We start from the raw sequence: 72,089 nt of genomic DNA, 5'->3' as shown, positions 1-72,089 counted from the left end.
TGCTGTCACAGATAGGATAAAACACATCAGGTCCCCCAGTAAGCTGTCCTAGTCCATATATAATCTTGTCCCATTCTGAGTGAATGGATTTCCCCCGTCACTTGTGGCATCTCTTATTCCAGAATTTAGTATCTGTGCTGTACCTGTTGTTTGTGACAGTTGCATTGGCGACTTTTGAGACTGTCCCTGTGGAAAATGTGTCACATTCTGAGCGGCTGCAAGCTTTGCTGAACTCTTGGCACTTGCTGCTGCACTGTGTGATTCTGTGCTAATCCATTAACACCCTGCTGCGAGAACGCAGATGGATTCACCATCCCTCCTCTTGTGAATTGGTTATTTTGCATCATTCCTTGACTTCTGCATGTGCGTGCTAGATGCCCTGTCATCCCACACATCCAACATGTTGGCAGTGGTCTGATTATTTGGCCATTTTGCATATCCTGGTTTCCGCTTTGCATATTTTGAAAACCTCCTTGATTGTTTTGAAAACCTCCCTGATTACTCTGCCATCCTCTCCCTCGAAAGCTTCTTCCCCTTGGGTAAAGCCTGTTATTGCTTCGATCAAATTGCCTTTGATTATTGATCTGCTGTGTATGAGATCCACCTGTGTTAGTTATCATTGCCCCCTCAATGGCATACTTTGATAATTTTTCCTGCACTAATTTAGCCTTTTCACCTTTTCTTGCAGCATCTTTTTTGCGATTCTTCTCTTGCAGCAATCTGCAATAGTGCGCGATGGTCAGCTGTATTTCAGACCATGGCTTAGCCTTAATCCCTACCAATTTCTTGAGCTGCTTCTGTACCTGTTCTGGCAGCCCTTGGCATAACATATGGTAAAATACGGGTATAGATTTCCTCCAAGATCACGAGTTTCCAGCACCCAGGCGTCTTGGAAATTATGAATGTAAAGTAATGGTTCATCTTACTTCTTCATCTCACGTATCATTATAGCTCCCATATCAGAGGTTTACGGGTTAGCACCCGAAACGCTTTCCATACTGCGGTTCTGCAATTGTTAAAAGGCACGCCGTCATGCGCAGTATTAACTATAGTCACTCCAGGGTAACCTGCACATGTACACACACCGTCAGCTCTATCACCAAGTATGGCGATTAAAATACCCTTAATATCCCCTATAGCTAATGTGCTCCCTTCCGTCATTTTTTCTAACTCGTGTATCCATTTTCCGGCTCCCGATGTCAACATTGGGAGCTTATTTTTCAGGTTTTCTCTATCCATGTGTGGCCAAGGTATATATTGTGGCCTCGTTCCTCCATTTTCTAGTAAAGGGAACTGTGACACATGACACTCCTTTTCTTCTCTCATCATATTTCTGTCTACCGCAGGGGTAATATTCCTGCATTGCTGTCTACCTGGTAATGTCCTTAATCTGCATAAATAGGGTGGTGGAGACACCCCCCTCTGACCGTATGATACTCCTTCATGCCGATCTGATTGTATGGCTAACTCTGATGTCTTAGGTGCAGACAAACTAGAATCTGACCATCTTATTCCCTTTCCCCTATAGATGCATTTTTTGCGTCTTCTCTTTCTTCACATTCTTCTCTTTCTGCGTCCGATATTGTCTGTGCCCAACTTGTGCAACTTCTCTCATCCTCCTTATTTCTATTTAGAGTCAGCCTATCTAAGGACAGCTCTCTATTTCTGCTACTTTAGGAGGTGTCCTCAGTATCGTACCACTGAGTACTCTCAAGACGCTCATCCTCTCCTTGCCTTTGGAGTACCTTTTCTAGCCCCATCTCATCATATATTCTATTGATTGTCGCTCCGATGCTTCTGGTGTCAAAGTCATCCTCTATATTTGCCCTAGATGTGCCTGGTACTGAATCGTACTCAGAAAAGAATTCTTCTATATTTTCCCAGTCTACTACTGGATCGTGTTTTCTAACCTCCCTTTCCAGATATTCGAGATCCTGTGCTCTCTGTCTTCACTTATGTTCTATGTCGTCATCAAACTCTCTTCGCTTCCTCTCTGACCCTGTCTTCTTCTTGTTTCCTCGCATCTCTTCATTCATTTGCCCTTCGCATTTCCTCATCTCTTTGTCTTTTTATTCTCTTCTCCCGTTTTTTTGTTCTTCTTCTTCTATTCTCCTTTGTTCTATTTTATCCTGATCATCAGCCGTTCTCTTCTTATGATTGCGTTTTATTTGTTCTTCTGCCTTTTCCTGTTTTCTGACCTGCTCATCACGATATAACTGCTCTTGTTTCTTTCTATCCTTTTTCTTAGCCCCTTCGTCTCTTAATCGGTTTTCCTTTTCCTTCCTTTCTAATTCATCTCGTTCTCCCTTTTGTCTCCTATCGTCAATGCCTTTACCATCGAGTTTCATTAAAAACTGACCGCCTGTCCATTCGTTCTGTGTGAATGCCGTCTCATCAGTCCTATCCTCATCTCCTATCCATCCCTTTACCTCTCTTTCTGTACCTCGAGATGTACTTGCTTGTGCTTGATCTCCTTTTTCTTTCTCGTGTCTCTCCTTGTCCTTCGGGACTTTGGAGGTAATATCCCTTTCTCTGTCCTTCTCTGGGCTTTCGTCACTATTTCGATTAGATGACTCATATGCCGGGTTGCTATATCCCGTGGCTGCTTTAAGTTCCATTAATGGGTATAATCCTTCGTCTTTACTAGCTCCGCTTTTTGCTTCAGACGGGGCGGGTGGCGCAGAAGGCCCTTTACCCCCCTCTGTGCATATATTCAGTATGCAATCTAACGGTGGCTCCTCCTCCTTATCCTCTTGGTACATTTTCCAAAGCTCTAAACTAGCTAGGTGTTTGTCTAACTTTTTGCCAGTATACGTGGCATGCAAATATGTCGTCATGTGCTGCAGGAGCGTTTTAGATAGCGATCCGCCTTGGGGCCATGGCATAAACATTTTGTGGGTGGTTCCTTCAACCCATTCTGCAATGTACTTCTTCAGCTTAGGTGCATGTTTTGGCAACTGTTTGCACAAGTGTATCAATGGGGTAATGTCTTCCATGCTTAACCTGTTTATCTTATCTTTGTATAACACTTTGTTATGCTTTACGTTTCACAAACAAGATCACAATATGAGCCAGCACCAATCGTTGCAAGCTCCAATCCTGTTTTTCAACAATAATTTCACTTTTACTTTGGTTAACTACAACCATCAATTCATGCCATGCAACATTTTATTATTTCAATCGTGCAGTTTTCATGCTATTTTTAAAAAGTTTTTGTACCTTTTGACGTCATAGATCTATCTAAACACATAAAACAGACAGACAAACTCCGGCCAGCCACACGAATATCATGCCATCTGCTTCCTCAGATGCAATCTGCTCCTAATTTGTATTCCGACATGGAATTTAAGCCCATTTCTTTCAGATCGTCTTTAATCGATCTGGTGGTCTACGTCATCCTATCAATTCAGGATTTTAAATGAAGTCTTCTTCTAGCGCTCTTTAAAGCCTAAGAACTTGGGCGTATACTCTTATCTCGGTCACTCCCGGTATCTCTCTATATTGCTCGGCCACCCTAAAGTCAATATCTTCCCCTTATATGTACATTATACTCTTACTCTGAGGTTATTTTTGTCCCACCTGCCTCTGTTACCTTCCCTTTACTTGTTTTTAAGGCATGCAACTTTTTGCCAAAGCATTCAGTCTTTTTCACTCACCTTTCTGAACATGATACTCTGTTCTTTTTTTCTTTAATTGTATCCACTGTTGGCCTTTTCCAGCCATATACGACCTTGACTTCTTGGCATGGTTACCTTCAGCTGGGTTTCTCTCTGTCTTAATTGTCGATTTGTTTGCTGCAACACTCTCCTCTTGAGACTTGTAGTAACCTCTGTTCCATTCTGCTCATGTGCGTAGTGGATTTTCACTCATCTATAAGTGCTTTTGAGGTATATATATATATGTATAGTTGGCGCTTGCCGCAATCTCTTTTCTACTAGGCATAAGCATGCTTAACGATTTCTTTGCTTCTTGCAGTTTCTTGCATCTGTACACGTTTAAACTAAATTAATATCTTCATTGTGCATATGGAATACATTTCTTCTTCTTTAACATCAATTTCTTCATCTTAGGCTAAAGATGTCACTTATCCATGGCATTTCGTCTCTTTGTCAGTATTCTTAGGTCATTTTATCTTCTATATGTCCGTCAGTCCGATTTCTCATGACGTCACCATTTGTTTTCCTTTGGTATCTTCTTCACTTCTTTGGGTATTACATTCTGACAACCGTCATTTTGTGTTGCCTGTATAGTTTTCTCAATGGGTACCTTGCTGTCCAGGTTTTCTTTGGTGTCGGTACTTCATTGGGTGCTTTTATTCTGATAGGCACTGGGCAGAGCACAGCTGTGGCTCTCTGCTGGTTTATCTGTTCATCATACGTCACATATTTTGGCATGAATGTACCTGGTACTTCGAAGGGGGCGGCTGGAGTGTGGATGACACTTGGCACTTCCTCTTCACTGGCAACGTTCATTCCAATTTTTTAAAAGGGAGATAGGGCTAACCCTAGCAATTAGCGTCCAATAGCCCCCTTAGACCGATCTGGGAAAGTGTTTGCCTCATTCTTACTACAGCGCTTGACGGACTGGACAAAGACCAACAACAGAAGAGATCCCAGACAAACTGGATTCATACAAGGGGTGGGGACTAATGTCAACTTGTACTTAAACTAGAAGCCATCAAGACTAAAACACAAACTGTGGCGATACTTATAGATTTCAAACTCGCTTTTGATAGTGTCAACCGACCAAAGCTCTGGCAAACATTATCCCAGTGGAATTGCCCGTCAGACATTCTGGAGCCATTAAGGCCTTATACGTCAACACGACTGTCAGAGTTCGGTTGGCAAGATCCGGTACACTATCTAAAGCAATTCTGTCTTGGAATGGCCTGAAACAAGGCTGTCCTCTTGCGGCCTCCTGGTTTAATCTTTATACCTCAGACCTGAATGTGTTGCAGAATCTACCTACTGCATACCCACCTAAGCTAATAGGAACACCGGTCCCATATCTGATGTATGCGGATGATCTTGTTCTCATGGACAGAACACAAGTGGGGTTAAAAAAACGCTTAACAGCTCTTGAGAAATATGTAGAAGGTAATGATTTTAGGATTAATACATCAAAATCGTGTTCTATGTCATTAACTCGACAAATAAGGAAAAAAACAAAAGAATGTCGCTGTTTTTTTAAACACTAAAAACTAGATGAAGTCAAAGGCATTAAATATCTGGGATATGGATTACCCAAAGTAGATGCGAAAAAGAAAGGGCAGAACACCTTCGAAGAAAAACAGAAACTCTGGCCCACCAAGGCTTAATGCTGCACAAGAAGTATGGCAAGTTTTCGTTAAAACCCATTATCACATTCTACACACAAAAAGTACTAGCAATTGTCACCTATTGGTCTGAATCAATGATAAACCTACATTGGGAAACTTGGGATCTCTTAGAGGCGCTATTCTGGAGAAAAATCTTGGCTTTGACAAAATCCTTTCCTGTACAGCGGATACGAGGTGAACTCGCTCTGCAATCAATGAGCTCAATCGTCGTGTGGAAATATTTGGATCTATATAGGAAAACAATAACGGATGAAAGTATCCCATCGTTGGCAATCTTAAGAGATATACCCATTACATCACACACCTCACTGCTTGTAATGTGGAAGAAAATATGTAGTCAGCTGCTGAATGAATTCTAATGCTCGATGGAATCACTAATTCACCGACCAGTAGAAGTCAAAAGAAACATCCAAATAACTGATTGGATTAAGACTTTAGAGAACAAAGAGCGATACCGATTATCAATACGAGGAGTAAGTGAACACAGAGCTCTAAACCAACTTCCAGCATACCTTGCCCTTTTTCCATGTCAAAAGAGCAGAGATCTCTTCTTAAGAATAAGATTAAACATACTACCAACTAAGGAAGTGCTAGCAATAAGGAAACAAAATGGGATGATTTCCCCATGTTGTCGCTTTTGCCATAAAGATAAGATTGAATCATTACACCACATCATTATGGACTGCACTGCATTAACCGAAGATAGAAGGCGATATGTGGCGATGTTAACTCCGGAGAGCCCAGCACTTAACCCACAAGAGAGATGGTAGCAGTGATGATGGGCACACACAAACAGTTAACATTCAGAATGGTTCCATTTTGGTTTAATATAATTGGGAAAGATAGAAAGAATACAGAAGAGTCCAATTAAGAAGACTGGCCTGTATTTTTAACCTAGATTGAGGATAAGAATCTGGACTAAAAGATTGTTTACAAATGGTGTTATTGTACTTATTATTACATAGGTCTGTGGATGTTAACTTGTAATGAAAACAGTTTTTAACTCAAACTATATTCATTTAATAAAAAATAAAAAATAAAAGATGAAGAAGGAGAGAGAGGGAGATGGAGGGAGAGGGAGAGAGAGAGAGAGAGAGAGAAATTGTAAGAAAGAGGGAGAGAGTTGGAGAAAGGGGAGAGAAGGAGAGAGAGATGGGGAGAGCAAGAGGGAGAGATAGGGAGAGAGAAATGGAGAGAGATGGTGAGAAAGAGGGACAGAGGGGGACAGACAAATAGAAAGGGAGAGAGAGATGGAGAGAGGAAGAGGGAGAGAGAGTGTAGAGGAGGTTCCAGATATGGCCTGCACTTCAGCCACCCATTTTGAGATACCAGGAACATACTCGCCAAGATATGTGACGTATGAGGAGCAAATGAACCAAAAGAGAGCAGCGCTAGGGCTCTGCCCGGTGCCCATCAGAAGAGCAATACCTGTTGACGTGCCTATAACCAGACAAACGTGGGCAGCACGGTACCCGTTGAGACAACCATACCAACAGTTGACACGAAATGAAGACTACTTACAAACTGTCCCCGAAGAGACCCAAAGGGCCTTAATGGTAGGCGAATGGTGACGACACAAGGGTATTGACAGGCGTACTAATGAACACAACGTGATGGAGAGAGAAATCGAGAGAGATGAGAAAGAGGGAGAGGGGAGCGAGAAACAGAGAGACAGAGACAGAGAGAGAGAGAGAGGGGGCGAGAGCGACATACAGAGAGGTTTCCCATGGAACACTCACTGAGCCTCAGGAGGTGATGAACACTGGACTAGAGGCAATGGGGTGAGGAAGGGCGAGACTGGACTTGGCCGGCTAAGGTCTTGCAAATGCAGTGTAGGATTCGCTATGGGCCTGTTCTGCCCTTAAGCAGAGTTGGGTCTGGGTTCAGGGATGAGATTGTGTTTTCTGGAGCTTGGCGTGAAGTGCTTGCACTTTCAACAGACCTGGCACAGGGGTGTAGGTGTGCTTATGATTAACTCCAGGAGATGGGCCACAGCTTGCTCACTTGTGGATTGAGGGACTAATCAGGGCCTGAACATTTTGAGACCTGAATGCCTCCCTGCAGCAGTTTTTGGTTCAGCAATGGTTCAGTAGGAGCTTAGTCCATAGTGTATAGATAGTGCTATTACAACAGATACACAACAGAATCAAATGGTCAAGTGGTTAGGGGTCGCCCAAAAAGTATCTCAATCTTCTGAATGTAAAGTGTCATGTTAAGAAAGGTTTATGATACCAGACCATTTCCCTCGAGCAGGGAAGAGGCAAATGACAATGTTATTTCTGCTTTATAGGAGTTATTAAATTTGAAATAAACAGTTTGTGGGGCATTCCACCGGGTCTACTTAAAATGTTGGTGATGTTATATGAACAAACTAAGGTCAGTGTGCGCTGGTAGGGTAATGGCGCAAGGTCAGGCTGGAGACCCACAGAGAAGGGTCTTAAACAGGGTTGCATTTTATGTTAAAACCCATGTTGTTCAATCTGTACCTCTCTGACATGGGACCAGCCTTAGAAAGCCCAAACTGCATCCCCCCCACCCCAAGCTGGGTGGCGTGCCCTTGCAGTGGTTGGGGTATTCAGATGACATTGTTGTAATGGATCTGATGCCAGGTGGTCTGCAGACAGCCCCGGGTTATCTACAATCGTATTCGACTGCTATTTTCTTGAAAGTAAACACCACTAAGACTAAGATACTGCTGTTGAACAAATCATCAAGGAAGGCTCTTAGACTGAACTGGCAGATGGGTGGTGAGCCAGTGGCAAGCCTAGAGGTGAAACACGCTTGGATCAGTGGAAGAAGTCTCTTGTTACACATACCTGGGTATCACCCTGGATAGCAAGCCTAGAGGTGAAACGCACTTGGATCAGTGGAAGAAGTCTCTTGTTAAACATACCTGGGTATCACCCTGGATAGCAGACCTAGAGGTGAAATGCACTTGGATCAGTGGAAGAAGTCTCTTGTTACACATACCTGAGTATCACCCTGGATAGCAAGCCTAGAGGTGAAATGCATTTGGATCAGTGGAAGAAGTCTCTTGTTACACATACCTGGGTATCACCCTGGATAGCAAGCCTAGAGGTGAAATGCACTTGGATCAGTGGAAGAAGTCTCTTGTTACACATACCTGGGTATCACCCTGGATAGCAAGCCTAGAGGTGAAATGCACTTGGATCAGTGGAAGAAGTCTCTTGTTACACATACCTGGGTATCACCCTGGATAGCAAGCCTAGAGGTTAAATGCACTTGGATCAGTGGAAGAAGTCTCTTGTTACACATACCTGGGTATCACCCTGGATAGCAAGCCTAGGAGGTGAAATGCACTTGGATCAGTGGAAGAAGTCTCTTGTTACACATACCTGGGTATCACAAATATTATCAACTTTTGATAAACGTTGATAATATTTGTGGACTATACAATACTCAATGAAAAAATAAAAAATAAAAAAAAACAGTTCATGTTGCTTCCCACAGCTGCCTGGAAGAGGGCTTATTGTGCCAGTTTCTGAGGCAGGAGGCATGAGGAAGCATTGGATCCTGGAATCCCAGTCTGTCCAGGCTGACCATCTCAAGGAGGAGTGAGCCACGAACCAATCGAGCTCTACGCTGTGGACGCGGAGTTGTGTGGAGCAATTCAAGTGACCAGGGGCTCGGCCGCGTGAATACCCGGCTCTCCTGTGTACATATCACAGTTTGCTGGGAGAGGATTCTGCTACGTCAGTAAGGGGTCAGTAAGGGGTCAGTAAGGGGCCAGGGCCTAGGTGCTATCCGTTCACTGCTGCCATTCTGTGTGGCCCTGTCTCCCAGCAACGGCATGTAAGGGGCACTGGTGACACAGCTGCCAGTGCACGCCTCCTTAAGGGGTAAGAGGGTGGACTATATGGAGACCCCTGTGGAGGAGAGGCATGACCTGGCAGTGCCACCTTGGGGAGAGAAGGCATGGGGCGACAACGCTGTTGCCCTTCATCTATGCAATACCACCTTAAAAATCTAAACAGCTGCTCACTTAACCTTTTCTGTTGCTTCTTTATTTACTGGGATTTTGCGCTGCTTGTTGTGTTCCTCGGTAGCTGTGACCACAATTAAATGTCACTGGGCTAAGATCTTAAAGGTACAGGGCACATGTGCACAGGTGCTGAGTTTGATATTGTACCGTTTATTTATTTATTCATGTATGATACGCCTTAGGCCCATAGGCAAGCGGGTGCATTATTGTATTATTTATTTATTTATTCGTTTATAATACGCGTTAGGGCCATAGGCAAGCGGGTGCAATATTGTATTATTTATTTATTTATTCGTCTATAATACGCCTTCGGCCCATAGGCAAACGGCTGCAAAGAGATGTGGAATGTTCTGTTGGTAATGAGGGAGACATGCAGAATGACACCCCAACCCAGTGCATCCAAAATACGATCCAAAGTTCTTCCTTTTCCAAAGTAAGCTCTTTTCTTTACACTATCATCCCTGGAAACCCGTCCCTATTACACTGCTCACACATACTACAACGCCCATGATCCTTTACCCCTGGCTATGCTAGGGAGGGCCGGTGGGAGTTGAAGTCCAAAACATCTGGAGGGCCACATAAGGATACATAGAAAAAGAGCATATATTAACCCTAGCTACCCACCAGGAGTAACCATGCCTGGTGGAGCCAGACCGTGCCTGCGCCTGCTTGCTGCTGTCCTTTGTGTTGAGGTCCACAAATCAGCCCAGCACCCTGGAAGAGGAAAGTCCCCTGCGGCAATGCACCGCAGCAGCACCCCAACCCCATAGGCTGAGTAGTATGGGTTCACCTTGCTGATCTTTCCAGATCCCTACCTAATAATAAATTACAGACAACTTTGTGTGTATGGATAATTTGTAGGCCGTAGGCATTTTATTTTCTTACAGAAAATCCATTATAACAAAACATTACATATACATATGCTTTTGGGCACATTGTGTCCAGTTCCGAAGCCGCTCAAGGCTCCTTCTGAGTCTTTGTTATCCCTGAGCCTTCGTTCCTGGGCACATGCCACCTATGACGTTTCTTGGACCGTGTACCGAAAGAGTACTCAGCGTTCTTTTCTCCTGCTTATTCCTTCTTTCCTTCTTTCCTTCTTTCCTTGGACCGTGTACCGAAAGAGTACTCGGCGTTCTTCCTTCCACTTTTGCACCATCTTTTTTTGTACCGTGTACCGAAGGAGTACTCGGCGTCCTGGCTCCTGCCTGCACACCCCCACCTCTTCCGTTTCTTTTGTAGGGTGGGTTGGGTGGCAATGTTTTTCCTTTCCCTTCTCCAGGTACCAAGAGCCTACCCGAGAGAGGTGAGCTCTTACCTGGTTTGTGCCGCCTCTCCTTTTCCAGGCTTACTTATACCCCCCCGGCCTTTTGTTCCTTCCTGGGGGCGGCCGGGTTACCCCCTGACCTCCTGTTGTTATATTTCGCACCTACCCAGGTGCTGCTTCCTGTCCTTCCTGGGCCTTTGTTTCTTGTGGCGCCATTCGGACGCCCCTCCCTACGCTTTCGCGCCGTTTTCCCCCCACCCCGCGCCTAAACTCCCAGACCCTCTATCGTTCCGCATTTCATGCGGCCCGAGGCCTGGGTCACAACACCACTAGGGCTAGCAACAATCCCTGCAAAACTAAAGCCGCGGTGCAGCCTGCTTGGCCCCTTCTGCTGCCTGCTCGCGACGACGCCCACTCTACGTTTAAATAATCATGCAAAGAGAGCCAAGAACTGTTACAATTTATAAAAAAAATTCTAGCAATTTGCACAGTGTTAGACAAAAGTATGCCAAAAAATTCAATTTTTTAATAACCTCCTTTAAGCAATTTGATTTTTAAAAAAACATGTTCTTAGCAGCTATGTAGTAAAAACATGCACAGCTTTTTCTCTTTCCTACCCAACTCTTCCAGCCGGTTTTGAAATCCTGACAAAAAGCATAATTAATATGTTTCGGGCAGATTGGCCTGTAACGAGCTGGAGAATTGTCCCAACAGTCCAATGTCCCTGAACGACCAGGGAATCCGGATTAGACACCATTCGTGGCACCATTCTGTTAAATGCGTGGAGGGCTGTCATTTAGAGAGATTCTGAAGTTTGCTCTCTGTGACCCTAATTATTTTTGATCCCTTTTGTTTTCTGCGGTTTTCTTATTTTGTGTGGCTACAGAAGTGCATTTGTATTCATTCATGTGGTGTTTTGGAGTGGGCTACTGGAGTACAAGACACATCAGAGCTTAAAGAGAAAGTGGCTGGGTGGAGGGGGCCCAAGGGAGGAGGAAGGGAAAGGGGGTGGAAACAGCCGGCTCCCAAAGGCGCAGGATTGGCAATGGAAACGAGCAAAACACATTAAAAACGCTATTTGGGCAGCACATGGCAGCTTCTGTAGAAAAGGAACATTTTATAATTCCAGCAACGTGAAAGTGGTACAAGTGAGTATGAGCACCACACGCCGTGGGAAATAATAAGCAGCGCTCAGATGCCTGAGGGTTTATAGCGCTATATAAATGCAAAAAAAAAAGTGGGTAAAGAGGTAAATACAGGAAGAGGATGGAGTCAATACTGGACCATGGCACTTAGCCGCTCCTAGGGGGTTGGCGTCCACAATTAGTAAAAGTGGACTGATTGCCATTCTCTTCCGTCTGAATTTTGCAGTTGCTTTCAGTGTGTTTATTCCGCAATTTTCTGTCTGCTCTTTTGGATGTTACAAACATCTCTATGTTTCAATTAATGAATGTTGTTCTGAACACTCTATTTTGGAGCCATGATGGAAGCTTAGCTCCTGCCAGACTCTGCTGGGGGCCCCGGCTAAAGGTCAGGAGGTGGAACCAAGTCTGATTTTGGAATCGTGCTGCCAATAGCATTCCAGAGCGTCCTACAGGAAGCTCCCGTCAAGGCACGCCTCCGAGTGATGCAGCGCAGTGGCTGGGGCTGTACATGTGGAACATGTATGAGTCTTTAGGCACACATTGTATGTGGAGGGGCGGGCAGAGGTGGCAATGCTTGGCCTCCGGTCCGCTCCTGCCACACAGCTACTAATGTATTCCATCATTATACCTAATAATGACAGTCTATTAAATAGTAATTATTAGCTGACTGTCTCTGCAGCAGTTTCATACTTGCCAACATGACCCGTTCCAAACTGTAGGTACTTATCCAGTCCTGATTTTTACTTTTTCATTCTGGCACTTGTAGTCTGAGTTTTATAATGGGTAAAGTGGAACTACAAGTCCCAGAATGCAAAGTAAAAACCAGGAATGGATAAGCACCTACAGATTGGAATGTTATGTTATGTTAATAGCTTTTATAAAGCGCACGTCCGCCGGGGGCATCATGGCGCTGAGGGAAGCATCAAGAACAGAAGGACCTAGAACAGAAGGGTTTTCAAGTGTCAGCGAAAGCCAAGGTGGTCGGCTGTTGCTCGGAGTGACAAAGGTAAGGCGTTCCACAATTTGGCCCCAGCGACAGAAAACTAATGGCCACCCATCCGAACCCGTCGAAACCGAGGGATGATCAAAAGCTGAGCGCCACCGGACCGAAGAAAACGACCAGGATGATAATGTTGAAATTTCTCCTGCAAGAATTCTGCTCCCAGTCCATAGTAGGCTTGCTGGACAATAGAGGGATTCGAAAATAATCGGCTTCTGAACCGGCAACTAATGGAGTGAGTGCAGAACTGGAGAGATGTGAGCACCATAGGGGGTGTTAGTGGCAATGCGAGCCGTAAGATTTTGCAATAGCTGCAACCGGTGGAGAATGTAGGCCGATTGGGCCAAAAATAGAGAGTTGCAGTAGTCAAGCCGGCTAAGCACACGAGTGGAGGCCACAAGAGGACGGAGCTTAGTAGAAGGAAAGACAGGATGTTCCTTAGTACCCTTAACTGAAAATGGCCCATTTTACATATGGAACTGACTTGGGCTGCACCTGACAAAGGTTCAGAAAACATGAAACCTAGGTTCCTTACCAAAGAGACAGGAAAAGGACAGAAGCCAAGTTCCGAGGACCACCAAGCGGAGGTCCAAACCAACAAAGAAGTTAAAGAGGTGAGAGAAGTGCAAGGAGAGGAGCCCACCACCAATACCTCAGTCTTGTCCCCATTGAGCTTCAACCAATTGCTACCCATCCAGTTGCCCACCGCCGCCAAGCAACCTTTAAGTTGAGACGCGGTGTCCGGCTGAGCAAGGTCAAGCCGGATGATGATTTGGGTGTCATTAGCATAGGAGTAAGAACGGAAGCCCTGGGAGCAGATGAGCAACAAAAGGGGCTGAATATAGATGTTATCTAATGCATGGTGGAGCCCTGGGGGACACGACAATAAAGTGTGCTAGGTTGCGAAAGAAACCATGAGAGAGAGAGGATATGTGTCCTATCTGTTAAGAAAGATGAAAACCAGGAAAGAACCTGGCCAGAAAGACCAGCCAGGGAGATGCGGTGCAGCAGCGTAGGATGATCTACTGTGTTGAATAATGCCAACAGGTCTAATTAAATCAAAGCTGCCATTTCCTCCCCTCCACCCACTCCGGTCCACCAATCTGGTCAGGTCGTCCATGACCGAGACAAGTACACTTTCGTTGCCTAGGCCAGGGAGGAACCCTGATTGAAAAAGATCTAGAAATTTGGATTTCTCAAGAAAAGATGTAAGGAGCAGGGAAATCAAGGATTCCAGAAGCTTCATGAGAAATGGAAGGAGTGAAATAGGGTGGAAATTAGCAAGAATGGAGGGGTCAAGAGTGGGCTTCTTCAGCAAAGGAATAACACGGGATTGCTTAAGTTCTGCTGGATTAGAGTCAGCCGAACAGGACCGATTCACTGCCAAGCAGACCCAGGGGGCAATGTGACATATGATCTCCTGGAGAGTAGCTAGGGGAATAGCATCTGAAGGGGGAAACTGATTTAAGGCACTTGGTTGCTCTTATAATGTCAGTGGAGGTAAACAGTGGGAAGGTTGACCACCTTTCTGTGCCACTTGCGGAAGGGGCCAAAGGGTTCAGGTTATTAGTTGGTAGCCCTGTGGCTGCGATCAATGTTCGTATGTCGCTGACCTTGCTGACATAAAATTCGGCTAGAGAATCACAAAAAGCTTGTGAGTGGATAATGCCTGCTAAAGAATCTGTCTTGGTAGAGAGAGACCGTACGGAAGAAAAAAGCTTCTTTGGCTTTTTCAATGTACCCTCCACTTTGTGTAGAAATTGTTTTTTGCAAGGGGACTCTCCTCATGATAGGCTTTAGAACAGCGTATGAAGAGTAGTCTACCTTCCAGGGTATAAGAAGAGCGCCACCTTCATTCCATCTGGCGCTTTTTTTGAAGAAGGGATTTCAGTTTGTCACTGAACCATGGCTCAGAAGGGTGGGATGTAGAGTTACACAACTTTAGAGGAGTCAGGGAATTAGCAACAGTCGTAAAAGTTTGAGCTATAAGAGAAAGATCGACGAACTGAGTATCATTCCATTTAGCTTGGATGTTAGAAATAATAACTTCGCTAGATACCCTATACCAGGTACGATTTAAAACCTGTTGGTGGCTGGGCACCACTCGGGGAGTGGGCGTGTGAAGTAGGAAAGGGGCCACATGGTGGTCTGACCATAAGATGGGAAATGGCGAAAAAAACGAGGCCAAGGATAATGGCGCAAATATCAAATCCAGGGTGTTTCCCAACACAGGCGTAGGATCATGAACCAGCTGCTCCAGATTAAGGTCAGCCATGGCTTCGAAAAATTGGTTTGTCGGAATTGTTCTAGGAGGGTTCAAATTAAGATTAAAGTCACCTACAATCAGCAGGTTTGCAAACTCCAAATATAGATTGGCGGCAAGCTCAAGAAATTGATGGCTAAAGAGGGGATCGGTCCAGGGAGGGCGAGACCATGTTGGCATAGGTCATGTTGGCAAGTATGTAGCTTGTGCTGAACCCTCTAGTGAGTATGAACGTGGACCAGGCACCAGTCAGGGGCAGCAATTGCCTTGGCAGAAGCGCTTCCACAAGCTGGTTTACTTACAACATCAGACAATGCCTAAGCAAGCAATCCACCAGCTGAGGGCCGATGAGCTCAAACCCCTCTCCAGTCTCATGGATATCAATAGGACTATCCCAGGGGTGGATTAAACACACGGTAAGGGACAAACGACCATGGGACCCCCTGCTCTTTCTCACGTCAAAGTCAAACAGCACTGGCTGCCCACAGCCTCCCACTGAGATCTTATCCTTTTACAGGGATTTGGGATTTCCTTTCCCTGATACATTTTGGAGGCATCTTTTAAGCCATCCCTGCCATACCAATTTAAAATGCATAAACTAAAATGAGTGCACAGGTGGCAATTACTCCCAAGTATTAGTTAAGATCTTTCTAGAACACTGTGACAAATGCTGGTGGGGCTGTGGGAGTCTTGCATCATATTGGCATATGTGGTGGAATGCACAGTAACTATTGGCCAGAGGTCTTTACCCGCATAAGGGAGCTTGATGGGATTTATAGACCCCTTGACCCATCTTCTGATTTTGTTGGAAAATGAATAGATCACCCGGTAGAGTTCAGTCTCTTTGAAGGGTATGGGAATCTTATCATATGGAAACCATTACATCCAGGCTGAACGGAAGCCAAACGGATCTTGAGCTTGAGTGGTTTCCCTTCTTGACTAAATATAGAGTCAGAATACGCCACTGGAGCCATGTTTTAGACAGGCCACAGCTCCACCCAGTAGCCATCACTTAGGTCACCTGCAGTTCAGAGCCACATAAGCAATGCTGTGGATACGCAAATTAAGTGCAAACCTATAGCTCCAGAACAAGTTCTTTGTCTTACAGGTCATTGCTATTTTATAAATAGCTTCTTTAGCCCAAGACAGATTGCTCTCAAGGTTTCAGACAACTGCATACAGGTTTCACCCTTTTTAGGAACCATCAGTGCTGTATAGTCTGTAAGCTTTTTGGTTGGAGCACTGGGGCATGTGCAGCAAACACCAGCAAGGTTATGATGGGTTTAAAAGGTCGTGAAAAAATCCTTTGACCTGTAATTTGAAATTTGAATAAGCTATTTGAACCAGGTCACACATGCTCCTAAGCATGACCCCAATACTTATCCCTGGAAGTTCGCCTCCAGGTCAGAGCCACTTAAACAAAGCATCGTCTCAGGTGGATAGCTCAGGGGCAACGTGCTCGCCTTGGAATCAAGACGACACGGAGCAACACAGGTTCGATCCCCGGGTCCACGCTTAGAAACCTCTGGGTATTAAGCGCGTTATAAATAACCTATCATATCATGTCATTGTAGCTGTGCAAATTAGCCCAATACCCCAAAAGTGTCTTCGTCTTATAGGGAAATGCTATTTCATACACAGCTGTCAAACAGCAGCAAAGTTATGCTTTAATTTAAAATGGATTGAAAATACCCTTTCAATTGAAATGGGAAAGTAGAATCAGCCATTTGAGCCACGTCTCATATGCCACAGCACCACCCAATAGCTGTCACTGGAAGTTTACCTCCGGTTCAGAGCCACAAGAACAAAGCATTGTGGACATGCAAATTAGCAAAAGCCATTAGCTCCAGAAAATTGCATTTGTTTTGTAGGGTAATGCTGTTTTATACATAACTTCTTCTTCAACCCAAGACATACAGAGTCAACATTATGTTGTAAATCAAGGCAAGCAAAGGTTGGATTAAACATGCTAAAGCTTTGTAGTTGGATCACTGGGGCATGTGCAGCAAACATCGGCAAGGTTATGATGGGTTTAAAAGGTCTTGAAAACAGCCTTTTACTTGAAATTTGAAAGTAGAATAAGCCATTTGCAACAGGTTTTGCTGGTGCTGGCTACAAATGTCCCAATACTCCAACCACAGATTCATGGTTACTCTTTGTGGTTTTTTTTTGTTATCGACAGTAGAAGGTGTTTTCTATCGCAAATTTATTTCTAGCTCATTTCTTGAAAGCCTCAATCATTTCTTCTAAATGCTACTGAGGCACAAAGGGGCTTGGCTTGAATGTTAACAGGGAAGAACTGTTCAGTGAATGTATTGTTGTCCTTACTTTCTTTGCTGTTTAATTCTCAAAAGCAAGTCATAGAAATCTATATTTGAAAGAGAAGTGTGATGGCCCACAGGTCCACTTATATTATTTACAGAAGTGCTTTGAGCAAGTGAGTCAAAATCACTCCAAAAAGATGATTAAAACAATAAATTACCAGTTACTCTAGCTTTTATATTGGCATTGTTTACACATTTATCGGGCATTAAAATCATATGCCTGGGTACTCACACCGCTTGCCAGCTATTGCCATCATAGGTTTAGGTACATTGTTTTTCAGGTGCTGCCATGATATGGTCTGGCACTCACATCGCTTGGCAGATATTGCCTTCATAGGTTTAGGTGCATTGTTTCTCAGGTGTTGCCATGATATGTTCTGGTACTCACATCGCTTGGCAGATATTGCCATCATAGGTTTAGGTGCATTGTTTCTCAGGTGTTGCCATGATATGTTCTGGTACTCACACCGCTTGCCAGCTATTGCCATCATAGGTTTAGGTGCATTGTTTCTCAGGTGTTGCCATGATATGTTCTGGTACTCACATCGCTTGGCAGATATTGCCATCATAGGTTTAGGTGCATTGTTTCTCAGGTGTTGCCATGATATGTTCTGGTACTCACACCGCTTGCCAGCTATTGCCATCATAGGTTTAGGTGCATTGTTTCTCAGGTGTTGCCATGATATGTTCTGGTACTCACACCGCTTGGCAGATATTGCCATCATAGGTTTAGGTGCATTGTTTCTCAGGTGTTGCCATGATATGTTCTGGTACTCACACCGCTTGGCAGATATTGCCATCATAGGTTTAGGTGCATTGTTTCTCAGGTGTTGCCATGATATGTTCTGGTACTCACACCGCTTGGCAGATATTGCCATCATAGGTTTAGGTGCATTGTTTCTCAGGTGTTGCCATGATATGTTCTGGTACTCACACCGCTTGCCAGCTATTGCCATCATAGGTTTAGGTGCATTGTTTCTCAGGTGTTGCCATGATATGTTCTGGTACTCACACCGCTTGGCAGATATTGCCATCATAGGTTTAGGTGCATTGTTTCTCAGGTGTTGCCATGATATGTTCTGGTACTCACACCGCTTGGCAGATATTGCCATCATAGGTTTAGGTGCATTGTTTCTCAGGTGTTGCCATGATATGTTCTGGTACTCACACCGCTTGGCAGATATTGCCATCATAGGTTTAGGTGCATTGTTTCTCAGGTGTTGCCATGATATGTAAGATCCAGCTACTCACACCATACTATAATCCACCCATGCTCTACAGACTGGCCATAGTGAAATCTGGTAAAACCAGTCACATCAATGCATATACATTTTTCAGATTACACACAATTGATATGAATTGATTTAAACTGGGTTTACCAGTATCAAGATGTGCAGGGTACAGGGGTATCCAAAGGTTGTGGGTACCATTCTACACTTGATTGTTCAACCTTATGTGTCAGGGTTGAGTTGCCTCCCCTGCGCCCAAGTTATTTTGACTTTTTAGGCCACTATATATTGAGTTTATATATATTTCAATGAAAAAACGTTGTTAAAAAGACGTAGCGATTTAACTTGCACTAACAAAAACCTATGAAATTCAGTGCAAAAACTTGGTTAAAGGGACTTTATGGTTACAAGTAAAACCGAAAACCCCCAAATATTCGCCAGTTATGGTAAGCCAAGAAACCATAATTTGCACCACCATTTCGGGGAGTTTCAAAGGTTTTTATTTGTGAAAGTTATTCATAACATCTTTTTAACAAAGTTTTTTCATTGAAATAATGGAATCAGCTATTGCCATCCCTTCTCCCCAGGAGACAGCACCAGCATCACCAGCATCACCAGCTAGAGGGCCTGAACAACGGAGGCAGTGCAATCATGCAGAAAACAATCAAGAGGACCAGGAAGATGAAGTAGAGGAAATGGCTACCTCTATCAACTAGAGAATCATGGGTGTGGCAGTTCTTTACCGCCGCTGGGGGTGTACCAAAGGCTAAGGCCACCAAGGTGAAATGCACTACTCAGTCTGGGACAATCTGGCCAGTACTCCTGCAGGCCAACCTCCATGCGCCGCCACACTAAATCCAACCACCGGAATGCTCTCAGAAAGGCTGTTCCTTTCTCAGGAAGTAGTACAATGTTTTCCTCTACCGCATCTTCATTAACCAATACTACCACCACACAGGATATTCCTGCTGGGCAGAATATACCACCAGCTACCTTGCAAGCCATAAAAGAAGCTGTTGATCCATATCATTCCAAGACAACAGTACTGTGTATATACTGCAACACACCACTCTTCAGGGAGGAGCTGTTTTGAAGTGCTTTCAAGGCTGTAAACAAGTAGCATGAGAAACACTGCGCCCCTACCTTAAAATTAACATACGCCCAACATCTTTAATGCACATATGCATTGTGCATTAAAAGAAGTGCATGAGTGGAGAGAGGAGTAGGGATTGCCAAATGCTTGTAGGAGCCCAGAAGTAAAGTGCCAAGGGATGCCAAGGTGTGAGGCTACTAGCTACCTGCTGAGGCAGAGGAGTCCCAAGGGTGTGGTACACAGCCGGCAGACGGTAGACCCACAAGGGCAATGCTGAAGGGGGGAAGGGGTGTACTGGCGTCAACTAGATATAGAATCTGGAACCTGTTAGCTCCTTGAGTGACCATGCCACCAGTCTCAGTGGCAGTGGGATGAGTTAACAGGGAAAGGATTAAGTAAAATAGGCATACAGAAGCAAAGTTTTTAGAAGTTTCCGGAACTTAAGGAAGTCCAGTTCACGTATAAGAGGAGCAGGAAAGCTGTTCAAAAGAGAGGCACGAGCTGAACACAGAGAAATGTCTCCCGCTCTGTTTCAAAAAGCGTTTGACAATCACAGTATAGGAGTTACAGCAGCGGATGGCTGTATCAGGGCAGTATTTAGGGAAACAAAGTCATACACATTGTAGTCCTTGCTATTAGCAAAAGCCAATGTACACATTTTAGGGCTGCAGCGATGCGATCCCTGGGTATCAGGCCAAGGATAAGTCTTGCAGCCCCATTCTTAGATTAGCCGAAGCGGGCATAGACAACAAAGGGGGAGGTTATGGAAGAGGCTGTTGCAGTAGTCAAGCCTACACAGGACCAGGCACTACATAAGTTCAGCTTCTGTGGGAAGGTGGGGAACGATACGATGCCTGTATGGAGGACAAATTGAAAACATGTACTTTTTTTTACAAGCTCCACAATGTCAGTAGTAAAGCAGATAGAGGACTTAAAGATGACCCCTAGGTTTTGTTTTTTGCCTCACATGACGGTGCAAGTAGAGGGCCCAAAGACAGTGGCTACAGGATAGGAGAAATAAAGGGCAAAGGCATCACAATAAGAAAGATCTCTGTCTTACTGCCATTGACACAGAGATTGTTAGCCGCACCCAATGCCTTGATTGCGATCAAACAATCAGGGATCAAAATCGAGGAAAACAAATTAGTTCAGGGAAGTTTAAGGAAAGCTGTGTGTTATTACAGTGAGCTAAAGTGTGGCTGCGGACTCTCAAGTGGGTACCTTCCCAAAGAACAGGTCATTTAGCCATGTTGGTTCTCACAGAGGGGCGCCTATGGATTAATTTTTGATTGTTTAAGGGACTTAGGTTTAATCCCCATAAGTTTCCTAGGGTCATCTAGACGTGGAGCACTTGCTCACTGTGCTCAAAGAGGCACAGCTCCATCTCACTGATGAGGCCCAACAAGGCTGAAACACGTGTTTGGGGTTGCTGTTGGTACTTTTGTTCAGAAGAGAATTGCCATAGCATTTCAGTGCTGGACTGCCAATGTGGGTGGGACAAAGACTGATATGCAAATTGGAATTTCCCTTCTGTGAAAGGTACAATGAGCTAAAGTGTGGCTGTGGACTCTAGAGAGGGTACCTTCCCAAAGAACAGGTCATTTAGCGGTGTTCGTTCTCGCAGAGGGGCGCCTATGGACTATTTTTTGATTGTTTAAGGGACTTAGGTTTAGTCACACTAAGTTTCCTAGGGTCATCGAGACGTGGACCCCTTGCTCACTGTGCTCAGAGAGGCACAGCTCCACCTCACTGATGAGGCCGAACAAGGTTGAAACATGTGTCTGAGGTTGCTGTTGGTACTCTTGTTCAGAAGAGAATTTCCATAGCATTTTGGTGCTGACTGCCGATGTGGGTGTGACAAAGAAAGATATGCAAATAGATATTTCCCTTGTGTGAAAGGTACAGTGAGCTAAAGGTACAGTGGCTGCGGACTCTCGAGTGGGCACCTTTCCAAAGAACAGGTCATTTAGCCGTGTTCGTTCTCACAGAAGGGCATCTGTGGACTATTCTTTGTTATTAACATAACACTGGAAATTAGAAAAAAAGAAATACATTGGGTGAACCAGAGGGACGAAATAGATATGGAAGAGCCACAATTATAGGATACAACCCTGGGTACTCTGCAGGTACACAGTGAGGTGGTGTAGTACAAACAGCCCAGTTGCAGCAGGAAAGGGTGGTTAGTGAGGAAAACAAATTTGCCAGTCCAGTTCCCGGTCCATGATGCTAATGATACCATGTTACAGTTTAATGAGGATACAGTTGTTGAACATGTGAAAGGCAGGGGAGACATCAAGGAGCACTGTCCTCAATTGTACTACAATCATAAATCCCATATACAGTACAATTATATAATCCCACCATATTACCAACACTTTATACTCCCACTACATTACCTATAATTACTATCCACATATTACTATAGTATTTGTGGCCAGTGGCCACAACCACCACAATGGAATAAAACCATATCACAAGTACATACAATACATCTTTAAAAAAAACTCACCCAGAACCCCCTGCCATCCATATAATGTCCGTGGACAGTAAGAAGTAGCCGCAGACTTGGCACCTGCACACCCCTTTTCACCTATAAAAACAGCTCCATATTATCTTCATTCCACTCCCCTGCCCTCTTCAGCCATCAAATAACCCCAAATGTGTTTTCCAAACAGTTAGTTCACAGCGTTGTCCTTGAACAACCATGGTGTCCGTAGACTGGGCGGCACTTGCATGCCCCTTTCTCACCTATAGAAACAGTCCCATATCATCTTTATTCCAACCCCTCTTTTGACCACCAAATAACCCCAAAAGCGTTTTCCAGCCTTTTTCCCCACCACACTATTCGCAGACCCAGGCCGGTGTACGCGGATCCAACATGGCGACTGTTTAAAAAAATATGACGCACCTCACGCTTTTCACCATCCAATCAGCGTGCACGTCCGATGTCTGTGGACATTACACAAGACCCTGATTGGTCCAGTAGGGTGTCCGCGGACTGAATAGGGAAGTGAGTCCACGTACCGGACCCAGATATCATTAATTTTTATTTGCCTACTTTTTGGCTGTTTAAAAAATCTACTGAATGCATTTACACCCAATTTACAAAAGCACGTTAACGGGACTATTCTGCCACTCCTGGCATACATTTGGTGAAAATCCATCCAGTGGTTTGGGCTGTAGGGGCGTGAGCAAAACATTTTTTTCCATTGCGTCAATGAGGATATCCACATATTTTGGGATGTCCCCCCACCCCCCACTCGACGAAACTGCACCAATCTTCACAGAATCCTTCCGAGGGGGGGCCATATACTTGATTTGCAAAGTTTGGTGATGATTCGTCGAGGGGGGCTAAGTTATAAGCCGGCCATAAAGTCCTCTTTCTATGAGTTGAGCAACTGAACCATAACTACAAGGCCGCTACCGCAGGCCCTGTAATGTGGGTGTGTGTTCCCTGATATGTTCTTTTATTTATTTTTTCATAATGAAATCTGCCATGATGTGATATGTGTGCACTATAGTTTACGTTAATGTGAATGTTAATGTTAAAGGTATTTGTACCACACACCGTCTCCACTGATGTGGTCCCCGGGCGCTGTGGCGGATCTGAAAAGAAGTGTGTGAATGGGGGAAAGAGGAGTTAGTAGGGTGTAGTGGGAATAGGAAAGTAAGAGTTGTGAAGTCCTGTTGGCCGCTTCAGTTCGGTTTGCACCATTTTCTGAGCTTAAGTGTGGTCTTCGGGGTGGTGCCAAATTCCAATGTATTGTTGTGCCGGGCTATGTGATGTTAATCTCTTGTTGCAATGTGGTGAAGTGCGTGCAGATTCTGTGCAGAGAGGTGGTTGTGTGAGTTTCTCTATGGTGAGTTTGCAGAAAGTTGAGCTTATAGGGTACGGTTAAAAAAAAATGTTTATTCAATATTTTGTCGATTTCTTACTTCTTTATCTTTGCGTTTCTGCGCCCAACCTCTGTGGTTCTTCTGTGTGTTTGGACTGTAGTTTGTCTGCCTAGTTGGTAGGCATGTTGCGGAGTGGGAGCCATCCTTTGTGGAGACTATGGTGGTTTGTGTATCTAGCTGGTTTCCGCTAGTTCCCGTGCCCTGCGGCTGGTAATGTTTTGGTCAGAGGACTGGTCCCTCACTGCCCATCCGATTGGGTGTCCCCACTTATCTAAGTTCCCTTAAGGATTGGTGGCGTGTGGCCATTGGTGGTCAGTGCGCACCCACCCCTGATTTGATAACAGAGGACTTGGCTATGGGTTATGGTTTCCTCCCGAGGGGGTTCATGTTTCCCTTTGGGTCCCTGCTTCCTATATGTTTCCTCCTGAAAATGGAACAAAGAGACAAGTTTTGAGTAGTTTTCTGAACTCCCGATGATCCCCTGTGTTGCGTATGTTTTTTTAAAAAAAAATGTTTAGGTAATGAGAGATTAGCACACACCACCTCTTTTATGGCCAGTATTTGGCTTTGATGTGGAAGCATGCAAAATGGAAACGCAACATGATGAAAGTGCCTTGGTGTAAAGCGCTATATAAATAAATCAATCAACTAAGTGGGCATAATTGGATGTGAGCAGCAGGGTACATGATGGCTAAATCGGCATATGGAGAAAGTGTCTCACATATGGCAATGGTGAACGGATCTGGCATTTGTATAGCCTTACTTGGCAATAGTGTGAGTACCTGGGGTTTTGGGATGCATGTTTCATGACTGTGGGTTTTTGATCACCATCGCAGCATGGTTGGTGTTGAGGGAGGGGGAGAGTGGGAAGGAAATGGAAACAGACAGGTGATTACCGTACTAGGCCTGACAACATTTCAGATAGTGCTGGGGGGGGGGCAGTAAGGGGAGGAGGCAGGAGACAGATAAGGTTGCTATCATACTAGGTCCAGAGACAATTCTGATAGTCAGTCCATAGAAGATAGTAAAGGGAGGAGGGGAGGAGTTAGGAAAAGGGTGAAAGGAGAGGAGAAGAGAACAGAGACTAAGCAGTCAAAAAGAGTGGAGAAGCAAGAGGGGAGAGCGAATACAATTGCAGAAGTCAGTAGTAACGGGATACAATATGAAGATGGGAACAGCATGATTCAGGGCCACCATGAGTAAAAGATGCAAAGGAAGTCCAGCATGAGAGTTAAGAAAGGGTGACACACTGTGAATCAATGAAGTCCATAAAAGTAAAATCCAGCATTGGCCACAAGACAGTGATGGTGAAGCCAGAATGTATCAGGACAGACTCCTGCAGACGTAGGCTGGGGGGGGACGGAAGTAGGGTATACAAATCAAGCAAAACAGGCAACACATGTGTGCGAGAAGGGAGGGCACAAGGGAACATCACAGAGGAACAGAGGGGGTGGGGATGGCCTTTGGAGACAGCGTGTGTAAACACATGTTGGTGCATGCTTACCTGCTGTCTGAGCAGGGGGTTGGGCCCTGGGTCCTCCTGGTCCGAACAGGTCCAAACAGGAATTTACCTTTTCTTTGTCTGCCCTTTGCTTCGGATGCCCGGGCAAGAGATGCCCTTGATCTAAGAGTTAAGAGCAGGAAGGAAGAGGCAGGGCTAAGAAGGTGGGTGGTGCTTAGGCCAGGTGACCTAAATCCACTTGCACGTGCTCCCGATCTCCCACAGGTAGTGGATGAAGATTACGCTACCAGAAAGGTGCCCTTACCCAGACAGATTGAGATTCGAACAGGCACATGGTTCTTACATAATGTTGCCATTAGAGAGAAAAGAAACAAGTGACGGTGGTGTGAATTCTATTAATTCCCACTATTATTATAGAGGAAGCAACACTATAGCCAGTGAAACGATGAGTGGGGATTTTTTAAAAATCATACACTGAGAAAGAAATCACTTTGAAGGGCCACAATTCTGAAAGGTTTAAGGACTGGCAATTCTGACAGGTTAGGCAATACAATATTAAATGAGATGTCCAGGATCACACATTGGTTAAGAGGTGAAGCTGTGATGTATGCTCACTTAGTAATTTTTCTACTTGACCACCTTCTTTTGTAGCACTTACAATGAACAAAAATAATCCCATGTTATAGAAGTGATTTGGAAAGTAGAAAAAAGTCACCTAACCTACCAGGACAATTTTTAAAAACACAATGTTATAGAAGCGTATTATACTAAATGAGAATGATTCTACCGTCATTGCCTCCACCATTAAGGGAAGCATACGAGTATCAGCATACTAACTGTTGTTATCTTAAAAGTTTTCAAATGGCTTTCTCTTTTATATTTTAAAGCTTCAAATCCTCCCACAACACAGGCATTGTTTTTATAAACGTGCTGAAAAACCTCTGAATCAAATGAGTAGACCTTAAAATATGTTTGCCAGAGCCCTGTAATATCTCGGCTGCTCTTTTTTGTATGGAACACTTTCTATTCAATCTAGCAATAGGCTATATAATGCCACCAACATGTGAGAAGTCAAACCTTTTCACAGAAGATAACACAGTAATGTTGCTGATATTAGATGTTTTGTCCAGGATCATGTATTGTCTGTTGTCAAAGCCAGGATACATGAATTCACTCTTTGGTCCCACAGTGTTGAATTTGGATACCTAATCACCTCTTGGACTATCACTTTATACTCATCATTGGAAGTCACTGCCTAGGTTTTGGAAGTCCCCATGTGAACAAAGCAATGTCTAGACCATCACTATACTGAAGCTATGTTAGTTTGTATAGCAACCACTGTCTACTGCAGGTCTGTTGCTGATAATAGCACATGCTGTGCTACAAAACCAAGTACATAAAAATGCAGGTTTATCAACTTCAGACATAAGAAAGGCTAAATCCACCATACATACATTTCGTATTGCCATCTTGCACATGAACACATATCTCTGCAATGAGGGCCTAACACACTGAGCTAGGTTCTTAACCACCAAGGCACTCAAATGCATCAATATGCATTTCACCTTTGGCTATTGTAAATGATAAATATAATCCCCCAGAAAGCTGAGAATGCTACAGGAGTTCTGTCGTAGCGAACACACAAACAAGAAATACCGCAGTGAACACAGAAATAATTAACGGATGAATTGATCAAAGCAGAATGTACTTGTCAACATCAGGCAGTCAAAAGAATGACTAGTTTATATTAGGCCCAGTTAGAAGAGCCGGGACTGATTCCATCTGATCCCCGTACCCCATCCGCTTCCCTAGCCTTGCTGCCTCATTGCAGCATCTCATGGAAGCAGGCAAAACGAGACAAGCACAGGGCATCTTGGTGCTTTCCTGCCCCGCCCCCTTGCCTCGCTATCATTCACAGGGGAGTTGGGCGAGTCAGGGGGTGCATTGGAATGGCCTCGATCCCTTTGGCCACAGGGCGATGGCAGCCGGCGGGGCAAGAGGCGCGACAAATGATTGGGAAAACAGTTGTTTTCCAGCTCGATGCCTCTGGGCTAAGTGCGCTTAACCAATGTCAAAATAAATAAATAAATAAGGTGTGGGGTGGGAACTAGGCGGAGAGGTGCTCTTCTGCTGCTTTGAGTGGGAGACGGGCATGGAGTCCAGCCTCCCCCTCTGTGTTCCACATCATTATGTTCTTGGTCAAGATTGTGAAATGCACCACTTGGACTGTGGAAGGAAACACAGAGCATGCAATGCTGTGGACTGTGGAAGGAAACACAGAGCATGCAATACTGTGGACTGTGGAAGGAAACACAGAGCAAGCAATGCTGTGGACTGTGGAAGGAAACACAGAGCATGCAATGCTGTGGACTGTGGAAGGAAACACAGAGCAAGCAATGCTGTGGACTGTGGAAGGAAACACAGGGCATGCAATGCTGTGGACTGTGGAAGGAAACACAGAGCAAGCAATGCTGTGGACTGTGGAAGGAAACACAGGGCATGCAATGCTGTGGACTGTGGAAGGAAACACAGAGCAAGCAATGCTGTGGACTGTGGAAGGAAACACAGAGCATGCAATGCTGTGGACTGTGGAAAGAAACACAGAGCAAGCAATGCTGTGGACTGTGGAAGGAAACACAGGGCATGCAATGCTGTGGACTGTGGAAGGAAACACAGGGCATGCAATGCTGTGGACTGTGGAAGGAAACACAGAGCAAGCAATGCTGTGGACTGTGGAAGGAAACACAGAGCATGCAATGCTGTGGACTGTGGAAGGAAACACAGAGCAAGCAATGCTGTGGACTGTGGAAGGAAACACAGGGCATGCAATGCTGTGGACTGTGGAAGGAAACACAGAACATGCAATGCTGTGAAACGTTGAAATGCAGACACTAGTCCAGTGCAGCCCCAACCCCTCTCTACTATACCCCTCTCTACTATGTTATATTATGTTATACCGCTGTCTCGGAGCCAAGGGGTTGTGTTGCCAGCTATGGCTTGCCCTCAGGGTAGACTTCGCCTGAACCTGTGGGGAGAAGGGAAAGGGTTCATATGGAAGGGGGGCTTTCAGGGGATGGGGAGCAGCTGTGTTACACCCCCCCCCAACACCTTAGGGTATGTGCTACCAATCAGACAAAACTAAAAATGGGCCAATCTCACATCATTTGGTAAAAAGTATGGGGTCATCATTTATGTCCTGACCTGAACAATTGCTTCCCAAAACGCTGACAGAAAACGTGAAGTGCTAAGAAGTAAAGCTTCGAAGCGCTGCGTGTGTATAGATGAAGGCTCTCAGCAGGAGCCCTAGCTGAGGGTTTGGCAGCGGAATATCTGAAGCCTGCTTGTTTATTAGGAGTCTGGGCCCACGCAGGGTCTCGCAGCCTTGATAGTTTTCCTGTTGACAGTGGAGGAAAGAGGTCAGTAAATGCAGTGCGCATTCAAGGCCGCCTCGGGTGTTTAGGCCCTTCGGTTCCACGAAGAGCAACGGCTTGAAGGTGCGTAGGAAGAGCTTTTTTTTTCCTCGAAAATGGCTTTCGATAAAGCCTTGACTGTTTAACGTTGTTTCAGCAAGACTTCAGCACATGCAGAACATTATGCGAAAGTAAGACGTGAAGATGTAGTTATCAACCCTGAAATATCATTAGGAATTCATGGAAAGATTGCTGTGTCCTGTTGAGGGAGGTAGCTCACTTGGTTGCTACGCCAGCTGTGTAAGCTACGCAACAAGGAGATAGCTAGGGGCTTATCTATAGGAAAGAGTCAACAACATACACACGAGCTACGGAGTGACGTGTCACAGTCTAGCATTAAGCACTGGCATGGCAAAGTGGCAACTTGCCAGGCTGGTATGATCACCACTACGATTTTAATCACTGACGTCACTTGGAGTGACAGCACACGCCCTTTGGCCTGCTCATGACTTTGCAATAAATGGCATCACAGCACAAGGTTGACCGGGCACGGGTGTGCAATAGGACAGTGCCCGATTGGCCCGCTAGACAGGTAGAGTGGGCCGGTCTTATTGGCCAGTGTGTCATTTTGATGATTTAGGGCCTCATCACGAGTTGGGCGGTATCTGGCCTGTAATACCGCCCAACTTTATTAGCGTTAACACCCACTGTTTCACAGGTTGGGCGCTAACCGTAAGTCCCAATTTCCCATTGGAATTTTCATTGCAATTACCATGTGGTAATACCGCCAGCGGTAATTGCACCCAAAATAGGCATTTCCTCGGCGTGTTTACCCAAGCTCTGAGCTGGGGGTAAACACACCAGACTTGTGATAGGGACAGCCCTTAAATACGGCAGTAATACTGTTACCGCTGCATTTAAGGGCTACCGTCCAACTCGTGATGAGGCCCTTAGTGCACACTCTGCAGCTGGTAGTTTCGCACACTCGTAAGATTGCCCAGCGGGTTGAGCACTCGCTGCTGGGATCCATGTGTGATCTGCAGGTCATAGGTTCGAATCCCGGCAAAGTTAATGCAGCCTTCCATCCTTCCAAGGTCAATAAATGAGCACCAGCTTGGGTTTGGCTAATTAACATATGTAAATATGTTCTATGTACAGCGCTTTGGTGTAAGTGCAATATAAAATACAAATCATTATCATCTATCCCAAAAGTGTGCCCCAAAGCATTACTTCCGAGTGATATGCAAATGAGTGCCCATCTGACCGGTTCCTGAGCATGGGGCATTGGGCCTGCCACAGTTCTACCGTGCACAGGATAACTTCATGTGACGGGGCATTCCAATATCTTTAATTCTATTGAAAAGGATGCATATACTAGCTGTGCCTGGTGTGCCATACGCTGTCCTGGCGCGCGTGCACGCTCTCCCTCTGTGCTCTTTGAAACAGATTCTCAATAGGTGGCACAAATAAAAAAAAAATGATTCTTGCACTTTTTTTAATTTCGATTTTAAGAAATGTTCAGGGCAGCTAATTCTCAAAGGTGGTCTGTGCATATGTTTGGGGTTGTGCAGCAGCACTAATGATGCATTGGCCAGTCACTGTGTGTGCATTAGTCTAGGAAGCGCAATAACACTAGGGTATTACAAGCTCCTAGCACCCACATGAGTGCTGGGAGCACATTTCACAATGACTGGCCATTGAAGGCCCCCTCATTCCGAAATGCTTGAAATAGAAGAAAAGCACATTTCTATTTCTGTTTGAGGGATAGAATGGAAGTTGGATAGTGGCAGTTCATACGGCTGCTCTTGATAACATGAATGACAGGGTCAGGTAAGACCCTTAAGTGCATTTCATAACCTCCTATGCCTGTTCTCTGTGCATCCCGTTTGTGAATATAGAATGGCCTTTAAAGGGCACAGATATGCCAGTGATTTGCATAAATGTGCCAAGAGGCTGAAAAAGGGCATTTGAATATGCGTGTATGTGATGAATGGGACATCTCATCCCTTGTGCTAAATAAAGTTTAGAGAGTCTGTCCCTCTTTCTCACTCGGTTTCACTTTACCTTTCTCTGTCTATCTCTCTGTCTACCTTTCTGCCTTTCTCTGCGCAGGTGGGAGTTGACTTGTCATATGCATGTTTGCTAGAGTCAGCCCAGTCGTTGCTGACAGGAGCCTGATCAGAGGAAAACACTAATTGTGGAGGTTCTGTGCTTTTATTTTTAAAAGAAGATATTAAAAAAGGAATTTACTTAAATGTTCTAACAATGTGAGGTGTCCCTTTTTAAAACATTGCAATGTTTAATTCCAATGATCACAAGTATAGATTGTAGTCATAATAAGAATATTAAAACTGTCTTACTGATAAAGCACATTATCAAAATATTGAATAATCATATACATTTTTTCTCATTGAAGGTTATCATTCCAATATGGACTGTCTGGTACACTCCTATTGAACTCCTTTGAAATACCCCTTTGAGAAGGGGATGAGGACAAATAGCACCAATGGTGGTTCCTGCTGCTTTGCATAAAATCAAAGAGCATTTAGGAGGAATGAGCACAGATATTTATGTTTTACAAATATGACTGTGATAAAAGGTAACAACTACTAGAATCACTTAGTACATAAAGCACACTGGTGTTGGTGCTCATTTTATGTTTCACAACACCCCCCGCCACTCCCAACATTAAAATGTTTGGCACCATATATAATCCTTTGAACAGCGCCACTGTTTCGAAGTGAGTATAAAGTGTCTGTAACATCTGTTACTCCATTTGAGTGGGTAGTTGTCCTACTGCTCCTTTCCAAAAGGACCAATAGAATCAGAATTTTAGAAGAGGATGGTCTGGGATGTGGAATAGGCTCACGTGGGGCTGTTGCATGCCAAATCAGAGGTATCCTGGGAGAATTATATACATGGGATACAGCCACAAAGGATGGCAATATTGGGTGACTTGTTAAGCCAGAGAATCCCTAGCAGTCAGTACCTTTTGAATCAGTTGGGGGGGTGGGGTTCCACCACACCGGGGGAAGCTGGGTATTCATGAGAACGGCCATCAAACGCACAGGCTTTATAGAAGTCATAGACATCATACATGTGACCACTTGCAGATCCTGGATGACATCAATGACTTTTTTAAATTCATGATGATTCCAATGTCCTGTGTCTTCAATGCTTTGTGCACTCCTGCACCCAATGCTCTTTTCCCTCAAACCTGAGAGAGTGTCCGACAGCTGTGAAACCACACAGGAGCCAGCACTCTACAAAGCGGGCAGACATAAGAGACTGCACCCTTGAGATGCCACAAAAAAGGAGATCAAGGACATTCATTGACGCAAAGCTGATGACACCTGTATCAGTGGAAGGGGAAACACGAGGATTGGCAAATCAGCTTTCTAGAAGCAGGCCAGCTCCCCTGTCACGTGTCTGTAAAATGTCAATTTACATTCCAATCATATACAAACCAACATGCATAGAAATGGTTTGATGCTGTGTTAGTCTAGTTTACAATTATTTTACCATCAAACAAAATGCAAGTTGTGATCCATTTTCTTGGACAAACTAAACATAGATGGGAGATATATAACCTTTTGAAGTCCCAGAGCCGTCTTCATCAGGCGGGTGCCGCACAATAAAGGTGCATTTAAAAAAAATCAAATCACACACAAAGCTTGACATATTTACATACAAAGAAAAAACACAAGGGATTGTCCCTCTTTAAACTCCATTGGCTGGAGGAAGAAGGAATTCAATCCTGCATGGCCCCTTTATCTACCATGCAATAACAAGTGTAAGACACAGACACATACCCAAACATTGTGAAGCAGTTCTGGTTGCCAGTGCAGGCAAATTACGTTTCAGGCAGGACCACGTTAGTTGCATGTAATCTGTAATTTATCCAAACACTTAAGCCTGACGAGACTCATAAGTGGGACCCAGTATGAAAAGAACAGTGATGCTATTATTAAGAAATTCCACGTAATATTCAAAGACACACATCTTGAGAGAAAACAAGAGGATGTGCTGTTCCACACCTTCCCTGCACAGTCTAAAGTCTGTCACATGTACAGTGGGCTTGAAATACCAATGCTTCAACCAGCCTGCAGTTTTTCCAACAACAAAACGCATTAGCATCTTCTTGGCAGGCACTTCCAAATAATTGCCTGCAGCCGTTGCAATGCCAACCCAGTCTAAAAACTGCACCAAGCATCAGTATGCTGAGACTGACACTTTGCCAGACTAGTGAATGTGTTTGCAGCCTCCATGCTGTGCTAGTGCCATACAATAGGTCAACCAGAGTTCCTTGTGCCTATGTGTATGTATATGGTGTAACCGACAAATACATATTCCCTAAGCTTCCAAGGTGGAATGTCCAATTTTATATTATAGGTTTGTAGTCAAACAATGTTTTGTTTGCCTACAAATCATCCCACTACTATAGTTAACGTGTTACAACAAATCCGTACCTTTTCTATATAAAACGGAAAAAAGGCAAGTACTTTCACTCATGGCTGGTGAAGTATTGCTTGAAAAGCAATTGACTGAAGGCACACTTGTCAAATAAGTTCTCATTACTCCCTTTCAAACAGAAGCTTATGCAGGCAGATATCTGTATTTTAAATCACCTTACTGTGACACAGGTTTAGGTAAGAAGCAGCTTAGGAGATCCAATTATCCCTTTACCTTTCAGGCACCTGTTTTGGAAGGTGGGTGTTTTAAATGACCTGCATCCGGAATGAGTTTTGACAGCACAGAGAATTTGCCACTGGTCATGATGCAGCTGTGAAAGTATTATTTTTTTAATATATTCTGTGTGTGAACCTAGGTGCAAGAGGCAACGAGCACTGTACATTAAACGGTTAATAGGAATACGGGTAAAAGGGCACACGTTCATGGGCGTAATTATAGGGGGGCAGGGGGTTTTGTCCCCCCCAACTTCTGTGGCATGCCTTTTTGACCCCCACATCTTTTGGAGGGAGGGCAGGGGGGCCGCAATCATCAAGTATGTAATTGGACAGCACAAGCCTGGCTGGGGTGCTCAGCAAGGCTTGCATTGTCTCATTACATAATGCAGAGATGCCGGGCAGCCATGCGGCACCACATTCAGGGCTGGGATGCCCTGCATGGCTCAGTCCCTCACCCTGGCTGGCCTGACTCAAAGTCAGCAGCCAGGGTGCTGAACTGGGTGTTGCAGGGCCTGGTGCCTGTGCTGTCACGCTAGCAGCAGCACCTCCGGGGGCCAGCGGCACAGAGCATCACCTTCCGGCATCGTGTTTGTGCGATACATAGAAAGGAACTAGTAAGCTCATTCAGCTTCCTGGTTTCTGTCTGGAGGCGCATGAGTGCGAAGAGGTTAGGTTGGTGTAAAATGAGACGTGGCCCGGGCAGCATTTGAAAGCCGAGCAGAGGTACTTTTTAAAAAATAATCATTTTTATTTGTGTTTGTGTATGTTTGTTGGGGAGCTCTGTCCAAACCCTCTGAGGCAAAATACATGCAAACTTCCTAATTAGAATAGGGATTGCACCAACAGAAGTGACTTCACGGAAAAGGACATTGCAAGGAGCCTCATCAGTCTTTGATACTTGGAGGCACCATGGAAGTGACTTTAGAATAAGTTGCCATAAAGTGACAAATGACTTTTTGGTGCAAAATACCTAAATTGCACTATTGTTATATGTGGAGCAACTCTATAGTCATTAGGCTTTTCCATTATAATAACATGATACATTAACATAATCTTTGAAGTGAAACAGAATCACTTACAATGCTGCAGATAAGGCACAATGTGATTAAATAATTTGCTCAGGATCACACACTTGGTTAAATGGTGAAACTGGGATGTGGACAATTTAAGCAACCGTGCACATCTTTCCAGGTTTAGTTGATATAGATATTTATTAAGGTTTTGCTTTACATTTCATGTGCTTATTATTTATATAATACATTTAACATCTAAGTATTTATAGCAATGCATTAGAAGCAAACCACATTACATAATAAACTAGCCTTTCATAGTAAACTAACCATACACTATATACATTGTCATAGAAATATGTTGAGCAATGGGAGTATGGCTTTAGCTTCATTCTCCCCATTCAAGTCACAATAGCATCATGCAGATTAATGTGAGCCTAACAAATCCCCCTTGGGGTTTAAAGCCATAGTCATTATTTCATAAAGCATGCAACATTATGCACCCTTCTCACTTCCGATCACTCCCTCCCATTCACGTTTCTAAAGGGACAAAAGTCCCTGCTAATAGTAGCCCCCTCTCTCCCGCCAGTGCCTAATGGCTCTCATTGTAATACTCTGTTGATACAGAGCAACGTAAGGACTCTCTGCTGCCCGGCGCTCCTTGGGACATTGTCCTGGTAGCGGGACACCTCTACCATTCGGAACGGGTAAGATGTCCTGCTTCCAGGACAATGATCGTGCTGAGCAGGAATTGCTCAGCACACATTCTCCTGCCAGCGGGACTTTTTTGCCTTTGGGCACCCTCTTTGAGGTGCCGAATGGGCGAGGTGTCCCAATGACAAATGTCCGGTCATGCTCTTAAAAGAGCTACAGCGGGGTAGCTTGCCTACCCTGTTGCGACTTTCCCGCTAGGTACTCCACTGCTTGGAGCCATTTGAACACAGGAAAACATACCTTAATTTTAATCAGTCAGAATCTTGTAGAAAAAATCTATCAGCACGTAGACATATAAGATGCTGTGCAGAACCCAAGTTTGGAGATGTATGGGATTTAAAAATCTATACCAATTATACTTGGTCACCCACTGCACTGCATTAACCAATGGTTTCTGCCTTTGAATGAAAGGAAAAATCAGGCAAATTGCTGACATTACAGTAAATCTGGTCCTTTCGGGCATGGCTTTATAGTTCAGCTAGGTCAAGTCAACATAGGCCACAATTTCAGGTATCAGGGGGTGATGAAGTCTGGTCTGCTCAATGGACGTTGTGCCACTATTTCCATGTGTTATTGTAAATGTACATATAAATATTGTGTGCACACAGAGTATGTCAGTGGAAGTGCTGGGTGCATTTGTGTGTGAGTGACAGTGTTTGCAAGCATATGTGTGTTAACTTTTGTGTCTGAACGAATGATAAATAATGCATTGTTTGTATGTTCTAGTGGAATTAAGTTTGTGAATGTTATGTTATGTCACTGGGTGCATGGCAGGCCGGCTAAAGATGCGTGGGGGCCAAATTGAATTTTAAAGATAAGCAACCAGTCTTATGAAAGTTATAACCGAGTGTCAGCAATGGACTCTTGTGGTGTAGTAGTTTAGTGTTATCCCTCAGGGATTTAGGTTGTTTGACTGACATACAAAATCACGGTGGAATTAACTGCAGTCATTTTTGCTGCAAATATGTTTTTACCTCGGTACAAAAAAACAAACCCAGGTCCCCTCAAACCGCCAGTACACCCATAAACCCCCCCACTTACCTTTTCTCCATCTGATGCCTCTCCTGTAACCTGCAGCGTCATATCCATCCCTTTAACGCGGGTCGGATCTGACGCTGCAGCGGGCCTTTTCTTCTTTTTTTTTGTTGGGTCCCCTGCCACCAATGATGAGGAAGTGGGGTACACGCCCACAACCGCAGAAGCCAAAAATACCGAACATGGGCTGAGGGGGCCACCCCTGCAACCACTGCTCTTCATTTTCGGTATCTTCGGCTTCAAACTAATGGTGGTGACCGAATTTGGTCAAATCTACCATTCAAACACATTTCTTTTAACAATTTGGCTGAAACGATTCCTCAGAGCCACCATTCACCCTCCCTTCACCCCACCCCTTTCCTTCAGTTGTCATATCCCCCCCAACATTTTCAGCAAAGTTACTCCACTGGCACCATGTGAGAGACAGGAGTTGAAGATATTGAGCCAGTGGAGAGCTAGGGTGGTAATGCCATTGGATGCAGCTTGCAGTGGGCAAGCATCATCCAGGAAGTGTGAAAGTTTTGTTTTGCCGTGAGGCTGATGAGGGGGTCAGTGTTGATGGGGTGCAAAGTGTCACATCTATTGAAATCTTTGGTAGTGGGTGGTGTGAGTCAGAGAGTTGAGGGGAGGACTCCTCAGATGGTGTCTAATTTGGAGTTTAAATAATTCTTGAGGGAGTTGCATACTGCAGTGGATGTAGGTGCGGATGGTGGTTTAGAAATGGAGTTGACGATGTTGAATAGTTTCTGGATACGATTGGAGGTAGATTAGAGTTCTTGGAAGTAATGGGTGTCTTTGAGATTGCGTATGACTGTTTGGTTTTCTTTGCAGCGGTGTCTCAGGGGTGTCCTCAATGAGGGGCATGGGTTCATTTCCCAGGCTCTTTCTAGATGTCTGGGTTCCTGCTTGACGGAGAGGGGAGAACCATTTAACCATGGTTTGTGGTGGTTGTGGGGTTTTTGTAGCTTGAGGGGTGCAATTCTATCAAGTGCCTGTGTGATGATGGTGTTGTATTGGTGGAGTGGGATGGAGGGATGTGCGTGTGGGCCGAGGTGGAGTGAGATGAGTGGTGCTAAGGCAATGTCTGCAATGTGTTTGGTTTGTCTAGCTGGGGGATTAGGAGGCTGTGTGGCCAGTGGAGGGATTTTGTGTGGTAGTGTGAGAATGATGAGGATAGCAAAGTGGTCATACCACAATACCCAGATTCTATTATCCATGGCGGCATGTTTTTTGGTTGTGATCAAAAGCTCCACAGTGTTGCCAGCAATGTGTGTGGGATAGGTGATGAGTTGTGTGAGTTCATAAGTGGTGAGGGGAGCGAGGATAGTCTTTGATATGGAATTGGTGTCTGCAATGGAATTACCAGGGTTGAAGGCGTCAAGGTAGATGTTGCAGGTGGAGGTGTGGTTGTTAGTAGTGAAGTCAGTCCAGTCAGTGTGGAAGTTGGGATTGTGTGTAAGATGGCGATACATGAGGTGGCGAAAGGTGGGTTGTGGGTGTGATGGCGGTGTGGGATTACTATGTGTGACTGTATCTTGATATATGATGGTGTAAACATTCCAGAAAACCTTTCGGGCCAACTGATTGGGTATTGAGTATTCTATTACTTATATAGGACATTATAGATGTTATTCTACTGGCCCTTGCATGTCAGGTGGCTGGCCTGTTCCATCGCCAAGCCACTAACTATAACATTGTTGCAGTGTGGCGGACTTACCATTGGTCCTTGCCTGTTTATACCCACCCCTAGCATACTAAACTGTGATTGGCTAGAGCTGACGTCCCCAGGCCTTGGATCTGCAAAGATTCTCAGTTCACTGTGAACCTCTTCAAGGTAATAAAAACGATTATGTGTCTGCATTGTAACTCATGTAAACCACCTTTGCTTATGGGAGTGCTCTCCTGACCGCCGCAACACTTGTAGCATACTTGTTGCAGTCTGTGTCTGGGAGCCTGAGACCAGCTCTCCTTTCCCACTGCCGATCACTGTCCATTGTTTGCTTTGGCCGTGTCACGTGTTCAGAGATCATAAATTTGAGCTGTGCAGCTCTGAATTATAAGGAATTATTTATATTTTCTGCAGTTGGTCCCTTTGTCGTCTCGGGATTGGAATGTCATCCGTATCTCTTCACCTTGGCTGCGAGTCCTGTTTCACATGTCTTGCTGTGTCCAGCCTGAATTGGCTCACCTCGGCTCTTGCTCAGAGGCTTGAGGCCTGCTTTAATGTTCCTAAACCTTACAATGTGGTTTCTAAAGTGTCCATGCTATACTACGTTCCATAAGTTAGTCACAATTGGCTCTGTCAGGTCCCATAGGTGCTCCTGCAGTTCCATTGGGTTATTCGCATGTAAGCATCTGCAAGCTTCATTCAGGATCTCTTGCGCCTTGTAGATTCTGTGTTGCTGCGTTTGTCCAATGGCAAAATAATAAAAGCAATGACAGAATGTATGTGTACCTGTCATCTAACTATACAACTTTACGCTTGTGTTCTTCATGTATCCTAGTGCGTTTTTGTGTCCCGAAGTACGGATGGCACATGTGCTTCATGTCTAACGTTACTATGTCATGGTGTCTCTAACAACGTCAGCAACATGGCTTGTGGTGTTTAGTCCAAGCTATCCATACAGGTGTCTCTAATCATAGTCTGTGGCTCTTCATCCACACATGGATAGATCTGTACGTACTGTGGTTGGTATGGCTGACTGAGAGGGTACCTCTCAACGTACTTGTCAATCATGGGTCAGTTGGAAATTAGTCCAAAATAGAATTTGTGATTGCAGTGTTTTCTGGCCTTCTTCCTTGTCATGAATTTAGTAGGAGGGGCTGATGGAGGCAGGCTTCCCCATCCCTCTTCAGTCCCTCTCTGGTCAACTTGTCAACCACATCCTTATACGACAGTCTTTTTGCTCTTGGCTGCCATATCTCGTTATTCTTCCGAGGTGCCCACAGTAGTTTGTGTGATCATCAAACTACCAGTAACAGCATACTCATCCGGGGTTGCACCAAAACCACTTTCCTTCTTAGTACTTTGCATCGAATGGGTTGTCCAACTTCATTCTCCCCTTGAAATCTTCCTTGCGCTGTCACCATCTGGAGATACATTAGGCTTTGTGCTCTTGCAGCTGGTATTTCAGTTACTATGAACGTTCTGGAGGCACTCATTGCATAGGGGATTAAGGAGCTGATTAACAGCTCTCCCCGATGGTTTCCTTACCAATTATGGTCAAGTGTTTGTACTACATGTTATTAGACACTTGAGGAGTGTCGGTGAGATACATGTCAACCCCTTTCATGTTTGTGTTCAACACAGCGCTTACCATCCTTTCCTTATCAGCAGTGTTCTCCTGTTCATGTGACATGGTCGTTTCACCTGCTCGGGTTGGGTGAATGTTAGTAGAGGATACAACGGTAGCACTAGCAATGCAGGTAATTTTCCAAAACACAAATATAATCACACCGCTAGGAATTAGTAAGACCAACAGAACCATCACATTTTATAATATGTCATTCATTTTCACTTTCGCTGCTTTATCCTTGCAGCTTGAAGATATAGTTGCCCGCCTGAAATGCATGAAGAAATGCATTACTGTGTTAGTGTTGTAAATGCTCTTTAGCCCCTTGGACCAGGTAATCACTGATGGCAAAGCAAACACTTCTTCCCACACTTTTCTTACTGATGGGTCTCTCGGTGTGGCAAGTACTGGGGGTTCACCGTGCTCAAGCTGTGCATAGGTTTGGGCCAAATACTCTAAGAAGGGAAGATAGTACACTCCTGGAGATCGGGCTTGAAATCTGATGGGTCTCCTTACAGTATGGACAAATTGGTTTGAGTAATTATATGGGTGATGGGCAGAGGGCAACATGGATATGAACAAAACAGCAATAATTGTGTCGGCTTTCACATAGATTGTGGGCAGAAAAGAAAAATAACAAACAGTATCGCCCCCCTTAAACTCAGATCCAGCAAACCGAAAACGCACCTCAACAAATGATACACACCATTCCTCAAAAACCTAAGGCAGCATAAAAGAAACTGTGAGGCTACTTGGAAAAAATCCCCCTCAGTTGCAAATAAAATCAATTTCTCCAAACTAGCTGCACTTTACAAAAAAGAAATTTACCTGGCCAAACAAGCCTCCTTTGACGCCCGCATATCCCAATCAAAATCCAACATAAAAGAACTCTTCTCCATCCTCAAAGAAATAGAAACCCCCATAGCACCCCTTGACACCTGTACCAAAGATAAAAATTGGTGCTCAGAAATTCAAAATGCTTTAGCGAATAAGATCGCGACCCTTCAAAGCAAAATCTCCAGCAAAAGAGCTTCCTTGAATAACACTCTCCCTCCTAAAACACCCGATAAGCTCATGCCCACAGATCTCACCCGTTTCCAGTTCTCCAAAGTCAATACACTTGAAGTTGAAAAAATCATCCTGACCTTGAAACCTTCTAATTGCCAGGGAGACCTATGTCCAGCACAGCTCATTAAAGACGCTGCCCGCGACCTCTTCCCCCTTCATTATGAAATTGATTAATGCCTCTTTCGCCACTGGCTCCATCCCTACCAACTTAAAACAATCCTGGGTACTTCAACTTCTGAAAAAACCCACTCTGGACCCAGCCATACCCACAAACTACTGACCCATAATGACTGTTCCCTTTCTACTAAAAATGCTGGACATGGTTGCCTTTGTTGAAATACAGAAGCACCTGGAAGAACATAACCTCCTAGGTTCCAGACAATCGGGGTTCCGTCCCCAACACGGGACAGAAACGGCACTCATTGACTTGAAGGCGCAGATCGACACGCTCAGAGACAATGGGCAAGCTGCCCTACTCCTCCCCCTCGACCTATCTGCAGCTTTAGATCTGGTCGATCATTCTGTCCTATGCTCACACCTCCACACTTCAGCTTACTTCTCCGCCGAAGCCATCTCCTGGATTACATCCTTCCTTAACAGCAGGACCATGAGGGTCTTCTCTCCTACTGTGGCTGCAGACCCCATACCCATCACCTGCGGCGTACCTCTGGGCTCCTGTGTCTCCCCTACACTGTACAACATGTTTACCAAGCCCCTTTTCGATGATTTGGATCATCTGGGTATCACCTACACCAACTATGCAGATGATACTCAGATCCTCCTTCCACTTTCTGGAGATTATGGAAAGGATTTGGCCTTGCTAAATAGGGTGTACATCATCATCCAGGCATGGATGGCCACTCATGGACTATGCCTGAATGATGATAAAACAGAACTTATCATCCTAGGCACTTCATTCAGCCTAAAGAAACTTGGCCCGGCTTATAATTCCTTCATGATCGACGGGAACAACATCAAAGTTGGCCAGGAGGTCAAAACATTGGGATTCTACTTAGATTCCAATTTCTCCTTCAAAAGACAAGTGAGCTCCTTGGCATCCTCCACGGTTTATACGTGTAAATTAATCCTGCAGCCAAACCATTCTTGTCAGACACTAGCTGCCTCACACTCGCCAGAGCCCTCATATTGTCTCGCCTTGGCTATTGTAACGCCCTTTACCTGGGATCCTCCAAGGCCACCACCTATAAACTGCAAACCCTACAGAATAACGCTCTCAGAGCAGCTCTAGGCATCTCCAGAAGAGAACATATTACAGGACTTAGCCTACAGAACACCTGCTCTCCACTAGAGACAAAATTCTCTTAAAAACGGTATCCCTCACCCATAAGTCTCTCAATAATGCCGCCTCTACCTACCTGATTAACAGATTCCACAGACAGTCCTCTTCAAGACCCGTTAGAAGCGCCTACAAACACTGCTTATCCGTTCCTCAATACAAACGTGCCACCATTGGGGGTAACAGCTTCCCGGTGAAAGCAGCCAAACTCGAACTCCCTACCACCCAATCTGAGAATTGACCTGCCCTTTCAGAGCTTCCGTTCCAAGGTAGTCTCATGGCTGAAACTGGATACCAACCAAAATTATTAAATGCCCAGCGCCACCTGCACACACTGTAACCACGCGTGCCCTTTGCTCCATGTATATATTTGCTGGTTGGCCCCACTGCTACTTTGATGTATCTCATTTCTTATTATGTATATTCTATGTGTACTGTAACTAAGCTTCGAAAATTCTTCTAAAGGCTGCGCCCTGATACCTCCGGGTACGCTCGCGCATTATAAATAATAAAACAAACAAACAAACAAACAGTGTGCCCTAATCTATGTCCACAAGTAGTTCGGTCTCTACTTCTGCTGCTCATGAGCGTGTGACCACTGGATGCCCTCTTCCTGACTGTGTAAGTTCAGAACATGCTTGCAGCTCTCCTAGGTGCTGAACGTTGGCCCTGTCGGTCAAGGTGACCTAGTTGCCAGGCAAGGCCGCTGCTTTTTAAGGCTTGACATCTGCCAAGGGTTTCCAGACTAGCTACCTCTCTAGTTTGACAGCACAGTTGGCCACTTTCTCCACAACGTGCAGACCCGTGAACCTTGGCGCATTCCAGCTCTGAACAAAATCTCTGAGGAGGACAATGCCCCCCACACTCACAGGGTTTTTAAAGTCAGAGTCTTGTGGTTTGCTGTAGCAGTTGATCTCTTCGCTGTCTTCTCGGCCTCCCCGGTGTTGTATCTGGCGAGGGATAAAAGAAGAGCTAGCCACCAAAGAAGTAACATAATCATGCATTTCCTGCCCTAACACATCTGCACTATTCTCACAATCCTTCAGTGCTCTTTTGGGAGGAGCCAGGGGGAGATGCGTGTGCTGTCCCATCACCACCTCATGGGGTGTTAAATGGTGGTCGGACCCAGGCTTATTGCGCAGTGCAAACAGTGCGAGTGGTAAGCAGTGCAGCCAGAGCTTTATTTTTGTACACTTTGTAATATTTGTAATCCTCCTTTAGTTCCTCTAGTCTTCATCCACATGTGTATGTATTGTATTTTTACTCTATGAATCATTGTAACTAAGCTTTGCACATTCGTACCTGCTGTGCCCTGATACCCCTGGGTCTGTTGCGGATTACAAATAATAAAACAAACAAACAAACAACAAACAATTCTATTTGGTGCTCTGCTGTGTCTTGACTATGCACTGCTTCGGGAAGCCATTCAGGTTTTCACACACCGCATTTGCTTTGGGTGGTACGCACAGGGAAACCTATGCTGAATGCCCAACAAGGCTGTGATGTGCTGGAACATTTCATTGGCGATGTGAGGCCCATTGTCAGACTGCAGAACCTCACACATGCCCCATCTTGGGAACACTTCTCTGACCATAAACCTAGCCACTCTAAGGGCATCAGCATGAGAACAGGGGTCTGCCTCAATCCAACTGGAGAATGGGGATACAACCACTATCATGTAGAGGTATCCTTGGCAAACTTGGATCATGTCTACATAATCCACATGTAAATGCTGGAATGGGCCATCTGGCCTAGGTATGGCTCCTCTCACAAGTCTCAAAGTATGCCCTGCAGTAAACTGCTGGCAAACCGGACAATTGCTCACAAATTCAGCCACGTGTTCCGCCAAACTAGGACAGAAGCATGTTTCTCCAATGTTTGTAGTAATGACCTCCTTCCCTTTGTGTTTTAGCTAGTGCAATTGTGTCAATGCAGTGTTCAATAATGCCAGTGGCATTACCACGTTCCCTCTGTTATCCTGCCACCATAGGGCATCTGTTGTAGACATTGGACACCCCCTCCTTGTCCACAGTTCCTTCTCTTCCTTGGGTGCAGCTCCCTGCAACTCCAGGATTTGTGTTTCTGGCAATACATTGTACCCCTCATTTAGTACCAGAACCACTCTCTTGCATTTGGATCTCCTCCTAGTCCCCATGGCTCCCCAAAATATGCTGCACATTTTGCCTCGAAGTCTGCTGCCTCGTTTCCCCTTGTGATGGGTTCTTCCCCTTTCGTGTGTGCTTGGCACTTCACTATTGCTATATGTGTTGGGGAAGCATTTACTTCAATCAATCTGCCCAGTAAAAGTACATGTTGTACTGGAGTCCCGTCCACCCTTCTGAACCCTCTCCTGAGCCATCGTGACAGTTCAGAGTGTACTGTGGACATCACATAGATGGAGCCGGAGTAAATTGTGACCTCCTTCTCTATTCTGTGTTCCAGTGCTACTATTAGGGCCGCTAGTTCTGCTGCCTGTGCTCAGTAATGGGTTATAGTCATGCACTGGCTACTACTTCACTTGTCACGTCTTCCTTCAGTCTTACTACTGTAGTCCCCATATGCCTGACCCCATCCGTCTGATCAATTGTTGAAAACCTATCAATGTAGAGCATGCCTCCCCCCTCAAGTGCATCCTCCTCTACCTTGCGAGTATCACTTAACATCTCTATGTTTGCTGTACAGTCGTGTACATACTCTCCTACCTGTACGACATCTGCTAGAAATGTTGCTGGGCTGACAATTCTGCATCTCATTATCTTCATGCTTACATTCGATAGCATCACCTCGTACCCTGATTCTCTTTGTGTAGTCAGAGTGCTCTTTGGCTTCTGCAGTATCGCAAATAGGGTGTGCTCCACATAGCGAGTGGTGGTGCACCCCATGGTTATTGCTGCTGACTTCTCCACTGGAAATGCGGCAGCTGGCAAAGCTCACATGGATAGTGTCCTCTAATTACTGGGTCGAGTTTCCCACTGTAGTAAGCTAATGGCTTGTGTCCCATGCTTGTCTTGTGTGTCAGTACTGCCTTCATCACTACACCATCAGTGTGACAAAACAAGAAAAAATCCTTTTTGTAGTCCCTAGCACTGGTGTGGTGCTCATTGCTTCCTACAGTTCCTCAAATGCCTCAGTCATCTCTGTGGTCCATGTCAGTGTCTTGTTCCCTCTCTGCACCACCTTCAGAACACTCAGTAGTGGCTTGTGTATGTGCTGTAGTCAAAGACGCAAGCTCTGCAATAGTTGCACAACCCTGAGAACTGCTGCATTTCCCTCACTGTTGTGGACTTCGGTGTCTTTCGTATTGTCTCTGCTCTCTCTGTGGTTATCTGTTGGCCATTTTGGGATATTGTCTGTCCAATGTATAGCACCTCTTTCTGACAGTACTGCAACTTGGCCTTGTCCACCTTGTACCCCTTGTCAGCTAACACAGTCAGCATGTGTACTGAGTCCTTCCTACACTAATCTTCTGTCGTGCTGCAGATCAAAATGTCATCTACGTACTGTAAAACAGTGCCCTCCATCTGTATGTTGCTCAAGTCCATCTGTATCACTCTGTTAAAGATAGATGGTGACTCGCAGTACCCTTGTGGAAGACAAGTATGTTTCTACTTCTGGTTTTTACACATAAAGCTGGTCAAGTCAATGACCGTGAAGCAGGCAGCTTCCGCCGGAATGCTTTCTACGAGCATCTCTGGCTCCACAATTTATCTGGCGTGCTCCGTGCACCGCCTCTCCTTCACAATCACTGCCTCCTCAGGCACAGCCGCAATCTTGCGCAAGCGCCTCCCGTCCACTGCCACTGGCTCACCTCGTCTGCCAATCCCAAGTTTCCAATACTAGCTCCTCACCATTTCATGCTCTCCGTGTCCTATGTGCAAACCTACAGGTTATGTCACCAATCTATTAACCTAGGTAATGCAGAAAAATCAAATACTGCGTGCACACTGTAAAAGCCAGTTACTCCCAAACCACAAAAAAATTCCCACAGTTGTCTTCCTGCCTCCAGGTGGAGTATACCAATATTCTCTTGAGATCGAACTGCACCCGCTACGTGGCCTAGCGTGCGAAAGTTCTCACTGCAGGAGACTTAACCAGTAGACCCACCTTCCGCAATCTAGGCCTGTTCCCTTGCTAACCCTCAGAGGGATACCGTCATCTATGACTCAACCTAAAACGCCCAACCCACAGGAATATTGCTATTTACATATCTTCTTTTATCCGTGCCCTCAAATCAATAGTCTAGGTTATTCACCAGAACCATTTACCTTTAAAACCGAATGTGCCCTTAACATAGAAGAAGGACTTCTACCTCTGCTCCTGTCCCTACTAACGTTGACAATACTAGACAATACTTTAACAATACTCAACGATAATAAACAATACTCCACAATACTCAATACCCTCCCTCACACCCACAGTTGCCGTTAGACTGGGTCAATACTAACACTCCGTGGTCTGCTGGTGCTGCTCGGCTGCCAACTCCTCCAGAAGGTGCTCAATTCCCCATCCTGTTCTGCCTGGACACCTCGCTGACTTCGGGCAGGATGATTTCCAAGGGGTTCCTGACGACCTTTTCACAGGCACTAATTTTCCCGTCTTCTCGAAATATTTGAGGGTCCTGAAGCCTCTCAGGTTCGGCGGCGGAGGAGACAACCTGGTGCTGGGCTGGCGCAGCCAACCATCCCCTCTGCTACCAACTTGTTGGGGATGGACCCCCAGGTATGCCAGAGGGACACTGGAAGTCTGTGAACTTGGAGGGCCCAACTCCCTCCCCCAGGATACACGGAGGACTTGGTCAACGGCAAGTTCAAACTGTGGTTTATTACAGCCAAAGATCGGCACAGGAACAGAGAATCTTCAAGCACATCACGCTCTTCCTCGGCTCGCAGTCCGGTTGTACTACCAGATGGCGTCAATCGGGCCAAGTGATTGGGTACTGAGTATTCTATTACCTATATAGGACATTATAGAGGTCATTCTACTGGCCCTTGCATCTCAGGTGGCTGGCCTGATCCATCGCCAAGACACTAACTATAACATTGTTGCAGTGTGGTAGACTTACCATTGGTCCTTGCCCGTTGCTACCCACCCCAAGGATACTAAACTGTGATTGGCTAGAGCTGACGTCCCCAGGCCTGGGATCTGCAAAGATTCTCATATCGCTGTGTACCTCTTCAAGGTAATAAGAATGATTGTGTGTCTGCATTGTAACTCGTGTAAACCACCTTTGTTTATGGGAGTGCTCTCCTGACTGCACAACACTTGTAGCATGCTTGTTGCAGTCTGTGTCTGGGAGCCTGATACCAGCTCTCCTCTCCCACCGTTGATTGCTGTCCATTGTCTGCTTCGGCCACATCATGTGTTCAGAGACCACGAATTTGAGCTGTGCAGCTTTGAATTATGAGGAATTATTCTTATTTTCTGCAGCTGCTCACTTTGTAATCTAGGGATTGGATTGTCATCTGTTTCTCTTCACCATGGCTGTGGCTCCTGTTTCACATGTCTTGCTCTCTGTCCAGCCTGAATCAGCTCAGCTTGTCTATTGCTCAGAGGCCTGACGCCTGCTGTAATTTTCCTAAACCTTACAATGTGGTTTCTACAGTGTCCATGCTATAATATGTTCCATAGGTTAGTCACACTTGGCTCTGTCATGTCCCATAGGTGCTCCTGCAGTTCCACAGGATTATTTGCATGTAAGCATCTGCAAGCTTCGTTCTGGATCTCTTTCGCATTGCGGTTTCTGCGCTGCTGTGTTTGGCTAATGGCAAAATAATAAAAGCCATGACAGCATCTATGTGTATCTGTCTTCTAACTATAGAACTGTATGCTTGTGTTCTCCATGTAGTTGAGTGCGTGTTTGTGTCCCGAAGTGCAGATGGCACGTGTGCTTCATGTCCAACGTTGCTAAGTCATGGTGTCTCTAACGACGTCAGCAAAATGGCTTCTTGGTGTCTAGTCCAAGCTTTCCATACAGATGTCTCTAATCATAGCCTGTTGCTTTTCATCTACGCATGGATAGATCTGTACATCCCGTAATCGGTATGGATGGCTGAGTGGGTACCTCTCAATGTACTTTTCAATCATGGGTCAGTTGGGAATTCGTCCAAAATAGAATGGGTGATTGCAGTGTTTTCTGGCCTTCTTCCTTGTCATGAATTTAGTAGGAGGAGGTGGTGGTGGCAGGCTTCCCCATCCTCTTCACTGTTGATGTTGATCTTCTGTGTGTTGTTGAGAGCTTCTAATGTGCTGGTTCAGTCCCCGCACTGGGGTCCTGAGAGACAGGGGGGTGAGGTCATCCAGGAGTGGCTGGAAGTCTTTGAAGAAGTTGAAAGTCTGCTTGATAGGCCTAGGTCTGCGTTTGGTTGGGTCAACACAGTTGATGGTGCAGGGAATGGCGAAGTGTTCAGACCAGTCAGGATGTGTAGGTCTCTTGTAATGAAGGCTCAGCATGGCAGCGATGATGAGGTCTAGGATGTTGCCTTGCTTGTAGGATGGGTCGGTTGTTGGCCAGGTGAGGCTCAGAATGTCAAATAGAGTGAGCAGTGCTTCCTTCATGGTCTTCGTGGCTGTGCTACCTAGGAGGTTTAAGTTCCAGAGGAAGATTTTCTGAGTGTATGTCACACACATCATGGTAACCAGGTCAGCAAAGTCATCAGTGACTGAGGTGTTAGGTTTGGGTGGCCTGGAGAAGAGCTTGAAGGTGATTATTTCAGTGGGTGAAATGGGGACATGGCGGGAGAGGGCTTTGAAGGAGCTGGTAGTGGCTTCTTCTTGTCTGTTGCAAAGCCAGGATGATTTGTGTGTGATGGTGAGTCTTCTGCCGGTCTTATTTGGCCTGGTTTGGAGTTGAATTCTGTGGCCATTGAGGTGTACACATCTAGGGTGTGGATCGAGGAGGGGTGAGCCAGACTTCAGTAATAAAGAGTGCTTCCAGATCATGGGTGGTAGTGGTGTCTGAAATGCCAGCTGCACGTGTTATTGCTTAGCGGATGTTGATGAACTTCTGAGTGTTGGTAGTACGTTCTATGTATGTTAGCTTGAGGGGGATGTGGGTGAAGTTGTTGTGATGTGGAGGCCATGATGGGCTGTGAGTAAAGGGGGCTGACACATCGTTTTTGGCTTGCTGAGGTGTCTGATATGGGGGTATTGAGTCCTCCAGACCCTTATAGGTCCAAATTGGAGTCACCCATGTATTTGCCATCCCTCTGTTTCTGATACCCGGGGCGCAGACACCGAAAAGGAGGAAGGGGTAAGAGCAGAAAAGAGAGGCGAGGAGTTACCCAGAGGGCTGTATTTTGGTGGGGGGAAGAAAACAGAGACAAAGATGCCTTCAAAGGCGGTAGAAGAGGGGAGGAACTGTACACTGGCCTTAAGATGGTTAGGGGAAGAAAACAGAGCAAAAACGCTATGGAAGTCAGGAATAGAGAGAGAAGGAGCTGCGGAGAGAAAGGAAGGAGGATGTGGAGAGGGCTGGAGGCAGATGGGGGAGAAAACAGAGGACAGAAAGTCAGAAGAAGTTGGAAGGGAGAGGGGAGGAGCTGCACAGTGGGCTGGAGGCAGGTGGCGAATAAAAACAGAAAAAAGCCAGCCATAGTTGTGCCAGTAACAGAGGTCATGTGACCTGTAGCTGATGAGCCCAGAAGGTAGAGGATGCACAGATAAAGATGCAGAGGGGGTCGGGTCGCCCAGAGTAGAGTGCGGGGAAACGAAACTGGGAAAAGAAGTCAAAAAAGCGGGTGGGAAGAGTGGGAGATTTGCACAGAGGGTTAGAGGTGGGTGGGGAAAAACAAACAAAGAAGGTCAGTCAGAGAAGGAAGGGGTAGGGAAGGAGCTGCATAGAGGGCTGGATGCAGGTGAGAAAAGAGAACAAAAAAGAGAAGAAAACACAGGAAACATTGGAAAATTGAGCTTGGAGGAGCTGTACAGAGGCCTGGAGGCAGGCGGGCAAGGAAAACAGAAAACAATTCCAGGAAAAATGAGAAAGCGGAGTCGAGGAGCTGCACAGAGGGCTGGGGGCAGGCGGGTGAAGAAAACTAAGAAAACAATGCCAGGAAAAGTGGGAAAGTGGAGTGCAGGAGCTGTAAAGAGGGCTGGGGGCAGGCGGGGGAAAACAACAGAGAAAATAATGCTGGGAAAAGTGGAAAAGCAGAGTGGAGGAGCTACACAGAGGCCTGAAGGCAGGCGGGGAAGGTAACAGAGAAAACAATGCCAGGAAATGTGGGAAAGTGGAGTGGAGGAGCTGCGCAGAGGTCTGGAGGCAGGCGGGGGAAGAAAACAGAGAAAACAATGGTAGTAAAAGTGGCAAGGCGGAATGGAGGAGCTGCACAGAGGGCTGGAGGTGGTTGAGGGAATAAAACAGAGAAAACAATGACAGGGAAAGTGGGAAAGTGGAATGAAGGAGCTGCACAGAGGGCTGGGGGCAGGCGGCGAAAGACAACAGAAAAAGAATGCCAGGAAAAGTGGGAAAGCAGAGAGGACGAGCTGCACAGATGGCTGGGGGCAGGCGGGGGGAAGAAAACAGAGAAAACAATGCCAGGAAAAGTGGGAAAGCGGAGTGGAGGGGCGGCACAGAGGGCTGGGGGCAGGCGGAGGAAGAAAACAGAAAAAACAATGCCAGGAAAAGTGGGAAAGCATGGTGGAGGAGCTGACCAGAGGGCTGGAGGCAGGCGGAGGAAGAAAACAGAAAACAATGCCAGGAAAAGTGGGAAAGCAGGGTGGAGGAGCTTCACAGAGGGCTGGGGCAGGCGGGGGAATAAAAGAGAAAAAACAATGACAGGAAAGTGGGAAAGCGGAGTGGAGGAGCTGCACAGAGGGCTGGGGGGGCAGGGGAAGAAAGAAGAGAAAACAATGCCAGGTAAAGTGGGAAAGCAGGGTGGAGGAGCTGCACAGAGGGCTGGGGGCGGGCAGGGGAAGAAAGCAGAGAAAACAATGACAGGAAAAGTGGGAAAGCGGAGTGGAGGAGCTGCACAGAGGGCTGGCGGTAGGCTGGCGAAGAAAACAGAGAAAACAATGCCAGGAAAGTGGGAAAGCGGAGTGGAGGAGCAGCACAGAGGGCTGGGGGGGGGCAGGGGAAGAAAGCAGAGAAAACAATGACAGGAAAAGTGGGAAAGCGGAGTGGAGGAGCTGCACAGAAGGCTGGGGCAGGCAGTGGAAGAAACCAGACTAAACAATGCCAGGAAAAGTGGGAAAGCGGAGTGGAGGAGCTGCACAGAGGGCTGGGGGCGGGCAGGGGAAGAAAACAGAGAAAACAATGCCAGGAAAAGTGGGAAAGCGGAGTGGAGGAGCTGTACAGAGGGCTGGGGCAGGCACGGGAAGGAAACAGAGAAAACAATGCCAGGAAAAGTGGGAAAGCGGAGTGGAGGAGCGGCACAGAGGGCTGGGGGCAGGCGAGAAAAGAAAACAAAACATAGAACAAAACACAAGAAACATTGGAAAGGGAGCTTGGAGGAACTGTACAGAGGTCTGGGGGCAGGTGGGGGAAGAAAACTGTCATGAATAAAGCTTCAGGCTCAAGAAGATTTGTGGCCCCCTTTGTTCGCAAGAGAAGCCGTGCTCAGACAGGTTCTGGCCCTTTAAGACGAGGACTACCAGGCGCATGGAAGTTGGCTTGGCAACGCCGGCGTCCTGTCATTTCTTCATTGCCCCGCCTCCGGCGTGCTGCTAGTGTGTTCACGTGATCACTATGCGCTCACGTGATTGTTTAAATAGCGCCGCCGGGAATCACTCGAAGCTTCTGAACTTCCTGGTTTCCAGTGGCGTTACTTTGTATCATTGATTCTTGTGTACCTTCCCTTCCTTTCCCCGCCCGTCTTGGAACTGCCTTCCTGTGTATCGGATTTCAGACTGCCCCTGGATATTGCCTGTCTCCTGCCTCCTTGGTGTTTAAACATTGTTTGCTCCATTCATTGTACTGCTTTGACCTCGGAACGTCCACGGATTTCGAACTAGCCTACGTTTGTTTGCCTTTGTGATTGTACGGACTTCCTTTGAACTGCCTTGGTTTACGGATTCTTTGGATTTTGGTTTTGGATCTTCCTTTTGGATTTGAAACTTTGTGTGTACTTTGAACTTGAGACTGCCAGTGAGTTCTGCTTAGGCGTTCTCTTTCCGTCGGGGTAGTTTCTGTTTAGATTCTCCACGGACCCTCGAATCATCATTTCCTCAACTGCTCCAGTACAGCTTCCTTCACGGTAAGGGTGTCTTTTGAGTTTCCCTTTTTGCGATCATTAGCCTGTCAATTCCAGTAGCTAGCATTTATTGTTTCACTTTCTTATCCACAGGGGTAAACTGGTAGATTGGCTGGTACATTCTTTGGGTTTGACAGTGTTTAACTCAAAGGTCAGTGTTCTGTTATTCTTTGCTCACACTGTATTACTGTTACGGATTGTGGATACCTTACGTCACTTTCCTTCCAGTCGCTTCCAGTCTACCTATACTCCTGTGTCGGCGCACCTTATCCTGAGTACTGCTGCCATCCTGGTCTTCGTTAAGCATCCTCTCTTTTGGCTACTAGATCGCACTGGTTGCTCACTTTCAGCCAGAGGGGTATAATAGTCAGAAGAATTCTTCGGCTACACTACGAGGGCAATACTCCCCTGACAAAAACAGAGAAAACAATACCGGGAAAGTGGGAAAGTGGAGTGGAGGAGCTGCACAGAGGGCTGGGGACAGGCGGGGGAAGACAACAGAGAAAACAATGCCAGGAAAAGTGGGAAAGCGGAGTGGAGGAGCTGCACAGAAGGCTGGGGCAGGCAGTGGAAGAAACCAGACTAAACAATGCCAGGAAAAGTGGGAAAGCGGAGCGGAGGAGCTGCACAGAGGGCTGGAGGCAGGCGAGAAAAGAAAACAAAACATAGAACAAAACACAAGAAACATTGGAAAGGGAGCTTGGAGGAACTGTACAGAGGTCTGGGGGTAGGTGGGGGAAAAAACAGAGAAAACAATGCCAGGAAAAGTGGGAAAGCGGAGTGGAGGAACTGCACATAAGGCTGGGGCAGGCAGTGGAAGAAACCAGACTAAACAATGCCGGGAAAAGTGGGAAAGCGGAGTGGATGAGCTGCACAGAGGGCTGGAGGCAGGCGAGAAAAGAAAACAAAACATAGAACAAAACACAAGAAACATTGGAAAGGGAGCTTGGAGGAACTGTACAGAAGTCTGGGGGCAGGTGGGGGAAGAAAACAGAGAAAACAAAGCCAGGAAAAGTGGGAAAGTGGAGGAGCTGCACAGAGGGCTGGGGCAGTCAGGAGAAGACAACAGAAAACCATGCCAGGAAAAGTGGGAAAGCAGAGTGGAGGAGCTGCACAGAGGCCTGGTGCCAGGCAGGGGAAGAAAACAGAGAAAACAATGCCAGGAAAAGTGGGGAAGCGTAGTGGAGGAGCTGCACAGAAGGCTGTGGGAAGCCGGGGGAAGACAACAGAGAAAACCATGCCAGGAAAAGTGGGAAAGCAGAGTGGAGGAGTTGCACAGAGGCCTGGTGCCAGGCAGGGGAAGAAAACAGAGAAAACAATGCCAGGAAAAGTAAGAAAGCGGAGTGGAGGAGCTGACCAGAGGGTTGGGGCCAGGCGGGGGAAGAAACCAGAGAAAACAATGCCAGGAAAAGTGGGGAAGCGGAGTGGAGGAGCTGACCAGAGGGTTGGGGCCAGGCGGGGGAAGAAACCAGAGAAAACAATGCCAGGAAAAGTGGGGAAGCGGAGTGGAGGAGCTGTACAGAGGGCTGGGGGCGGGCGGGGGAAGAAAACAGAGAAAACAATGCCAGGAAAAGTGGGAAAGCGGGGTGGAGGAGCTGCACAGAGGGCTGGAGGTGGTTGAGGGAAGAAAACAGAGAAAATAATGCCAGGAAAAGTGGGAAGGGGGAGCTGCACACAAATATCCCTCCACAAATGCAAATAAAAAGTGCCAAGCCCACGTATACATTCTAAACAATTGTTTTAATTGTCATACAGGTGTCGAGTATAATCGCCATGAGCATAGCCTTTGGAGCTCATGTTGCTCCAGTGAGTAATTTGGAGGTGGGGATCTGGTTCGTTTGCACACAGGCATAGTCAGGACCCAGCTGCCAAATGTTCATCATTTGCACGGCGGAGTGCAAAAGTGCAGGGCAAAAGGCTGCATGCACGTGCCTTTTGACCTGTACTTTTGCACTCCGCCGTGCAAAGTGAGTAAACGCTGCCTGACTTTTAATTGTGAGTGCTGCTTGCCATGTCCGCATGGCAAGCAGCGCTAACAATTACAATATTACAATTAAACCCTGCCCGCGTGCAAGTATGTCAGGCAGGGATTAATTGTCACTGTACACACTGTTTTTATTTGTAATTGTACACGCAGCAGCATTTACAATGGATCCCTCTAGGGGCCGCCTGCTCTATGCTGGTGCATAAAGCATGCAGACTCCATAGGGACCTCCAGCATTTGCGCCGTCATGTAAATGTAGGCTGAGCATTTGAATAGCGGAGAGAAAGGAAGGTGGCGGAAATGCAAGTTGCGTTCCGCCCTAGCTCTCTGCCATACAAAAGAATGACAATGAGCCGTGGCATCAACGAAAGGCTTAAAAGCCTTTGGCAAGCCTTATACGTCGTCCATTGAGGTTACGGCTCAATTGAAAATGTGCTCCATAGTGCAGGAAAGTAAAACAGTGGAGAAAAAGAGGGGATGTAAAAGATTTTTTAAAAAACAAGACAGATCAAGGACTAGTTGGCATATATGATACACACTATCGGGACCATGCCAGTGGTCCAGCAAGCAAATGAGTCCCCACTTCTACGATCAAGGAACGCTCAGAATCCTTGGCATTTGTGCAAAAAGGAGGCTGTCAGAGTGGATAACGGAAACACCCAGTGATAGAAACAGAAGCTCACACTTACGGCAATTCATGTTGGACACGTCATATGGTTGTATCTAATGGGAATAAAGGATATGAATCACAGTGTCCTCCAGACCCCATCACGGCGAAGACCCTGTGAAACCAGCCCTACTGTGACAGGTCCACACAGACCATGAAGAATCCTAACCCACGACTATACACTCAACCTGAGAAGATGGAGTAATGAGGCTCAAGCCTCGGTATCCAATAATCAACGCTGATGGATACAATCTATCGGCAAGAAGAAGAAAGACAGCGCCCTCCGAACCCCCATCACAGCGAAGACCCTGTGAAACCAGCCCGACTGTGACAGGTCCACACAGACCATGAAGAATCCTAACCCACGACTACACACTCAACCCGAGAAGATGGAGTAATGAGGCTCAAGCCTCGGTATCCAATAATCATTGCTGATGGATACAATCTATCGACAAGAAGAAGAAAGACAGCGTCCTCCGGACATCAACCAGACAGACGAGGAGATAAGTGAAACAAATGTGCAGCGTGAGAGCTGGCGAAGAAGGGGGACCTTTGATTTGCTATGATTCACAATAAAGTGGCGCGAGGGGTTCATACAGATGGGAATGCCTACACTTAGTGAACTCTGTTCTTAGAAGGAAAGCTTTAAACCTGCAATAAGAAGCATGTTACTGTTAGAAGTAGTGTAATAACATTTCATGACAAATTACAAATATGTGCAAAGAGCTGATGATCTATATTGAAATGCAAGGGTATCAATTCCCCAAAATGCCAGGGGTATCAGAAGAGACAGCTCATGCCCAACAGCATCCCTGCAAGGGACATCCCTTGACATTTGACCTCAGCGACATTACAGGTAGTGAGGTCATATTGGGCCTCATTTTCAACTCGGCGGCAGCCGTGCCTGTAAAAACAGAGTCATGTTTTTTCCGGCGCCTGGCTTTGCCGAATAACCGGGACATTACAACCCCGGCAGTCCCGGAAGCCAGGAGCCAGAAAAAATTACTCCCCATTCGAGTCCTATAGGACTCAATGGGAATGGGGAGGACGGAAGCACCTCTGCCGTTTATAACACTGCCAGTGCTTCCGTCAAAGTCTGCGAGCGGGTGCCGTTCCGGCACCCACCCGCAGAACTCAGAGTGTGCCGGTCCTGTAACAACGGTGCCGGTATCTTACCGGCACTGTTGTTACCAGACCGGCATACACATAATGAGGCCCATTGTGTTTGATTTCCATGAAATCAAAGGAAGTGACTTTACTGATATAAAAATACTACAATAAGTCAATTATTAAAATAAGTAGTTGTTAAAATAGAGAAACAATATTTTAGTTACCAACCATGTGTTAACTTTGGCACTGCCTTCATATGTCACAGATGCAGGCATGACACGCCAAGCAGAATCCCCACAGACTAGGGTCACTATCTTCATGTTCCAGTACAGCCTATAGCCTCAGTTGTTAGTCTAGTCATCATCACGTGCAAGGCAAAAACACACAGCTGCTGCCACCATTTGCCCAAGTCCCAAGCGCAGCTTCCTTTGCCCAAATGCACTTCCACCTCCACCCTAATCCCTCATATTTTTAGCTGCTGTGCCTCAATCTCAGGGGCCTGTGGAGGCGGTGTGCTTAGCGTTCCTCGGGTGATAGTGGTGTTACGAAGTTAACATATGTTGCAGAACCTTTATTGTATGGCGTATCATGACAAGGAACACATTCCTGCCTGTTGGTAATGGAGTTATTAGTGTTATTATCCAATTCAAAGCATTTCAATGTACCAGTTCGGATACGATTGCTCTAACGCAAGCACTTCACTTACTGAGCTACTTCCACCAGATGATGCGGAGGAAGCTGGACTGTTTTCTCCAAGCACTGGTGTATGTGTAGTCTACTTCTTATAAAGTGTAAGGATTTGTATTGACATTGTATTGAAATTGTCCTATTGTACCATCGCAAAAATAACATTTATTTCAGGAACATACACAGATACTAAGGACCCGATTCATGGATTTTTTTTACACAGGTGAAAGTGACTTTGCACTGCCGACACAAACCCTGATTCATGGAACTGTGCAAAGTGTATTTCTGCAGGGCAAAGTCAGTGCAAAGGCACTTTGAACCGTGCAAATAATTCCATGAATCGTTCCCTAAATCGCTATACAAGAGGAATGAAAGCCAGAGATCGCAAATAGGCCCATGTCCGATGGGACTAGTATATCCAGTCTGTGCATTCTCATACGTGTCATTTAAAGTTCTCTGTTGCAAATGCCCAAACTGCAAGTGCTAGAATGCAAACAATAGAGTTGATCATTTCTAAGAATGAGCCGCCCTGGAAATCCACGTCATTAATAATTAGGTCATGACAGGTGCACTAGTGTGCAGAGAAAAGCTGAAGTTGCAAAGTGACCTATGAAAAAGGACGAGCCACTGCCTGTCTACGTATCACAAGTGACGTTAGCATGTGCGTGTGAGACCCACATGGCAAACGTGGGCGCTTCCAGAATGAACAAAACAGACAGGGGTTCATTTTCGAGACCTATGCACTGATATGATATGATAAATCATTTATAACACGCCTGGGGACCCATTACGTTTACACTTGAACGTACACGGGTCCCCGCTGCCGAAGAATCTGCATTTGAACCGCAGAGTGCAAAAGGGGAGGGTAAAAAGGCCACCCTTTGGCACTCTGCTCTGCAAGTTGAGTAAACGCTGCCTGCCGTGTACGCATGGCAGCTTTCGTATACAATAGATTCCTATGGAGTCTGCCTGGTTTTTGCTGGTGGAAATAGGCGTCAGATTCCATAGGAATCCACAGCATTTGCATCAGAATGGAAATCCTTGCCAGCGGAGATGATGCAGTATGTGCATGGGGAGAGACGTAAACATAAGTAACGTTCCTCCCCTCCTCTCCACCATCCATATAATTGAAAAAGAGCCATGACATGAATGAATGGCGTTAAAGCCTTACGCAAGGATTTTACGCCATTCATTGACGTCGCTGGCTCGATAAACATGAGCTCCATATAATCTATAACACATGCGTACCATGGGCCTAACCATCACTGCAGTGGACTCTCATAATTGAAGACTCCAAGGTACATACTCCTAGAATATCACGCATTGCTGCTATGATTGCATCCATTGCCTCATAGTCACTACAGCCATCCTCGCCATGAGGGTTCCCGCACTGTAGCAGATCCTCAGGTGGCACCAGAACCTTAGGAGGTATTGGGATTGCATACCTCGTTGGCAAACAGTGCCACACACTATCCTCTGAATGCATCAAAGAGCCTCCTGCATTGTGTAGGGTCACAACTCAGATTTTCTGCAGCCCAAATGTATGGTCTATTGGACCCAGGGGTGTTGCTAGGTCTGGAAAAGACCCGGGGCTAAGCTAATATCGGAACTGTCGGGACTGGGGGCTAGCTAGCCTTTTGGTTGTAGCTCCTGAGATTCTATCCGGGGCTACAACCAAAAGATCAGGGGCTATAGCCCCCTTAGCCCCCCCCTAGCGACGCCTCTGATTGGACCCCTAGTAATCACATTTGTTTATTTATTTCTAGAGCAGTGGAGCACTGTACCGAGTTTGGGTAGCCAGCGTTTGGGCTATCTTTCAACAGTAGATCAGTACATGACAGCATTATGTCCATACTCCTCCATGATGGTGTCTGACGCATGCTTTATTGGACCCCTTTTAAGTTTATTCATTTATTTATTTTTGCATTTATAGCAGCGCACAAAACCCTAAGGCATCTAGGCGCTAGTTACAGTAAGTGCGAAGTGACATTCTACAAAATGTGAGAACCCTCATGCAAGTTGCAACATACTTGTGGATCTAGAAAACAATCTCAGGCAGCGCCTTGCCTCATGGCACGGGGGAAACTGCCATTGTACTGGTAAGCATAAGACAAAATTAGTTTGAGTGCACAGTTCTGGCAAAGCCACGCCACATGGTACGGGGCTACTTCAGGTGTACAAGTAGGCGTAAGACAAAACTATTGTGAGTGCACAGTCTGCTAAAGCCACGCCTCATGGCACAGAGGGCAACTGCAGGTGCAGAGGTGAGTGTAGGTCAAAATGAATGTGAGTGCACAGTTCTGGCAAAGCCACACCTCATGGTACGGGGGCTACTTCAGGTGTACAGGTGAGTGTAGGAGAAAGTTAGTGTGAGTGCACAGTCTGGCAATGCCACGCCTTGTGGTACAGGGTGCTACTTTAGGTGTACATGTGAGTGTAGGGCAAAGTTCATGTGAGTCCACAGTCTGCTAAAGCCACGCCTCATGGCACGGAGGGCAACTGCAGGTGCACAGATGAGCGTAGGTCAAAATGAATGTGAGTGCACAGTTCTGGCAAAGCCACACTTCATGGTACGAGGGCTACTTCAGGTGTACAGGTGAGTGTAGAACAAAATCAATGTGAGTGCACAGTCTGGCAAAGGTTCCATTTACAGCATAAGGCTTCATAAGACATAATTGGAGGGTTGCAGGTAAATTACATTTGCAGCACAGGGCTGCACAGGTCAGAGGGGGTCAAAAATGTCAAATCCGCGAGACAAACAAAACCACTGCTGCAGGGAACATATTGGTGCACAATTGGCTTAGAGTGGCACCTCAAGCGGGCATGGGGCTCGGTGAGTAATGTCACAAGGTGTGGTGGTCGAGGTGAGATGTACTGTTGATTAAGCAGTGAGAAGGCCAAAAAGGGTTGCGCTTGTTGACAAAGCTACGTCCAGCATAGCTGGTGGCTACATGAACTGCGCGGTTAAGGCGGCAGATTAGTGTTTTTAATGTCCCACAAGGTTAGTATGCGAGTAATGTAGACCGCTACAACAGTCCCGTTAAGAAACTTTCATAAAGGACAGTCATGACAGTCGGGGTAGTTATTGCCTGGTTAACTTTGGAATTTATCAGAGTGTAGCATGACGGTATACTCAACTTGGATGGGCTCGTGGCAAGTATTAGAGGGATGTAGGATCCATCAGTCTCATAGGGGAGCAGTGGGGCAGAGCCATGCCTCGCTCAAGACGGCCAAGCTAACTCGAGGCGTTCGTGGAAGAAATCTGGCATGAATGAAGATTCCGGTGAGATGGAGGTAGACGGTCTACCTAGTAAGTGCTGCTGAGGAATAGTGATGAGGTAAGCAGCCGGGTGATCATACCTCACCTTCCCTCAGAAGCTCGGCGTCTCCAGAGCCCTGGTTCTCTCTAGGCTGGACTACTGCAACGGCCTCTTCCTCAATCTGCCCTTTTCCTCCTTTCGCCCCCTTCAACTAATCCAGAATAAAATTGCGAGACTGATCCTTGGCCTCAAGTCCAGGGACCACATCTCTCCAGCCGTAAAATCGCTCCACTGGCTCCCGGTGACCGCAAGGATCAAATTCAAGACCCTTTGCATCATCCACAAGGCTGTCTGGGGCCTGGGACCTCTCTACATCCAGCTTTCCCTCCCAAAATACCTCTCACACAGAGTCCTTCGGTCCTCTGGCTCCAAATCTGCAGGTCAAACTTTCTCCAAGCAGAAGTGGGAGGTAGATCCCTTTCCTTGACCGGTTCCTCCCTCTGGAACGGTCTCCCTGCTCCCATCAGACTTGAGCCAGATCTTCTTAACCTCCGGAAAATTCTCAAGACTTTCCTTTTCTCCTCTTCCGTCCCTCTCCCCCTCCCATGCTAACGTTCCCTCTGCCGCTGAGACTGGGGCCTGGTCCCTTCAGAGTCCCACAGGGGCCAGACCACTCCCCTACCAGTCCCCCCAGTATCCCTTGCCAGCCCTTGCCGCCGGGCACCCTTCCCCAGACTAACCCTAACCTTGTCCGCCCTGTCCACTGCACTCATCCTACCCTCCCCCTCTCTTTCCCCTGGCACTTGCTGCCTTGAACCCCAGCACATGCCCACCCCGCTCTCCCTTTGGGCACCCCACTCCTGCACTTCTCCCTCTACCCCCTCCCCCTGCACGTACCACATTGTCTTGCACTTGTACCGTAGGATTTTCGCAAGGCCAATATAACCGTTTGTTGTTCTACTTCTTTCCCTTGTGCCCCCTCCCCCAATTTGTCTTGTGGCGCCTGGAAACACTAGCCGCCATACACATGTCCATTAAATAAATAAATAAATACAATAACAGTGCGGTTGTCCAGTGTGAACATATAAGATAATGGACTTGAATGGTGGCAGCCCGAGGATGCGACCAGACAAAAATACATCTGCATGCGGGGGTCGGGTGGCTGAGACATATTGCTAGGCAATAAACGAACACTGCGGAGAGAGGCGGATGCCTTAACCAATTTGCCTTCCTGTATAGTGGATGGCACGCTGGTGTATGCGGCTGCGGCCGGGCCAGAATTTTGGAGAATATGATAGAAGCTGATGCTGCAAGTGACAGTAGCTGGAAGAGGAGGATGACGCAGAGGAGCCCCCGGGCAGCATTATTCTCATATACTTGCATGGTTGGCAATTGACGCAGCGGGATTAGCGGGAATGGTTTCAAGAGGTGAGCTCAATCACCTGAAATGTATGAATGTGTAGGTTTTAAAGTTGTGAAGGCTTGACATACATCTGTTGTCAACTAAGTGTGCATTATTAAGTACACAGCAAGAAAAAAAAATGTTTTTTTAAAAAAATTTAAAAAATAAAATAATAATAATAATAATAATAAGTACACAGCTTGCAAGGCCCACCCTGTGGTTACCCACTGAGGCTCCAAGATGCCCAAGTTCTTGTGTCTCAGTGATGGGGTGCCGCTGTTTTGCGGTGAATGCCTGCACGCATGCTTGGGATCTACCCCAAGATTAATGCTACACGTCTTTTACTGTGACTGGTACTTTGGGGCCTATTGTACTGACTGATAGTCTATTTAAAAAATGCAAAACCTGATCAAATATATTGAAAAATGCGAGTGTGTTGCTTTGTGCAACTTGGCGTTGATCTATCGTTTTTCCCCACATCCACTCTTTTCCTCCTGCATCCGCCAAGTTTCGTGCATGCATGAGATCCACATGTAGGTTTCCCACTGCACTGTTTAGGTGCACACTGCAGATACCTGGCCATTCTTCTGTGAGCGCAACTGAATGAAAGCTGTGATTTTCCCAGCTGCCCAAATGCCTACTGCAAAAGCCTGAAAAGTGCATTTGTGCAGGGACATCATTTCACCAAAATGCCTGGGGTAGCGGATGTGACATCACATGACCCTTGACCTCTGATGACATCACAGGAAGTGATGTCATTTGACCCCACCCCGAAGTGACATCATGGGAAGCGATGGAACACGTCACTTTACCCCTTGACAAAACAGGAAGTGGTCACACATAGCATTGTTTCTAGGTACACTATGAAAAATATGGTTACAATATTAATGTAACGTGATATACATTTCATACAAGAATGGATCACCATATGTATCGGCAGAAAAAAACATGCTATAACTGCAACTTGCAAACAGCAAAATACATAGTGCGAAATGGATGCTTATTCTACTCTAAATGTTTTTTGGAGGATTTTGTCTGCATTGTGAATTTGAGGTGTTTAAGAATAGACTAAATCAGGGGCTCCCCCCCTGAAGTGTGCCTGAAATAAACCTTTAATGAGTCTAGCAAATATTGTTTAGAAATCCACAAAGACAAATTATTTGTTATTCCTATTCTTTCTTAATTAGGGTCACTACTCAAAGTGTTATTGTGGAACCCCCTGGTTTTTTTTTAAGAAGCCTGAACAAGAAAGCCAGCCTCTCTAGAAAGAAAGAGGCACATGGCATTGGCCACACAGCCCAGGAGCGTCAATTTGTGTAAAAAAATAAATATTTTAGAGGTAGCGAGGATGGCTCCTGACTGACGTCCCTGCATTTGTGGAGACATGTTGAGCCTGAAATCTGGTGATTTTATGGGCTTGTTGCTGGGGGTGCAGTGTTTGGACAAGGTGCACCAAGTCCATTACCCATTGTTTTGACCTGCTGTGCGCATGCACCCTGCATTGTACACAGCAATGAAAATATGTGCATTCGATGTGACAAGCGTGCAGTGAATCCGTGGACTGAACCATAGGGGGGACATTCTGAGGAGTACCCTCAAAGAACACCTGAAGCACTGGATGCAACAACAGCCTGTCCCATTCCCCGGGAGTCTACTCAGGCAAGAGAATGAGGCGGTAGTCAGTGCTTAATATGTGGGGATGCTTGCCAGGGCTCAGCCCTGACACTTATTCTTAAGCCCGGCACTTATTATCTCAGACTCACTTTAATTATGAAGTGGTGATACTCCATGCATCCATCAACCACAATGAGCAGGTGCCAGCTGTAGTGTAACCCCAAATATGTCGGCACTGTGGGGAGCAGCTATGGGTGGTGCAGCAGTGGTGCTCACCCGCAGTGTCACAGGAGTGCTACAAAATATTTGGTCCCTGGCATTTTATTTATAAGTTACATACTCTCAGTGCTTTAGACTGTTCGGACATTTTTTTTAAAACTAAAATTGCTTGGAAATGACCACTTAAATCTACACTTATGCGTAAGCAGTCCTCTCCATATGGTATGGTTTGGTCTGTTTTTTTATCAGTTGTAAACCCAGCAAGGAAATCTGGCTTTCTATGCTGGTTTACACAGAAAAAGAATCGTACATGCCACCACAATGTCTGCGTATTGCGCCGGACATTTACATAATACCCCAAGTGCAAAAACCTAGTAGAATTCCATGCAGATCTCATCCTCTCCACACACATTAACATCAATGCGCGTGGGATATATTTGCATCTTCTGCACAGAGCAAATGGGAAGGCAGATGTGCAGAGGCATCGCCAGGAGGGGGCTGGGGGGGGGGGGCTATAGCTCCGGGTCTTTTGGTTGTATCCCCGGATAAAAGCTCAGGGGCTACAACCAAAAGGCTACCTAGATCCTCCGATTCCCAATAGTCCTGACTTTAGCGTAGCCCCGGATCTTTTACAAACCTACCAACACCCCCTGCAGATGTGGTCCTTACAATCCACACCCAGCTTTCAATTGCGATCCGTGCAGGCATACACAAGAGCCTCGATGGGAGTAATATATAAAGAATATGGCTATTGCAAGCAAGGGACCCCAACTCTTGCAGTTATGGGCTGTTGGCTTCTGCATGTAATTTTCTACATTGTCAAAGTGGGGTGCAATGATAAAGAGTAAGGCAAGGCAAAATCGTCTTCACTCTCACTCTCCGCATTGAGAGAAAAAAAACACAACCTGCAAATACGCTTTCCAGGTGACGTTTTATAATGGATTCCGATGAAATCCAACTGCTATCCACCAGGTGTAAAAGCAAGGTGTATTCTGCTGGAAACTTTGGTTTGACGCCTGCCTGGGAATCTCATGCCGGCATAAAACGGAGTGCTCTTCTGAGCCGGAGGAGGAAAACAAATCGGAGATGGCGTCTTCACTTTCCTGCCCTCTTGCAGCTCATTAGGGTTATAAAAGGAAGTGGTGCATAAAAGGAAAGTGTACATTGCTTTTTTACGCTTTGCTTTTACGCTCCACTACTCAGAAAAATGTTGTTTATTCCTAACCACTTTTTCAGCAATGAAACAGGCACCGGGTGCTTTAAAAATGCACATTTTTCCAGTACATGTTACGTCTTCTATGCTTACGAATGCACCATTTACCACTAAAGATCCCACATTTTCATTGGGCATAACTCCAAATTACACCTGAAGATCAGTGCTCCATTTCTGACCAATTTTACATTCTAAACATTTGCACTAAATTTCTTGAAAATATTTTTAGCGAAAACCCAAAGCCCCTGGTAATGTTTTAGCTCTACCATGTTGTGGAACAACTTCACTGGCCCCATTTGTCTAAAAATGTCCTACTTGCCACTTAATTTCCTGAACATTTCCTGTAAACAACCACTTAGGCGCTTTTGTTGAGCTGGCCTTGTGTGAGGCTTTTACGCCTTTATTTAACATCATGCCCCATTTTTGTTAAGGTGTATGACGCAGGGGAGGGGCGGAGCGTCTGATTCCCCCACCCCTTTCCTCTCCACCATGCAAATACATTGCACTAGTATGCATTTTCATGCTCGCAAAACTACTGGGGATTCCTATGTAGTGTGCCTGCTTTTTGCATATGGAAAACAGCAGGTATACTTGATAGGAAGCCATTGGAAATGCTGCCTGCCATGCTTACATGGCAGGCATCATTTTCCCATTTTGCAGAGTGAACGTCAAATGGGTGGCATACAAGCATGTAGGCTGTTTTTTTTACCCTCCTTTTAGCACTCTGCCATGCAATTGAGGAAACGTAGGCGGCAGGGACCTGTTAACACAAAAGTGTAAATGTAAAATTGCAATGCACTTAATGTCAAATGAAGCTAAAAGCCATTGAAGATTTCTTGCTCTAGAATTGCACGTGCTCCAGATCATTTTTAAGTACTACAAATGACTATGCTCTATTAGCAATCTTAAATTATAGGTTGCGTTTCAATCATTTTTCAACCAACTGAGTGCTGATATGTTCCATTGAAGAATGGATGTTGCTCACCATTTTATTTGATATGCTCATTTTGCTTATTCCACGCAAAAGGTAGGGGACCCCTGGTAAAAAATGTTGAATATCCCGAAAATAATTGAATCGATCCCCACAATCGATCTACGGGACCAAGCCTCCCAAAAAATCCAGCTCCACTGAAAGCACCTCCCTGCAAGCACGCCCCTAATAAAGATGCGGGCAGAGTGGCAGGGAATAAAGACGATGTTGAGGTGACCCTTGCCTCAGCCCATTTATCTAGGAAACAGCAGAAACTTGCAAGCAGACTGCAGGCATCAGTCGTCAATCAGCCTAAACCTGTTTTACCGTCTTTGGAGGATAATCTTCCTGTACAATCTCGACCACTGAACTCTACCTTAAGACCAGGCAGTAATAGTATATCCAAGAAACTATGGAAGAGAGTGGCATATCGCAAGAGGAGGTCGGCACTGACAGTGGGCACCCTGACAAGCTGGCTACTGGATGAGGCTCCAGACACAGATCGGCACCTCGTGGCAGAGCAAAATTAACCTGCTTAAGAGCCCATAGCCTCCCTTCCATCGGTAGGACTGACGAATGCCCAAAGGGCCAATAATCGACTTCATCTCCATCCTTTAGTCTCTCCACAAGAAGCCAACCCTAAGGTGGCAGTCTTCCATGAACTAGATGAGAGAAAGAACTTACCATCTCATCATCTGAGGGTTCCAAATCCAGTCGACCACTGAAGCGCTCAACTCTTCTGGCATTGTTCTATAAGATCCCTTTGCTCCAGATTTTGAACTCGTGTGATTTTGATTTCATCGAATCATCGCATCCCTTTGGATCCAGAATCACAGAAATCCATTGCAGTCTACCTGAAACAGCAACACTCGTAAGACAGCACCAGTCTTCTCTTGTTCATTTGGGATATGTTTTAGATGCCCCCTTGCCCACGAAGATTAGCCGTGATGGCTGTCATAAGTGTAATTGTTCTCAGGTTAGGGCTCCTATACAAAAGCCAGCACAGTGACGATCAAGGTTGCGAATGGCTGAAGAGAATGATTCCACAAAGAAAGCCATCAGAGTGATATACAACAGTCTTAAGCTGGAACACGAGGGGTTTTAGCCATTGGCTCAATGAGGGAGGTTCCCGTGAAAGGCTTGTATCAAGTGAAGGCTTTATCCTCTAAGAGACTTGGGTCACATTTGATATTGAATTTGATGGCTATGTCATATTCCAAACTTTTGGCCACTAAGGGAGAGCATGGCGGCCCTGCCGGTGGTTTACTGATTGGTGCTAAGTCTTGCCTTAATCCTAGAATAATTCACCAGGGCAACCTGGCTATTAAAGTATCTCCCCCTGGTGGTTGGGGTGGTTACAAGGATATTTTGATTGTCAATGTTTATTACCCACCTGGCGCCACTTTCACTGAGACTATATGTGATCAATTGGACTCCATTTTCTCCTCACGGCAAATAGGGGTAGAGGGTATCCCTGTGATCCTTTGTGGAGATTGGAATGCCAAATGTATGGACCTGGCTGGATGTGGGACATATGGAAACGTTTCTTAGCATTGTATTATGTCCATGGGTAAATCTAATAGCAAGGGGAGGTTGTGGTTGGATTTCCTGAAAGATTGGAACTGTCCCATACTAAATGGGAGTGAACCACAGGTGATCAACTAGTGCAGGTGTCCTGGTCTGTGGGGAGAAAACGTGCAACATTGGATTATATAGCAATATCTTAATGCCTGTTGGATTTAGTCTGCCAATTGCAAGTCTCTCTGAATAGCTATAGTGACCACGCCTCCCTCACCCTGGCGATTGGTGGGGTGGGGGTGGGGCTAGGGCCCGGTGCCTGTAGAGAGGTGATACCTAATCATCCAGGGAACAGGATTCGATGGACATAGAAAAACATTACAAGAATGATTTCTATCACCTCCCCTATGGACTTTAGGGTGAATTGGACTTTAAGGGATAAAAGCCCTGAGGCAATTGAGGGATGGATACAACTCCTAACCCAGGCAGTCTTCAAGGGTCGGCCTGCCCCCAATATAAGGTGGAAGACGGGGGGAGTTAATGCTTTAGACATTAACATTCAAGATCAAACAAGGTCTATGCGCCGTCCCATTAGAGCGCATAGGTGTTATAGATAGCGTCACTTGGGCGCAGCGTACCTGTTTGTCCAGTAGTTGACTTTGTAGACGATGCCAGAATGCCAGGAGTCTTGAGTAGGTGTGGTGGGTGACGCGGGGAACCAGCCCAACTCCTGCCCAAATAGGAACTGGACTGGAGGTGAACCAGCTCCCAACGCCACGGGTGCGCTCTCCCCTGATTAGCGTGGCGTCAGGACAGTGCAAGCACTGACAGGGGGAGCCTTGTTGTTTTAGGTTCAAAGTTCTCTGATGACAGCTAGATCAAGATGAAGGCGAGCCAAATTCCAGTGGTAAACCTCCAGGTAGATTGCAGACAGCAATGGAGGAGCAGGCCAGAGGGCAGGGACACAGGAAGGACCAAGGAACCCAGAGAACCAGAAATGGAGGGGAACCACCCCAGGCAGAGAGGAGGGGAGCCCAAGAACAAGGAAGCAGGAAGACCCCCTACCCAGGCAGGGAAGGACAGGACCAAGGACAGAAGGAGGGAACCGGGAGCGGGCATGGCAGACAGGAACAGGAACAAGCTGATACAGGAGCGAAAAACGACGATCCGAATCATGCCGCGTTGAGACGTGATTTGATCGAACCGCCGGCCTCCTTAAATATGGCCCCCAACACCTGGGAGGCTTGGAATGCAAGCCGTGTTGTTCCCCAGGCGTTGGGAGGCCCAAAGTGAGGCTTGGACAGCAGACCTGTCACAGCCGAGTGCATCGTACACCGCGCATGCGTGGAAAGCGGGAAGCGGTTGACCGCGCATGCACGGAACGGCACGCCCCGGGAACCCAGAAGTGCCCGGAACCCGGAGCGGCCGTCCATGTAGGCATGAGGCTACGCGTCCCAAAGGCCCGGGAGCACCCGGTGCCCAAGACCGCCCTGTACTTCCCAGGCGAAAGCGGGGGTACATCCTCCAGGACGTGGCACGCCGCATCAGGTAAGTGGACTGCAATGAGCCCGGGATGGACGGCGTGACACCATGCCACCTCCCAGAAAGACCCGGGGCCCCAGGCTTCCATGGATACAAGAGAAAAAAGTCACGGACAAGGCGAGGTGCATGCACGTAATTGTGCGGCTCCCAAGTACGATCACAAGCAGGGTGACCCTTCCAATCAACCAGAAACTGGAGCACACCCCGACGAATCTGGGAGTCACATATCTCCTGTAACTCGAATTCAGGAACCCCCTGGATTTGGATCGAGGCTGGGCGTGGACTGGAACGCCCAAAATCATCTTTCACAAACGGCTTCAAAAGGGAGACATGAAAGACAGGGTGTACTCGCCAAGACTGGGGCAACACCAATCGAAAGACCACTGCAGATATGTGTTTGGAAATCCTAAAAGGCCCATAAAATCGGGGTGCCAATTTAGTGGGCAGATTGCGTACAGGTAAGTTCTTGGGTGACAACCAACCAAATCTCCCACTTGAAAACTAGGTTCAATGGTCCGACCCCTATTGGCCTGCCCCCTCATGCGCTCTTGTGCTTCAGCCAGGGCACTCCGAGCCAAGTCATGCTGCTTCTGGATATTGAGGATCAACTGGTCAGCTGACAGGACGGCACTGGGTGGAACAGGACATAAAGGAAACAGCTTGGGATTTTGTCCGGAAGAGCAAAAATAAGGGCTGGCACCAGTGGCAGCGTGGGTAGCATTGTTGTAGGATAATTCTGCCAAATCCAAGTATTTCATCCAGTTTGATTGAGTGGCATTAGCATAGAAACGCAAGTACTGCTCCAAGGTCTGATTTGTTCTTTCAGTCTGCCCGTTGGTCTGTGGATGATAACCCGAACTCAGAGCTCTGCCAATTCCAAGGTGATTGCACAAATGATGCCAAAAGGAAGAGAGGAACTGTGATCCACGATCTGAGATGATCTTCTCCGGTAACTCATGTAAGCGGTAGATGTTGTGTAGGAATGCCAAAGCTATCTGAGAGGAAGTAGGAATCTTGAAAAAATGAATGAAATGCGCAGACTCCGTGAAACAATCTACCACTACCATGATGCAAGTGTATCCCTCCGAAGCTGGAAGCTCGACGATAAAGTCCGTGGATAGGGTATGCCAGGGATAGGGCGGTAATTCAGTTGGTTTAAGCAACCCCAAGGGCGTTATCCTGGGCGTCTTGGTCTGGGCGCAAACTGGACAACTCTCTACATACTGTTTGATCTCCTTAGCCCAACCAGGCCACCAAAATTGTCTGGCAATCAACTCCTGGGTGGCCTTGATGCCACGATGACCTCCCACTTGCGAATCATGGAACCCATGGAGTATGTCCAAACGAAGAGATCTCGAGGGTATGTATAACCAATTCAGGAAGAACTGTAAACCCTCACATTCCGAGATTTGTGGTCATTTCAGTAGGTTAGCATGATCTGGATCTATCTGTGTCTCTTGGAGGATCTTCTGCAAATGAGGAGATATCATTAGAAGAAAGTGCTTGGGGGAAATCAATGGAGTGGCTTGATCGACGTCCTCCACCTCTCTTTCCAAAGAGCGGGATAAAGCATCAGCCTTTAGGTTCTGGGCACTAGGAATGTACGTGATGTTGAAATCATAGTGGGAAAAGAAGAAGGCCCATCGAGCTTGACGAACGGTATGACATGGCAAAGATCACAAGTACTGCAAGTTGCGGTGGTCAGTACGGACTTCAACAGGAAAACGACCACCAAGCAAATGATGCCTCCACTCTTCAAACGCTGTCTTGATGGCCAGAAGCTCCCTTTCTATAACTGCGTAGTTCTGTTCACTAGGAGAGAGTTTGCGTGAGAAATAGGCCACAGGATGTTCGTCGGCAGTTGTTGGATGTTTCTGTAACAGGACTGCGCCAACAGCGAAGTTTGAAGCATCTGCTTCGACGATGTAGGGCATCTCGTTGTTAGGATGACGAAGAACAGGAGCTGTACTGAATGCTGTCTTCAAAGCATCAAATGCCGCTGATGCCTCATAATCCCAGAGGTAGGGTCTCTTCACACTGGTTGAACGCGTTAATGGAGCTGTGACACGTGAAAAATGCGGGATGAAACGCTGATAAAAGTTTGCGAATCCCAAGAATCACTGAAGGGATTTCACGTCCTCAGGTTGTTTCCAGTTCTGAATTGCCTGTACTTTATCTGAGTCCATGTGAATTCCTGTGGAAATGATCACATATCCCAAGAATTCCATCTCGCACCGATGAAAGGAACTTTTTTCAGCCTTGGCAAACAGATGATGTTGTAATAGCCGTGGAAGAACTTCACAAACATGGGAGACTTGTCCCTCCAGGTTGTTTGAGTAGACCAAGATGTCGTCTAAATACACCCAAACCGAAATGCCAATCAAATCACTGAAAATGTAGTCCATGAACCGTTGGAAGACGGCCGGGGCATTACACAGCCCAAAGGGCATTACCCTATATTCGTAGTGCCCAAATGGAGTTTTGAAAGCCGTCTTCCATTCATCCCCCTCCTTGATTCTGACCAGATGGTAGGCTCCGCGGAGGTCTAATTTGGTGAAGACTTTGGCTGAACGTAAGGACTCCATGATATTCCGGATCAACGGTAACGGGTACCTGTCCTTAAGGGTGATGTCATTCAGTTGGCGATAGTCGATACAAGGCCGTAAGGTGCCTTCCTTCTTCTTTACAAAAAATAACGGGAAACCCGCAGGAGACTTGGAAGGAACGATGTATCCTTTCTTGATGCAATCATCAAGATAATCCCGAAGGACCTGTTTTTCAGACTGAGTTAGGGCATAAACTTTTCCATGTGGTATCACGGCTCCGGAAACCAAGTCTATGGAGCAATCAAATGACCTGTGGGGTGGAAGTACTATGTCCTTTGGTTCGGAAAATACTGGCATTAAATCTGCATATTCAGAGGGTATCTGAGACAAAGAACACAAACCAGATGATTCCCTACCCGGGACAAGAGATGTCGAGATGAACGTCTCCGAGGACGTGTTGGAGCTACAGCATGCTTGAAGACAAAAGGAGGAAGTGAACTCAAGAGTGCGTGTCTCCCAATTGATTGTGGGGTTGTGTCGCTGAAGCCAAGGTAGTCCTAACACCACTTGATATGAAGGTGTCTTTATCACATCTAGCGCAATATTTTCTTCATGCCCCTTGATGCGTAACAACATACCGATAGTATGCAATCGTATGGGGCCGGAAGCTAAAGGAGTTCCATCAATGACTTCCACTGGGATTGCATCTTCTTTGGTAAGCAACAGTATACCCTTGTTGATGGCAAACAGCTCATCGATGTAATTTGCAGATGCTCCACAATCCAGTAATCCATGAATCTCGACTGTCTTATTCAAGTACTTGAGACTGACCTTCAGGATCATCAGGACTGGAGGCTGCATGGATGGAAACACAGATACTAAACGGGAAAGGTCTGGAGGAAAAATTGGACCTGCCGGGGCCATTCCGGTGCATGACAGGTCTCCTAGTTTCCCCCTTTCTTGATTGGCCGCAGGGGACAATACCCAAATAATGACCAGCGGCTCCGCAGAACAGACATAGGCGTTGACTCCTCCTTCGCTTCTTTTCTTCTTTGGATAATGGACCCCTTACGGCGCCTAGCTGCATAGGCTCTTGAGTAGTGTCCGATGTCACTGGTGTTCCAGTAGGCGGGATTGGTGGCCTGAGGAACATCCTCTCTAAACGATGCCTTTCGCCTCTTCTCTCGGCCAGTCTCTGGTCGATTTTCAATACTTGTTCAATGAGCTTCTGTAGGTCTTCAGGTTCAGGGATATGTAACAGCTCACCCTTGTATTCCTCTCTTTACCCACAGCGAAACAGGGTCTTCAGTGTTACCTCAGGCCATTGGGAATCAGTCGTTAGTTGACGAAAACGACCAATATATGTAATTATGTCAGCATTGGCTTGTTTAATATCCATTAGCTGGTTCTGCGCTGCCGAGGCCAAATTGGGAGACTGAAATACTTCCAAAAATGCCTTTTCAAAGGCCACGAAATCACTGAGAATGGGGCTGTTTGTAACTGCGAGTGGTGTTGCCCAAGCAAGAGCGTTTCCAGACAAATTGCCCAAAATATATCCGATCTTGGCTTTATCGTTATTGAAGTGGGTTGAACGGTATAGGAAATGTATCCGACAATGGTTGCAGAATTCCCCCACA

The sequence above is a fragment of the Ambystoma mexicanum genome, chromosome 4q (assembly GCF_040938575.1).
Source record: "Ambystoma mexicanum isolate Mex_15411 chromosome 4q, UKY_AmexF1_1, whole genome shotgun sequence".
Classification (NCBI taxonomy): Eukaryota; Metazoa; Chordata; class Amphibia; order Caudata; family Ambystomatidae; genus Ambystoma; species Ambystoma mexicanum.
The sequence above is the reverse complement of the archived record's forward strand: the minus strand, read 5'-3'. Positions refer to the sequence as shown.